The sequence below is a fragment of the Nicotiana tabacum genome, chromosome 4 (assembly GCF_000715075.1).
Source record: "Nicotiana tabacum cultivar K326 chromosome 4, ASM71507v2, whole genome shotgun sequence".
Lineage (NCBI taxonomy): Eukaryota > Viridiplantae > Streptophyta > Magnoliopsida > Solanales > Solanaceae > Nicotiana > Nicotiana tabacum.
Window position 1 is genome coordinate 82,876,406 of NC_134083.1, and position 71,724 is coordinate 82,948,129.

Genomic DNA, 71,724 nt, shown 5'->3' on the forward strand with positions numbered 1-71,724 from the left:
AGCCATTGCTCCTGTGTTGGCCTTGCCTAATTATTCTGCTCCTTTTTTGGTGGAAACTGATGCTAGTGGCACAGGTATTGGGGTTGTGCTCATGCAAGAGGGACATCCCTTGGATTTCATCAGTAAAGGCTTGGCTCCTAGTCATATTGCTCTTTCTGTTTATGAGAAGGAACTCTTGGCTCTTGCTTTTGTTGTGAGCAAGTGGTCACAATATCTCATGGGTCAATATTTCATTATTAAAACTGACTAGAAGGCCTTAAAGTACCTCCTAGAGCAAAAGATCCACACAGATTCTCAAATCAAGTGGATTGCCAAACTTTTACCCTTTGATTTTGAGATCCAATATAAGAAAGTCAAGGAGAACAAAGTGGTTGATTCTTTGTTAAGGGTTCAAGGAGTTGAATTAATGCCATTGCTTGTTTCTTCTATCTCCACTGAGTTATGAAAATAGATCACTGCTAGTTGGTCTTCTGATCCTGAGCTTTACACCTTGATCCAGTCCTTACAACAGATCCCCCAGAAGCATTTTACTTAGCTCAATAACCAGCTTAGAAGGAAAGGGAAGTTGGTGATAGGGAATGATGCTGCCTTAAGAGCTAAACTGTTTACCTTATGGCATTCCATCTCAACAAGTGGCCATTTTGGCTTAGATGCCACTACCAGGAAGGTGTTAACCTATTTTTACTGGAAGGGTATCAGGAAGGACATTGCAGCCTTCATTCAGAAATGTACTACTTGCCAAAAGAATAAGTATGATACCTCTTGCTTCTCCTGGCCTTCTCCAACCTCTACTTATCCATGCACTACCTTGGACAATATTTTTAAACTGCATGGATTTCCTGCTTCTAACACTAGTGACGGAGACCCTATCTTTATCAGTTCCTTTTGGAAGGAATTCCTCTCAGGTCAAGGTATTACTCTGCAAACCTCTACTGCGTACCATCCTCAAACTGATGGCCAGAATGAGGTGCTCAACAGGTGCCTAGAGACCTATTTGAGGTATTTTTGCACTGACTCACCTATTGATTGGCCTTCTTTTTTGCCCTTAGCTGAATGGTGGTACAACTTATGTCCACAATCCTCCATTAAAACATCCTCCTTTGAACTTCTATATGGCTATCCTCCTCCATTACACTTGCCATATCTTCCTGGATATTCTGAGTCCTCTTTTGTTGAAGATATCTTGTTAGTAAGGGAATTCAAGCTACAAATGGTCAAATTTCATTTACATAGAGCTCAACAGAGAATGAAAGCTCAGGCTGATGCTCACATGTCTGTTAAAACCTTTCATGTTGGAGATTGGGTGTTTGTCAAGTTGCAACCTTATTGACAATCTGCATTGACTGGTTCTCCTTATCATAAGCTAACTTTTTGTTACTTTGGTCCATATCCTATTGTCGAAAAGGTTGGTGATGTTGCCTATAAACTCCTGCTACCACCAGAGGTCCTTATCCACCCTACCTTCCACATTTCTCAGCTCAAACTTTATCATAACCTTCCTTCTGAGATTGTTCATCCTCTAGTCCTCGACCTATCCAACCAGCTTTGTCCATTTCCTGAGGCCATTCTAGCTAGACGTTTGATCAAAAGGGGGAACAAAGCTGTTGCACAATGCCTGGTCAAATGGTCCAACTTACATGCTTCTTATACCACTTGGGAATTAGCTTCTGCACTACGGGCTCAATTTCCAGCCTTCACCCTTGAGGACAAGGGTGATCTTCATCACGGGGGTATTGATATACATATTACAACAACAACTGACGTGGAAGCTGAGTAGGATAGTTGAGTAGGATTATTTGAACATGTAGCTTTGGCGGGAAAAGTAGTTATTCTGTTTTTTCTATTTTCAGCATATTTTGCGTTTCAATTTCAAACTCTAATTGTATAAGTAATAGTTTGTAATAGTGGGAAGATATTTTTGAAGCTAATACATATCATTTCCCTCTTCTTCTGAGTTATCTCTCCTCTCTTACCTCCATTTCTCTCCTCTTCTCTGGTATTACTGTTTCTTTGATGTGTTCGATACCTTATTGGTATCACAATCTTACTAATAACGTTAGTTTGATTTGACACAGAATTTAAAAAAGAATGAAAGAATTTTTGTTGTGATTTTAAACATGTCATGAGATTTCTGTCGACTATAAAAGAATATCATTATGGGTTAAATAGAAGACTCCAATGTATTATTTTTAAAAAAAATAAATTAATAAGAAAATTGTATCATATAGAGCGGCGGAGGAAGTAAAAGTTAGGAATGCATGAAGAAGAATCGAACCTCTTTGGCATAGTACAACATGTACGTTATGTGCTGTGCACATCAGGTCAACAACCCAATGCATAAAAGTATATTAATCTAGTCGTCGAAGCGTTTGTCATTGTGTATTTACATAACTCGGGCATTCCAATAATTTTTATACAAATAATACTAATAATTAGACATAAGTGGAAGCGGAAATTTAAAATAACGGTAAAATTATTTTCGTATGACGTATAAGTTACAAATTTCGAATCGTGTAATCAGTCATAAGATACTTATTTTATGATAGGTTATACCTACGTCACACCATCTTGAGGTGCAACATTTTTCTGAATTCTTCATGAACAGAATACTTCGTGCAATGGGTTCTATGAGGTGAAAAGAAAAACGACGATGTTCTATGTGGCAAAAAAAAAAAATTGAGGAGCGGATCTCAAAGCTTCATTAATGCATGACCCAAGTGGACGCTAAAAGCAAGCATAACCAAGGCTCCAATATTTAGAATAGTTTCATCGTTCTGCACGTTGATTTTCTCTTCTTCCATTGAAGTTGTTTCTTAAACTGTTACCTAGGTCTTTTTTAACAACGTTTGACTAAAATTAAAGCACGACTTCCCTTACATTTCTTCTAGTGCAGAGAGACGACTTTCTAACATGAATTAGTTCGCACTACAGAAAACGATAACAATAACAATACTAACCGTAGCATAAATCTTACTAGTTATGATTAAGAAGTTTGTTGAAGCAATTAAGAATCCAACTTTCTAAGATGTCACTTGTCACCTACCTGAATGGCACAGATTTTAGGGGATTAATGAGAGGAAAACAAATTTATTTCAACGTAATTAATTAAAACGAAAAAATTGGCCAGGGTTGAGAAATGCATGTGCTATGTAGGGCCAATCAATTTGGTAATTCAAGTGGAACAACTGCATGTGCGTTTTGGTAGTTGTTTTATGACCTAAAAACTAATGGTTCTAACAGTTTTCGACTACTCTCTCAAAATGTGAGCCCTGCTAAAGTTGTCACTTTCTACTATGTTTATATTTGTTTGCAATTGCCATATCTTATGCCTAAATTTCAGCATCTATTTTTCTGTATAAATAGCTAGCTAGCTTTGTGCATAACCCTCAGCTCATATCTCACCACTCTCTCATTCTCTTCTTACCTATATCATAGTTTGGTCATTAATGGCTAATCTAGCAATATTCTCCATTATCTCACTTCTTTTCTTCTTTTTAAGCTTTTGCTTTCATGGAATTTTTGCTGATTATGGTGGCTGGCAAAATGCTCATGCCACTTTCTATGGAGGGGGTGATGCCTCTGGTACTATGGGTATGTCCACAATTGTTTTCATGTTGTTTCACATTAAAATCAAGTTTGACTATACAGAAATACTATCCTCATAGCATTATTTAGCTCCGAATTTAACTTATATATACCGGTAATGTATAAAAAATTTACTCTATCAGCATATTCACTTATTTTAGTAAGTAACATATATTATTTTCTAGGTTACTAAAGTTAGTACTGCCTCTGTTTCTATTTAAATGACACATTTTCCTTATTAGTCCGTTCCAAAATAAATTACATATTTTTATATTTGGAAATAATTTAACTTAAATTTTTTATTTTACTCACTTTATGCTTAACGGGAAACTTTTATAGCCACACAAATGTCATGACCCCCACAAAGTTTTTGCCTCTTAAAGCTTTTAAATCACATGTTTTAAAAGTTTCTTTTTTTTTTTCCTTAAACTTTGTGTAGTCATCTCTAAGTGTAAAGTTTGCATACTTTATCGTCTCCACACCCTACTTATGGAATTTCACTGGGTTTGTTATCGTTGTTGTTGTTGTTTTGTGTTAAGTCAAACTACATCGTGTAAAACTGATAGTGTTGTTGTTGTTTGTTTTACTATGTAACATGATAGTGTAAAACTTGTTTTGCACTGTCAGTATAGAAGTTGAGGTTAATTTATATACTATAACTTAGTAACTATGATTGGGCAAATGCAGGGGGTGCTTGTGGATATGGAAATTTGTATAGCCAAGGGTATGGAACCAACACTGCAGCACTAAGTACAGCACTATTCAACAATGGTTTAACATGTGGGGCTTGTTACGAGCTCACTTGCAACAACCAAGCTCAATCGTGCCTCCAAGGGAGCATTATTGTTACTGCAACTAACTTCTGCCCTCCAAATCCATCCCTCCCTAATAACAATGGTGGTTGGTGCAATCCTCCTCTCCAACACTTCGATTTAGCTCAACCTGCTTTCGTGCAAATTGCCAAATACAGAGCTGGTATCGTCCCTGTTTCTTTCCGAAGGTAAACTTTGATGGATTTAACTTATATACGCTGACAATATCAAAGAACTTTTACGACGTGTTATAGTAGAAAACTTGCCTTATTTTCAAGATTACTAATCTCACTTTTTATGGACAGTTATATGTAGTAACAACCCCATTTTGAAGAATTAACTTATATAGTCGTTCACCCAACCGCTTAAACTAAAATTAATCGGTGAATGTATACTCTAACATATAATATGTGTATAACCATTATCCGTATCTAATCTATATATACTGACTAGTTAATAAAATTGGCTATTTATGTAAAGATCCCTTATATTTTAGGTGACCTAATTGTCAATTTATAGAAGTTAAACTCAAGTGAATAGAAGTTATTTGCTGATATGGGATTCTTTGGTTTTTGTTTATTACAGGGTGCCCTGCAGAAGAAAGGGGGGAGTAAGGTTTACAATAAATGGACACTCATTCTTCAACTTGGTTTTGGTGACAAATGTTGGGGGTGCTGGTGATGTTCAATCAGTTTCAATTAAAGGGTCTAACACTGGATGGCAAACAATGTCCAGAAATTGGGGCCAAAACTGGCAGAACAATGCTAATCTCAATGGTCAGAGTCTTTCATTTCAAGTCACCACTAGTGATGGAAGGACTCTAACTAGCAACAATGCTGCACCAGCTAACTGGCAATTTGGCCAAACTTTTGAAGGGGCTCAATTTTAATTACATAATTAGTTTTTACTACTATAAACACATTAAGGAAAAAGCAAAAGAAAAATAGAGAGTTTTTCAACTTCTAATTTGTATATGGCATTGAAAGGGTGAGTAGGTTTGGGAGAGGCCGGGGGAGTTCCGATATGGATAAGTTTTTACCGAATTTGGCTCTATTGCTGTGGTGGCTAGTTAGCACCCGCTTAGGCCTATAGTAGATATGATTGGATCTTGAGTTGAAATTTTTACAACTTATGTATTTTTATCCTTTTTTAGAGATATTTTTAGTGGCCATTTATGGATTTGTAGGCCACTTGGATATCGCATATATTTATCTGTTAGTCTCTAATTCATTGTGTAAGCAGAATTGGGGCGACTTAATGTCACGTTATCCTTTTCGCTTAAACGATTTGGATATTATCCTTCTACATTTTTGTTTATGTTTGCCTTTCATCTGAATATTTTGCTTGGCATTAGGCAAATGACCAATACGATAAAGGAAAGGCTATGTTACACCAATCCGTCTCTATTTTACCAAGATTGCTTTACGCCTTTCTTATAATATATGAAACTACAAAATGTCTTTATATTAAAATATAGTTTACGGCGATAAAATTAATGATGCTACTGAACTTGCAACTTCAGTGATGAAATTTCCCAATATGTTGTCTAGGGTTGTCAATGGTTATGTTTTCCTATTCCAAGAAATTTATATCAACCAACTTTTCGGTTAATTTATTGTGTATAGCCAAAGATAGATTTTTCCATACCATCCGAATAATCTCAATTTCTCTCCAACCTGTTAATTTTAAGCATTTTTTTTCTAAGAACGTATTAATACTAATGTTACAACGACTCTCAGTTTAATAGCAAACTTGGATATAATATTTTTGTAGTTCTCTTGTTGAGAAACAATACATGAAATGAAACTTACAAATATACCCGCTTTCAAAAGTATTTTTATGATTCTTCGTGTAGGTGCATTATCCTTTATTCCACAATCAATGTACAATTTGTAGATCATGGAAAAGCATAAGTTCTTGTTGAAAATGCTTCTTCTTTTTATTTTTGGTGCAGTTGAAAATGCTAATATTCGGTTGAAAAATACTTTTTTCAGGTCAAAGTTCGTTGCTTCAGAAACATGTGTATTACGTTTCCCATTTTCAATCTATACTGGATTTCACTAATCTCCAGAAATGACATAATTACCCACAAAAATAATATTATTTACTCTTGTCTATCTATTTACTTTTCTACCCATCAAACTAATTACATTTCCTACCCATGATAGTTTTTGTGGATAATTTCCTCTTTTTCTCCTTTTCTTTTTTGTTTCTCTGCTTCTTTTCTTCTTTCGTTCTTTTCTTTCTTTTTCTTTTTTTCTCGTTTTCTTCTTTTTTTTTCTTTTTTCTTCTTTTCTATTCATTTATTTTTTGCCCAAATTATTATTATTATTACTTTCATAATTTAATTTCACACTCAATTTTGGCTTCTTCTTTATTTATTTTTTCTTTTCTTTTCTTTTTTGTTTATTTTCTTTATTTCTTGTTCTTTTTCTAATTTCATTCAATTCCTTTTTTATTTTATTTTCTTTTTCTTTTCGTAATCTAATTTCATTGACTTTTTTTCTCTTTTTATTATTCTTTTTTTTATACAATAAGAAAAGATAACTGATAAAGTAAATATTTGTTCACCCTTTTTTAATATAACTAGTATAATATACATGTTGTCTTTTTTTCTTAATTTTTTAATTCAATTATTAGAAACTTATACATTATAACTATTTTCTCTTCTCTTTTTTGCTTTCATTTTTTTGATAATCTAATTCTTCACACATTTTTGGCACCTTTATTTTTGTTCTTTTATTTATTTATATTTTTTATACATTAATTATTAAAAATAACTTACTTTAGCATATAGTATATCAAATATAATATATTAGTAGCAGTTAAAGTATATAATTGCAGTATACTATGATACTCACATGCTATATATCATATACGGACTGGATATATGATATCGAGAACTCTGTTACAAAATTTGAAAAAGGGGCCATTGATTTTTTTAAATTAAAAAAATACCAAATTTAATTATATTGTTATATTATACCATATACAGTAATAGTATACGGTTGCAATAAATTATACACTATGAAATTAAATATTATATACCAAAATGGTATATAGTATATTATTTTGATATATAGTACAAATTAGTCTTCTTCGCTAGTTCAACTCAATTTTAACCTCAATTTCAAAAATTTACTCCAGAATTTTTACCAAATTGACTCAAACGTTAGTCACAATTTCAATCAAATATTTCAAACTAAATATTTTGATTGAAGAAAATAACTAATAAAACTTGAGAATTCCATTGAAAAATTGAAAGAACTCAATGAAAAGTTTAAATAATAAGAGTATACCGTTACATTATATAGTATACTATAATAGTATATCATTGGAATAAACTGTATACCAAAATAGTATATAATATATCATTTTGGTATACAGTATAAATTCTTCTTCTCCAGTTCAACTAAGTTTTAACCCAAATTTAAAATATTTACTGTAAAATCTCCACCATGAAAACGTCGTCTATAATTTGAACAAGGACCTGAAAATTTTGAAAATCTAAAAAATGGTCTAATTATAATGATATACTGTTGCAACATATTATATACTATTGTAGTATATTATATACTATTACAGTATTTTATTGCATTATATTATATACTATTATAGTATATTGTATACTATTATAGTATATTATTGTAGAAATACTATTGTATGTATACTAATTATAATGTAGTAGTAAACTATATAATATATCAGTAAGATAGTATATATCATATACGGATAGGGTATCATAGAGGTCTGGTTTATTTCTTCCAAGCAAAATACTCGGTTCTCTATGATACCAATATAGTATATATCATATACCGATAGGGTATCATAGAGGGCAGATTCATTTCTCCCAAAATACTCATCAGTCCTTTATGATACCCATATGGTATATGTCATATATTAATAGAGTATGATATCATAGAAGTCTGATTCATTTCTTCCAGGAAAATACTCAATCCTCTATGATACCAATCTGGTATATATCATATACTAATAGGATATCATAGAGGGCAGATTCATTCCTCCCAAAAATAATAATCGGTCCTCTCTACCAATATGATATATATCATATACTGAGTCATTCCTCCCAAAAATACTATCACTCCTTTATGATACCCACATGATATATATAATATACTGACATAGTATCATAAATGACTAGTTCATTCCTTAAAAGAAAAATACTCATCAATACGCTATAATACTCATGTGGTATACATCATGTACTGATAGGTTATCATAGAAGACTTATTTATTTCTTTAAAAAAAGAGCCCAGTCCTCTATGATACCAAACTGGTATATATCATATACTGACATGATATCATAGATGACTGATTTATTTCTTCAAAAATACTCATTAGTCCTTTATGATACACACATGATATATATCACATATTGTTAGGGTATCATAGAGGACTGGTTCATTCCTTTAAAAAAAAATACTTAACATTAAATTTAATATTTTAATGTTTATAATATTTTTAGCGAATTTTTCTTGTGAAAAAAAATTCAAAAAAGTAAATTCATATTTTAGATATAAATTTTGTTTTTACTTACAAAAGAAAAGGAAAATTGATAAAAATATATTTTCTATTAATTTAAGTTTTAATAAATAATCTAGTGATTTTAATATTTTCCTTAATTACTTCTTATTGTAGTCTAATTATTTATTTTTATATTTTTATTAGTCTAAAAATAGTAAGCTACTATGTGTAGTCGAAAATGAAGATAACAACTGGATAAAAATTAGGACAATCTTTTTAAAATTATGGTATGCACAACTGGGAGTAGGGGTGTACATGGACCAGGTTGGTTCGATTTTTACTAAAACCAAACCAAACCGTTTACATCGATTTGGATTGGTTCGGTTTTGTCGGATTTTTCGAATTTTTTTGTTACATGAATAATATGTCAATCTTACTTTGTTGAATTTTTTATAAGTAAATATATTTTTAATAAAAATTAAAAAAATTGACAAACATATGATCTATTAAAATATTCTTATGAGAGAATTTTCTTAGTAACACATGATAGTTATTTTCTTAGTTGTCTGACAATAAATTTCCATTAATGTACACTTTCAAAGTTAATCGAATTTAATAATTAAACATAAAATCAATATGATACCTAAATAATGATATGTTCTATTTAATTTTTAATTATCGAAACATCACTTCAAATTCGAAAAAGATATAAGAATATAATAAATATGGAAAAATAAAGAGATTGAGTGATAAGAAAGTTATCGTACAACACATTGTTTAAAGTTAATAAAAATGGAGCACTTCATATTCTATTAAATATTACATCCCATAAGAGAATCTCAAATATTTTTAGACATTTTTAAAAAAAAATTATATATTTTATATGTCGGTTTGGTTCGCGTTTTTTTACTCAACACCAAATCAAATCAAACCAAATATCATCAGGCTTTTTAATCGGTTTGGTTTGACTTTTCGGTTTGGTGCGATTTTCCAGTTCGGTTTGTACACCCCTAACTGAGAGTTTCTCCGATCAACTTCTTCCTCTTGTCCCTTCTTGCTCATTGTGAATACCCATATTCATGTATGTTTCTACATTCAGTATATATCCTAGAGTTAGAGGCAGTCAGAAGTCTTGGAATTCAAGTCATAGAATAAAACAGAAAGAAAAAAAGATTTGCATTTTCAATTTGCCCCTCATGTTGGGTAAAGACGTAAAGCAAATTAAAAGGGAAAAAGCAAGTGAATTTACGGGTAATAAGTTTAGATCGCCTAGGTAGGAGTTGTAATTAATTTTCAAATGGGCAAATCCGAGTAAATATTTTGGAAGTGATAGGCATTTAGTGTTATTTCCTCAAAATTTAATGGGGTATTATCACTTTTAGGCCGAAAACTATTTACATTTCGTAGCTGAAAAAGTATATAAAATATGTACTCCCTCCGTCCACTTTTAGTTGCCAAGTATTCTAAAAATAAATTTTCATTTTTACTTGTCACTTTTCGCATATCAAGAGAAAAATAATTTATTTTTCCTATTTTGCCCTTAGCATTAATTACTCATTCCAAATTATTTTTCAAATCCATTAAGAGTATCATGGTAAATTATACACTTTATTTATTATTTCTTAAGGAGTGCAAAATCAATAGTGGACAAATAAAAGTGAACGAAGGGAGTATATAACATACAGAATGTATATATCTACAGAAACTATACAAAAAATATACTACTAAATTTTTCAGCTATTATTTTGAGAGTGACTATACAGTGTCATTTTCCCAAATTTAATTCTGAAAAGTGTAATTAGCTTCTTGTTAACATTTCCTAATTAATCCAACCATATATTATTATCATAATATTATCTTCTTTAATTTGTATGATACAAAAGTCAAATTAACATCTCATATATTGCTATCACGTGTGAATAACCGAACGCGGCTGTTTCCATCAAAGTTAACAAGTTTGAGGGAAAGAACTCTCAGATGTTTACAAGTTTTTGCACTATCACCTGCCACTAGGACAGAGAAGTCGGTGACAATTGCCCTCATTATCTGACAAAGCCAACTTAAAAGCTTAGAAACAGAAAAGATTTGCAGAGTCAAGATAAATCAATAAGGGCTCAAGTGGCAAACGAGAATCAGGAGAGACAACCAGAATGATGCAATGCGAGTTCCATCTTATTCATGGACCAACTCCAAACTTAAGTTTTTCTTTTATGAAAATCAACATGCTCCTACTTCGTAAAAAGATTTTATAGTTCTTTGTCCTTGGTAATACTCCGGGGCAGCCTACTAATGCTCTCATCCACTATTCTGTAGTGCCTTGAAAACTGCCTGTGGATCTTCCCAGCATATCGATCCACGTGGTCTTCAAATTTATTATACAAGGCAGGCACAGTAATGAATATAATTGTTCCTGTGGGGAATTGCAAAGGCAAAAGTAGACACCACATAAGAATTGGAAGCAGACAGTGGTGTATGAAAATACAATCCAAAATCATGGCAGATGCAAATTGTTGTTGAACTTTGGGAAATATGATTTGAGTAAACCTATGCAAGCAGCAACACATTCTTTTCAGAAAATGGGACCGACTAATGGAGAGCATGTTTATAGAGGTGGGGTGGTACTATATCATCAGGATAGGATCTTCAGAATTGCTTACAGTGGATCAATAAATAAGGATGGACAATATCATCTGAATCACTGGACGGAATCTTCAGAATTGCTCACAGTGGATCAACAAATAAGGATGGACATGGAAACCAGTAAAAATTGCTGAATAGTGTAGTGCAATCATTCAACAAAGAAATGCACCTCCGTTCAAGCGTATTAATTTCATATTGTCACTTTTCACCCGAGTTAAATAATATTCAGAGGTTTCATAGGGACACCAGATAAGTGCATAACACTTTTCAAGATTTATTCATGCAATCTTGAGATATTCTTAGCAAACATGATAAATCTAAGCCTCAAACGAACAAAAGTAACTAATCAATCAGCTGCGCATTAATCTCATACTATTTGGGGTAGACTATATAAGTCTTCTATGTCCAGTCCGGTCTATTCAAACCTATTTCATTTCAATACTAGTGACTAATTTATCCTTTAAGGCAAATCAAGGGTTCTCTAATCATCAAATTTATTTCTACATGAAGATACAAGTCTTTAGCTAGAATGAAAAGACTTCTAGCAGACAGAGAACGTAATGTAAATGTAAAAACAACTAAGCCTTAGTCTCTCATACTTGGAATTTCCATTTTTTAATGTTTTTTAGAGAAGTCCGAACTGATCTTGAGAGATTATACGTGTGTTAAGGCAATTTCCTCCATGTGATTATTTTATAACTGAGAATCCACATCTGGCACTTCTCTCCATGTGATTTTAAAAATACCTAATTCCCTTTTAGTGCCTTCAATCATCACCATACATAGGACATGGCAAAACTATCTAAAGGGACTTCTGTCATTTTAACCCTCTATCAGTTAGTTGCACACTCTGACTAATGCAATCAGTTCTAATTTTGTCCAATCCCATATGACTGCACACCCACCTTGAAATTTGCATTTTGTGATTCTTGTCTTGTGGATATAGCAGGCTTTAAACCCTTAACATTCACCTCCTATAATTAACAACACCAACAAGGGTGTGACCCAAACGGCTAATGAAGCTAGAATGGACCATGGGAGACCAAGATTCAAATCCCACAAAAGGAAGAAAAAAAAAGGTAGGTGATTTTCTTTCCATTTGTCTAAGTTTTGGTGGACCGAGTTACCCAATACTTATGCTGATAGAGAATAGTAGGTTCCGGAATACCCCATGGATTAGTCAAGGTGCACGCAAGTTGGACCGATCACCGCTGTTATACAAGGGAATGGGGAGATCGACGAGGATGCCGCACATCGCATTGGGGCGGGATGGATGAAATGGAGGCTCGCCTCCGGTGTTCTGTGTGATAAGAATGTGCCACCTAAACTTAAAGGTAAGTTCTATAAAGCGGTGGTCAGACCGACTATGTTGTATGGGGCAGAGTGTTGGCCAATCAAGAACTCCCATGTCCAGAAGATGAAAGGTGGCCGAGATGAGTATGTTGAGATGGATGTACGGGCATACCAGGTTAGATAGAATTAGAAATAAAGTTATCCGGAACAAGGTGGGCGTCGCCCCTGTGGAGGACAAGATGCGGGAGGCGAAACTTAGATGGTTCGGGCATGTGAAGAGGAGAGACACTAATATTCCGGTAAGAAGGAGTGAGAGGCTAGCGTTGGAGAGTCACTGGAGAGGCAGAGACAGGCCGAAAAAATATTGGGGAGAGGTGATTAGGCAAGATATGACGCTACTCCAACTGACTGAGGACATGACCATGGATAGGAAGGTGTGGAGATTGAGTATAAAGGTAAAGGGTTAGGTAGCCGAGTGTTATTCTTGTTTGTAGCAGTAACTTTGATACATCATTTAGTGTCCTTCATGTTTTTTCATATCACTAGACTTATGTTATTACTTGGTGCTAACTTTGTTTTCGGTTTTCTGATTGCATTATTTAGTATTAGTTTTGTACTTTCACTTTCGCTTCGGTTGTCTGATTGATTTGCTTGTATTGCCCCTCCCCTTTATCCTTCCTGAGCCGAGGGTCTTCCGGAAACAGACTCTCTGCCTTCTAAAGGCAAGGGTAAGGTATGCGTACACTCTACCCTCCACAGAGTCCACTTGTGGGACTACACTGGGTATGTTGTTGTTGTTGTAATCAATAAACAAATAAATAAATAAATAAAAGGCATTCACTCTCTTATAACATTGTTGTTCTCACAATGTTACACAGAATGGGATAAAAGGATTATGCAAAGCCTGACAAAAATATGATTCACTTTAAAGAGCACCCAATCATCTACACTAACAGGGACTTCATAGGTGTTCCAAAAATTGTCTAGGAACAAAAGATGTGCTCTCATTTTACAAAAGTGTTCTCTAGCCTTTTTTCGATCATTAAAAGTGTTCTCTATCCATTGATCCATTCAAAAACCTTTTTTTGCCTTCGTCCAAAGGCTTAATTGAACAAACATCCGTAACTACCATTGACTATAGTATTTCAAAAGAGTTCAGTATTTCGAAAGAGTTCAGCATAGTCAATCATAGCTGGCTTGTGATCTGACAGTTGTAACAGTAAATGGTCAACATCTTCTTAATTTTTGTATATGTAGAACCAACTGACATATGCAGTTCTCTTCTTTTTCAAGTCTTTCGCTCAAGAATCTCCTTTTTACCTATGTTGCGCTGACTCTCCAAAATGATGCCGCACCCGTGTCGGATCCTCCAAAAATGCACTACTTTTGAAGGATCCGACACACACCCGGTAACATTTTTGGAGAGTCGAGCAACGTAGCTTTTTACAGCCGAGTGAAAAAGCATACATTCCTTAGGGCTCCAGGAAACCAAACTGATAGGTAAAGGAATATTGCGTTCCTCTATTCAATAAAGTTCGGTAAAAGAATTTACCGAGAAAACTCTAGTCCTTTTCCCATCCATAGCCAATCATTCTGTTCCACCAATATTCTGCTTACAATGTATGGCCATTAAATTTGTGTTACTTCTTCATATATCATGCCATTCATAAAAAGCCTGAGCCTAGACATTTGAATTGTCTAATTTTAGGCACCACAATCCCATCTAATCTCACTTCACCTTCATTCTTCTCATGGAAGCAAAATTTATTGCATACATTGTATCTTATTTATACTTATCCTAAAATTATTATTCTCTAAAGTGCTTCCGTAAATTTCAACTTTTGGTTGACTCCCTCAGTAGTTCTGTCAATTAATACAATTCCTCCACAAATGGCAATATGGCATGCACCATAAAACCTCATTCTTTGTACTATTAGTTGGACCATCCATGACTAAGGAATACGAGTACAAGCTTAATTAAACCCCCTAATATAAACCTATGGATACAAGAAATACCTCTATATCTCCTGCAACGCTTTTCAAACACGTAATCACTTCCTCATACATGTTCTTTAAGGTATTCATACTTCTATATATTTTGTTTTTCATCAAACATGCACCAAAGAACTTTTCTTACTCTATCATATGTCTTCTCTATGTAAATGAATATCATGTGAAAGTCACTCTTTCTCTCCATATAAATTCCCATCAATCTATTAGCAAATTAGAGTCTCTAAGTACGTAAGACCTCAAAGACAGCAAGATATAAGCGATAAAAGTGTAGGGAAGAATAAATTCAGGGAACACATATATCCTTAACGATTCACCAACATATACAAGTCAAGTAATGAAACCGGCACATACCTATATATGCAAGCGTGAAGAAAGATATTAGGCTTCCTATAACAGATAGAAGCCAGAGAATAATAACTACCTGCAAACATGTCAAAATTTGGCTAACTCAGCTCTATGCGTTATCATTTGTCAAAATTATAACCTAGAATTGTACCCTAGAACAAAGCAAGAGGTAACACGTACCCTAGAACAAAGTAAGAGGCAACATTTAAGAGATGATAACCACAACCATAAGTTAAACCATCAGCAGCTACTATGGGTAGATCTAAAGCCAGGGCGCAACTACCTTTGGTGAAGGGGGTTCAACTGAATCCACTTCGCCGAAAATTGCATTATGCAAAAAGGCTAAAAGCAGCTTTTTTTATATATAAATAAACTATTGAATCCCATTGACATAGGTTTATATCTTAGGTGTGACATTTTTACACTTTCTCTGAATCTTCTTATTCCATCTTTTGGCTCTGTTACTGTCTACGGCGGTGGATAACAGTGATATCCACCTTGATAGAGTCAAGGTGGATAACTTATTGCATACAAACCAGAAAGGAGATGAAGCCAGTTGTGGCACTAAAGGCACAGATTATGCTCCAGAAATTCCCTCATCCTAAGGTAATACTTACTACTCGCCATGAAATGAGTCAAACTACGATACACCGAGATTCATAAGCACCTTATAATTGTTGAGGGAAAGCAAAATATTACTGGTCATCTGCAACCAATGTTACAGAGTTAGTGGAACATCCTCCATTTTGTTACCGTGAAAGTTAATGCATTACATAACAATAATGGCCCTTTCTCTTTCTCATCATGCTTCCAGGTCAATTCTAGTTCTCTCTTGAGTTTCTCCATTTGCTCGAAACACTTAAATGACCAATTGGAGGTCATCGTTTATGTTTTTTGGAGGTCACATTTTAATTTCTTTGTCATTGTCAGAGACAATTTACCACATTAATCATGCCCTCATGCTTCTTCTTTTTTCCGCTTTTGGGATAAAGAATAGTGCCCTCATGCTTAATAAGCACTAACCTTGAAGAAGAGTTTGAAATCTTTGCCAAGAGTGATATCATGAGCCATGAGTAGCATATAATTGATTTTGACCCGAAATGATGCCGCAGCATTATTGACCATTTCTTCTGACAAGACTAACTCTGGTAATGTTGGGAGTTGTCTATCGAAGATACAAAAGAGAAATATCAGTTGGACTTCACCACAGGAGAACGAAAACAGAAAGAGATAATATAAACACATTAGTGAGATGTGTATGAGAATAATACTTCTTCCTGAAGGCAGCATAGTTTGCACGGAGAAAGAGCAGAACAATCAGAATCAGCAAGACATCAGAAGAAACTGATAAGAAAGGTAACTCTGAATACTCAAAGATGAGCCATGCGACTGTAGCAGCAACAATTATGCCAAAAGAGACACGCCTCCGCCTCCATAATATAACATCAGCAGCTTATACCAAGTGAAATAACAAGTAAGTCTACAAGTCATCGAGCAGCAAGAGTGAACTTGCAGAAGACTGAATTAACGAAAATGTAAAACACTCAACACTGACAATGAGATAACTAATGTATTTATCAAGGAGGAAGTGGAGGAAGAAATGAAGGTAACAGACGTTGAGATTGTCGTGAAACATAACTAAGCCTTCGTTAGAATGCCGGTTCATACACTGATTGAGTTCCAATTCCCAAATCTAGTCTTAGAGCACATCCCTCATACAAAGCAAGAGCGAAAACATTCGCAGAAAGTGAATCTACCAGTAATAACAGGAGCAGTTCAATTCCAGTTTACTACACTATCATGAATAAAAACAAAGTTCAACACTAAAGCTGCAGGGCCATAGTGCCAGGCATTTCCGGCATGAACATAAAACAGAATCATATACAACAATGGTTTTCCACTTCTCATGCTCCCAATCTTATTCCTCGGGGTCATAAATTACATATTCTATATTGCTAAGCTAATATAAAACCATAAACTTAAGGATCAGAATTCATACTTGATCAAAGCTATATGAAAATATTTTTGTGTTAAGATAAATGACAAAATAACAGCTTCATCACTATGTAACTCGGCGTAACAGTTCAACTAAACAGCAGACTTAGTGTGAGTTCATTTAATTCTCCAAAATTATGTGTATGACTTGAAAAAAGGAAAATAATAGGGGAATTTACCTTTTCCGCCGCCCATCATCTGATGAAAAGAGGTTTGCCGGCCGAACAACTTGTACGTAGAGCTCGCCGCCGCCGATGATGTTGACGGAGCACAGCAAGCTCCGTTATTGCCTCTTCCATCTCCGTTCCCTTCTATGTTGCAAAGATCCTCTGAATTCTCCATTCAATTTCACTGTAACGCATTCAGTATCATACGAAACCGTCAAATTCATATAAAAATAGGAGAAATTCACATACCTGTAGCTAAACTAAACCTGACCTTCGTAGGGTATGGATTAGTATATAATCATGATTAAAGGGGCTTTTGATGGCTAATTTTGTTAAAATTCTGCTGCCGTTTGAATCTTCAACGAACCAATCGGAGATTACAATGAGAAACGATATCGATGTGGGAGTAATTATGACGTGGATGCGGCGGTTTTATTAAAATGATCTCTTTACGCGCGATCAGTGAATGACTTTCACGCTCCGAGATTTTTCTATTATTTTTACACAGCGTTTATGGAGTAGTAGTATTTGTTTTTTTTTCACCCACTCCGCGTTCATATCTGTAAATGAGAAAGAAAAAACGCAATCCACGTTCATCAGCGCTGAATATGCGGTAAAAATAACACCAGCTGCTCCTTTGAGGGGTCGTCTGGCACGGTGTATGCGAATAATGTTAAATAAGTTATATTAATAATATATGGATTAATAATATATGGGTTAGTAATACAATAATTAGTTATGCAAAGAATATTTCTTATTTACAGTTTTTTGTGGTGTATTAAAAATTAAAATATATTGTAATTTTTAAGAAAATGAGTTATTTATAAAAATGCCTTCCATATTCTTTAACTTTAAGGAATTTTAAGTACAATTTTATTTTTAACAATACTAATGTATGTATTAATAGCTTTGGTATTGCTAATACCATGATTTGCTATGTATTAATTATACATAGTATAATACCAAATATATTGTATAACTAATACTTGCATTAATAATACATAAGTTAAAAAAGTATATCAAACAAACAATTAACAATATCAAAAACTAATGCATGCATTATTTTCTCTATGCATCCTACCAAATGACAAGTGTTTGAGTTGACTTGATTTAGTCCTTTTTATTAACAATTAAATTCTATGCATCCTACCAAATGACAAGTGTATGAATTGACTTGATTTAGTCCTTTTTATTAACAACTAAATATAAAGAGTCCTTTTTTTACTTAGTAATTTAGGGTCATTGGTCCGATAGCTGATGGTGTTTCAACAACCACAAGAGAAAAGTGACCAAATTTTTCTTCATTTTTCCGAGTTAGCCTGTTTGGACAAGTTGAAAAAATTAGTTTATTTTGAAAATTATTTTTTTAAAGTATTTTTCAGAGAAATTCTTTTAAAGAGAAGCAATTTGTGTTTGATTAATCAATCTAAAAAGTACTTTTGAGTAATAATTTATATTTAGTTAAATTAAAGCGCTTTTAAGTATCAAATTACAAATAAGAAAATGAAAAGATTTACTTGATAGTTAATATTATATAAGTAAATAAATAATCTCAAAAATTTATTAATAAAGATAATAATTAAAAATTTATTTTATTTAAGTAAAAATGAAAATAAAATTAAAAAGCACTTTAACTCTTTCAAGATAATTTAAATATATCAAAAAATTATTCTACAAATATAAAAACATTCACTACACAAGTCACTATATATTAGAAAGTTATCATTAAAATAAAAAAAATATTTATACATTAATATCCTAGGCATTAGGTTTAGAATAAGTAAGGTTATTTTGGTATATTATATTTTACTAAGTGTATTTTTGATAAGAAAAAAAGTCAAAATTACTTTTGCTTCTAGGGAGAAGTTACTTTTTTTGCTTCTCAAAAAGTGTTTATTCTTCTTCTCAAAAAACAAGTTTTCCCCCATAAAAAAAAACTTGGCCACATAACTCAAATTGTGAAAAAAGTACTTTTTAGAAGAAAAAAATACTTTTAGCCTTGGGAGAAGCTTGGCCAAACATGTTATAAATAAATACATTGCTCACATATTACACTGATCACAAAATGTCCTCCTAAGTTAATTTCAGGGCACTTCTGTCCATTATCATTGTAATCCCATTAATCATAAGCATTTTCATCATGCTTTTAACTTTATACTAGAAGCAGAAGTGTGTTCAAGAAAAAGGTTTTCTCCATAATTCTTCAAATAATATTAAATCAAGCCAATCGATTAAACATTTCAAACTTTTACACCATTTCTAAACTAAAATCACTCACATGCTATTTGACAATACATCAGCAATATCCTGATTACCCTTAGCATTTTTAACCCCCACTCAAACATGAGATTAACACTCAAAACAATGATTACTCATCTTTAGCCAAGGATGAAACAACCTCACTACATTTTTAACCTACTCGAAGCCCTTAATGCAACATTCCAATAGTCCGAAATTTAATTACATCATGAAAACTTGGCTAATCAAACAGAGACAAACTAAACGACATTATGAACAAATGACTAAACACATAAACATCATGAAAGATCAGTACTGCCTTTATTCCATCTCGATTAATTTTTACTGTTATAGTAAATTATTGTTACTGAGAACATATATTATAGCATAACATAAAATTTTGATTTCAAAAAAAATTTGACCTATATAGTCTATTGTTGTTATATAGAATGACTATTATGCATAAGTGTGACTATATATAGTAAGCTTATACTTTTAAGTTTGTGTATATTATAAGGTCAGAGTTCTATTATATATGGTTTCATTTTTTCCCCACAAAAAGAGCAATAATGAAGCATAAGGGAAAAATGAATACAATTTAGATGAATCAATTTAAATCGAACTGATGCTACTTAACTTTTATGTTTATTAAACTCAAGGATAGGGGTTGCAGCTTAGAGAAAAATTACTTTCTCCAAATTTGTGTATGAGCTAACAAAGCACTCACTGCACTAGTTTGAGGACAAAAAAAGATACTTCTTCCAAAGTATTAATTTCAATAGCAAAGAATGGAAACAATTAGATAATATTTTCTTGCTAGTCAAAAGAAAATAATTACATAGGAGATTCAATAGCACGTTATGTGATCAATGGGAAGGAAAGGAACGTACGGAGCTTAGATCCATATTTCCAGTTTCACATGTATTAAGGCCATTAATGGTGAATTGGTGATTAACTTTGTTCCATCAAGAGAAGTGTTTTAAAAGGCGTTTTCGGGGCGAGTGGCACCAAAAACGCTCAAAGGCGACGGTGTTGGGCGAAAGTTTCAAAAAGCGTACGCCAAGCAATTCGGGGTATACGCCCGGGCGTTTGAGACGCGTTTTTTTAGTGAGGCGTAAGCCCCAAAGATTTTTTCAAATAAAAATAAAATTTGTTGAATAAGTGTTTCATATAATACCCAAATTCTCAAAGTTCAGCTTGGTAATTACTCAAAAGTTTTAAAAAGGAACTGAAATGTATTAAATTTAAAAGTCAAGACCTTTTTTATTGATTGAAACTCTAATTCATAGTCTTTTCAATTTTTTTATCTTGTCCGCTAGTCTGCTAATATCTCCCAAAAGCAACGAATATTCAATTATTTTTTTTACAAATACAAAGAAAACTCAATTCTTTTTCATAGCAGCAAATTCAAAGTTTAAATTCCAGTTTAGTCATCCTTTTTGTTCCTCTATGTAAAAAACTTTATTCTTTTCGACTGAAGTTACTTGAGCTTCTAAGTAGCGTATAATAGATTGTTTTGACTAGTTTTTTGTGGGGATGAAGCACATCTATATATATATATATATATATATATATATATATATATATATATATATATATATATATATATATATATTTATTTATAGTTTTCTTTAATTTTTATGCAATTTTACCTGTTTATAAATATTTATTGTAATTATATTATTTTATAAAATATTAAAAATTAAATACCTATGGGGCTTATGCCTCGTGCCTCGGGGCTTACGCCTCGCTGAGACACATGTAAAACGACTCGTATTACGCCCACGCCTTTTAAAACATTTATCAAGAGAGGGTCCCCAAATTACATTAGTACTATTTATTTCAAAAGCTGCCAAAAAAGAAGCAGCAAATCCACATAATTGATGAGGTGAAAACCATTCATGAATATACTAAAACCGTTCTTAGATTAACATAGGCGGAATTAGAATTTTGAGTTTGTGAATTCTGAATTTTAGAAAAGATAGTTTACCGAGTTTTGAATATATTATTTATATATATTATGTAAATTTTTTTAACACAAATACAAGATCTAGACAGAAGCTACTGAATATTTTTGATGGCCAGAGTAAAACTTGAAGTATAAATTTAGTCTAACTTATGAATTTTAAGAGAATAATTTAGGCCGTAAGACATCATTAAATGTTGGGACCACAAAGTAACATAAGCATTCCAAACTAGGTGGACTCTATATGCTAAGTGTCAAACTCTAAGGATCAAACCAACCAACATTTAAGATTAAGGGACTAATTGGGTTATTGTCTCTTGAAGAAGCAAGCACGTCCCTTCAACTTCTTTCTTTCCCATCACTTCCTTTCTCAGATTTTGACTGAGATATATGCATACATATGTAATTTACATTTCCACATTAGAAAAATTCATCAAACTCAGTGTTATACACGGTTTGGTGAGCTTGCACCAAACTGTTGTTGCAAGTTGCATACTGACTATAGTCACTGCCCAACTTTTTATTTGCCCAAAAATTGAAGTTGAAAATATTCTCAGATATTGTACGATCGGATCTTACGCACAGAGCTTAAAAGTGGGCGCGTGAAGGATTTTAGCTGTGTTTTGATCAAATTTGCTGCTGATTTTTGGAATTTATTTAAGATGTGAGATTTAGTGCACTCTTCATTTGGTAAATTGGCTGATTCTTTCATTTGATTACTTATGTTTGTTTTGTTGTTGGATCTAGATAAAGAGCGGAGGCAGACAGCTGTAGCTGAAGGAAGGATGAGTGAGAGCAAGCGTTTTCAGCTAGGGACAATTGGAGCTTTGTCTCTGTCTGTTGTTTCGTCAGTATCGATTGTGATATGCAATAAAGCGCTTATGAGCTCTTTAGGTTTCCGTTTTGGTGAGTTAAATTTCGACATTTGGTTAAGTTCTGCTTCCCATAATTGATCAACATTTCCAAAAGGTGCTCGTCATATTTGATTCTTGAATCGAAGCGTAAATATTGAATAATTGATTAATTTTCTGCTAATTTGATACCATAGCTTTTGCCAGACTATATACTTTCCAATCCAGAGCTCATCCGAACCAGTAGCTTTGATCGGACCCTATGCATGTGTTAAAAATTCACTAAGTACATATAATGGATTCCAACCCAGTAAATCAATTGAGTTCTAGTTGAATCCGAACTCGACTCTGCATAATGTTTAAATCCTAGATCCGCCTCTGCCGTGTGAAGTTGAATATGCTTCTGTTTTATGTCATGCATTACCCGTTTCTGGTTTCTCATAAGATAAAAAGTTATCCTGGCATGATAGTAGCTGTATCAATCACCAATGGGTGAAAATTAAGTTAATCCTCCCTCGACAGTATTGTATTTCAATAAATCTGTGGTTGGATTTCTTAGTTAATAGTTACGACGAATGTTTATAGTCTCGAACTTATAAACTGCATTTAATATCACTTTGTGGTTGCAAAACTCATGCTTGAACCACTTAAGGAGCCTCTACTGTTTACCTAGATTTTCAAATTGGGCTGTAGTGGCTGTTACAGGTTTTAATTCGCTTATTCCAAGTCTGAGATAGAGAGGATATGATAATGTACTCGGTAAACTTTGTTTTATGGCAGCTACAACTTTGACAAGCTGGCATCTACTAGTCACTTTTTGCTCCCTCCATGTGGCGCTATGGATGAAGTTATTTGAACACAAACCTTTTGATCCAAGAACTGTAGTTGGATTTGGTATTCTCAATGGAATTTCAATTGGTTTGCTAAACCTTAGCCTTGGTTTCAATTCTGTTGGTTTTTATCAGGTACATTCTTTGCCTTCATCCACCTTCATCACTATTTCAAATATAAATGTCCATTCTGCCTAATGAATTCTGAACCTCAAGCTTTATCTCTAAATGTGCTAGATGACGAAGCTTGCAATCATTCCATGCACTGTACTATTAGAGACACTATTCCTCAGCAAGAAATTCAGGTTAGTTTATCTTTCTCAACAACAAAAAAAAAGAAATTCAGGTTGCTTGATCAATTTTATTGGGTTAAGCGACGTTTTGATTGATGCATTTTCTTTGATTTGCTACATTTTCCTTCACACTACAACTTTGGCTAAAACATGATCTGGATAACACCTAAAGTTGCATAAACTACTAGGATAAGTTAATTCACTTGTCAGTCTTGACATCATGATTTGGTACGGTTAACTCAGATTAGAACCACCAAACTCAGCGAAACATATAAAGAGTGAATCATGTTTCCATAAACAAACAACTGATTGTTTTAAGGTGTTCAAGGGTGCTATAGCTTCTACTCATGGTTTTGTTATATTGACACTAATGGAATTTGCTTTTTGCTATGTAATTTTCTGCTAGGTTTGGTAGATTCGTCGTCTTCTCTATTTGTGATTTAACTTGAAACTTCTCTTCATTATTACAGTCGGAGCATTCAACTCTCTCTTTGCGTTCTTCTTTTGGGTGTTGGAATTGCAACTGTAACAGATCTACAACTGAACTTCTTGGGCTCTATCTTGTCACTCCTTGCTATTCTTACGACTTGTGTTGCTCAAATTGTATCCTTCTGAAGTAGCTAGCTCCTCATTTTCATTGTTTTGCACTCCTTTTCGTACTCATTTTTCACATTTCAAGCGATGAAGCAATAGTAAGCGAAGGGTTATCACTTCATGAGTGAAGTCATGTCCTTCGAACAATTACACACGAAGTGATCCCCACGAGAAGAGGTCGGTTCATTGAATCTCAACTTCGAGAAGTTGATAGTCATAAGGGTCGAGCACCCCGGTGCACAAGGTATCCCGCATATACGCAGGGTCCGGGGAAGAGTTGCACCCCAAGGGATGTGATGTAGACAACCTACCCTAATGCAAGCATTATAGTACTAAGATTTCCATATATATATTTCATTTTTTTGGTTATAAAAATATTCAACAACAACAACATACCCAGTATTATCCCACACCGTGGAGTCTGGGGAGGTTAGTGTGTACGCAGACCTTACCCTTACCTTGTGAGGATAGAGAGGATGTTTCCAATAGACCCTCGACTCAGGAAAGTATAAGCACCACATTAATGAAAATATAGACAAGAAGGGACAGTATCAAAAGGCCATATAAAAGCAGAATAAAAACAATAAGATAGTAAGGTAATCAACAACGAAAAACAACAATGGTTAAATGTTTTTTAATGTTAAATGTTTTTTAATTTTTGTAGATTGTGTGCTTCACTTCTTGCTTTTCCATTCAAGCCCCATGGAGATTGTCACTTTTTCGTGCTTTTCCCTCTTAAGAACACTGCGTCAACCTGTATAAGGATCAGATATGGTGATTTTCGTTTAATAGAGGACTTTGACTTAACTGCGGACTAGTGAGGGATGCATTCCTTTTTATTTTTGTGATGATGGTGGTGACCGGGCCAGCTTGTGTGCACTTCGACTCATTCCACATGGTAGCTATTACTTCCCACCAGTACAGGTACCGGGTAACTCTGCCCACCAAGTCTTAGAAGGGAAAAATCACCTGGTGTTTCTTTCCTCCATTGGAATTTAAGCTGAGACCTCATGGTTCTTCCCCCACTCCATTGATCACTAGGTCACACTCTTAGGTGCAGCGGAGGCGCCGCAGGGATGCATTCTTCATGCTATCAGTTTTCATGTTTAGCTTCTAATGTGGAGGAAGATGCAAAATCTTAATGCTATCTATGTAACCGACCTCGAACTTATAACTTGCTTTGTTATACCTGCTGTCTTTTGGAGCTGCATTTCCTTCAATTTTATTAATAATTTTGATCGTCTCGACATTCATAGCTTTTCACCTATGTTATTCGCATCAAAACATAATATGGAAAAGTTTGTAAATCAATTCTCTTCGAAAGCTAGGTCTTTTAAGACATATATTTGCCGTGGTCCATGAATATGTTCTACTAGTTATTTCTTAATTAGCTTCGTTCAGATGACCAATACCATCCAGAAGAAGTTCAAGGTTTCTTCAACACAACTGTTGTATCAATCTAGTCCATACCAAGCCATGACTTTGTTCATCTCTGGTCCATTTCTGGATAAGTTTTTGACTCAGCAAAATGTATTTGCCTTCAGATATACACCACAAGTGCTGGTAACATTATAAACCCTTCTTTGACAATGTATTTACTGCTGTTCTGATGTGTATGGTCCCATACCTGATTCATTTTTATAATTACAGGTTTTCATTGCCCTCTCCTGCTTGATCGCAGTCTCTGTTAACTTTAGCACATTCCTTGTGATTGGAAAGACATCCCCTGTCACCTACCAAGTCCTTGGCCATCTCAAAACCTGTCTAGTATTAGCTTTTGGGTATATCTTACTTCATGACCCATTCAACTGGAGGAATATTCTTGGAATCCTTGTTGCTTTGATAGGAATGGTTCTCTATTCATATTATTGCAGCCGCGAAGGTCAGAAAAAAATTGCAGAAGTATCGGTACAACTTCAGGTATGACGTGATATTTTTGTTCTATCAAATGCATCATGCAACTATTGTCATCACTTCTTTTTTCATTTAAATGATACAGACAAAGGAAGGTGAATCTGATCCTCTAATAGGCCTGGAAAAAGGAGTTGGTGCAATAGATGATGTAGCTCTGCCGATAGCCCCAATTAGAAAAGCAGACAAGGACTTAAATGCTTGAAGATTGCGATTCTTATTTAGCATTCCAAGATGCATCAATCTGAATTATGATGAAATTGACAATTCACCATGGGACTTATGCAATTGCAACAATGCTTCCCCTGCTTCAGAATCGTATGAGTAACAAAAAACGCCCATTTGGATAGCAGTATGAAAGTCTAGATTTGAGATGTCACCATTATTCTGTTGTAAGCAATGCATTTACTTCCCTGGTTCCTTGTATAATTAGAATATTTGAAGCATAGTAAAAGTGATTTGCTTAGAAATTATTTGAGTTCTAGCTGAATAATGTTATCACTTATAGCATATTTCTTATTTTTAAGCAGCTTCTCCCCAATAAGCATGCTTTTATTTGTTTCCATTTGATGCTTCTTAGTCAAATCCAGCATATAATTTTGTCATTTTAATTGGTGAAACATAACTTTTTCTGCATAATAGGTGATCCATTATACAAATATGTAAATAACTCAAAGAGAACCCAAAGGGATCCTAGTATCCCCTGGGGCTACTAGGGCTTTGGTGACCTGTGTTATTCCTTTGCCCCGTTAGCCTCCTGTTTCAGTCAGCATGTACATGAAAGGTGTGAAGGTGCGACGCAGAGCCACTGTCGCGCGAAACTAATCTTACTGATGTAAGTTCTTGTCTTGGTTTAATCACGAGGGGAAGGTTTCCTTGTTTAACCATAACAAAGAAAATGGAAATGCTGCAAACGAGGGATGACAGATTATTTTTACAGATGTGACCAATAAGGCAATAACTCTGTATCTTTTGGCTCCATAAGCTTGGTGTTTATTGGTTCCATCCCCATGTCCAGACTTTCAAAAACAGAGTATTTTTGCAAAGCAAATTGATAATGAACCAAATTCTGCATTCCAAAATCTCCTGAGAATAGCACAGAGAGTATTGATTGATTGGTTAGTTAGGTACCATGGTCCTGAGGAAAATCATGATAGAACAGGAATATTATTCATGCTTGGAAAATGCCTTCAAATCACTGGCAATTTTGTACTAATCTAGGAGAATACTATGTAGTAAGGAAATGTATTGTACTTGATATCCTCTGCTGCAAGTCTAGACAACCTAGACTGATATCTGAAATGTATGGGTCTTATAAAAGGTCAAAATTCTGTCTATACATAAGAAATCAAGGTTAAAAGGAAAAACGAAAAAAACTTGAGATCCGCCGACATGTGCAAAGCAAATTGTGCTAATACATATTTACCACCAAGGGATGGATGAGATTACTCCTCTCTTAATCAAAGGTCTTAGGTTCGAGTTCTAGCAAAGAAGAAACACTTCTACCAGGTAGGAGAGTCTCGCACAACTAGAATCCGGATAAGTCGAGCTTTCGGATTCACTTGCCAACCTGTGTGTCTAGAGGAAAGTTGTAATTTGCCATTGACTTCATAATTTTTTGTTGAAATCCATTTTGGTGGCTGGTTAACTCTATTTTTTTTATCTGAATGTCAGAAGTGCAAGCAAAAACGTGATGATACAGGTCATGTGAAGATGTGCTCTTTAGGTTATTTAAACGGTTGGGCTGTGCAGTCTGCCCTCTGAAAGCCTTTTTAAGTGTTTGTCGAGTAGTCAAGTTTTGCTAGGGGTGGACATTCGATATTTTGGTTCGGTATTTAAAAATTTCGGTTCGATATTTCGGTATTCGATTTATCAATTGTGTATATCAAATACCGTACCAAAATATTTCGATACGGTTCGGTATTTCTTATTTTGGTTCGGTACGGTTCGGTTTAGACTAAATTTTCACTATCTCCCTAACTCCATTAACTAATAGGAAGTAAACAACTGAAATATCTTGTTTATTTCTTCTGCCATGGATTAACCAATTCTCCACAATCTATTCCCAATTTTTCGCATGAATGACTTCCACCAAACGTAGTTTTTGGTATATTACATATTTAATTAGAAATATTTAATATTATAAAAGGTATAATAATGAAATAATTTCATTTTATATTTATGGAATAATGATAGTATATTGCATATTTAATTATATAAAGGGTATAAGATACATACATACTTAGAAATAAATATTTACAGAATAATATCGGTATAAATATTATATATTCAGAATTCCGCCAAAATATTGATATAAAAATTCTGGAGTGTATTATATGTTATAATTCAGTTTGTGGTATATTTATCGTATAAATATTACTATATGTTTGGACTATGTTATATAGTTGTATGAATTTCACTTTGTATAATATAGTACTATTATATACAACATATATAAATGACATAATGTACATATATAAATAGGTATGTTCCATATAGTGATAGATATATACGTATAATAAATCTAACATAAACCATCAAAATCCTACAGAATAATGGAACGCATGAAACACCATAAGATGCATTTCAATGTTGGATATTGTCGGATTAAGGAAGTATGTCAAAAGTTCTTTAAGATGGTAGAGAATGTCCCATGATTTATGCATCTTGTCTGGTCATTAATTATTTGCTTAATCTTTATAATATGTCATTAGTGTAAAAAAATCTTTCATTTATATAATAAATAAAGAATATTATTATTTTCTTAAATAATTTTTAAAAAGTGCTCACCCATGTCGATTCATCTTTGGAATTTGGGGTGTGGGCATAAGGTTATTGGGCTAAAAATTAAAAATAAAGTTGGGCTTGGACTAAATTATTTTGGTATTTCGGTATACCGAAATATCAAAAATCCAATACCGTATATCGAACCGAATTACCGAAATACTGAAAATTTTGTACCGAAATACCCAAAAAATCGAAATACCAAATTAATTCGATTTAGTTCGTAATTAGATTTTTCGGATTTTATGCCCACCTAAGTTTTGCACTTTAAACTTTTTTGAGTTTGAAATTTTTTTGTGTTTTTGCTTAGTACAGGTGGAGCACGCACGGGTGCTTCTTTAGTTGCAATTAAGGCGCGTTAGTTACTCTACCCTTAATCTTTTTTTATTTAAAAGCTATTTGCAGTATTACCAGCTAATTTTCTATTCCCAGAGCTTGGAGCCCTATCTATACCTATCGAAGGGAGAGATTAGTTTCTCTTACAACTAATCTCTCTTACAACATTTTAGGTGATAAGTATAACATTTGAACCATTAGTGCTCGCTAACGAGTTTAGAAAATGTCAAAGTTCTGTCCTCTATGAGGAACAGTTAGAGGTCTGTTTCATGAATACTTAAATACGGTAGCTGTTGGCAATCCAGTCCAAATGTAGATAATAAATGATGTAATGTGAAATTTGCGAATTTGTTCTCGCGTTGAAGATTATATACAAAAGTTACAGTTAAAATAGTCTCTTTCCATTGTTCCTGAGCACTTTTACATTAACGGAACTTTAGCGTTTTGTCCATCATCTTGTCTCTCCCTTTCTATCCTTCTCTATTCCTTTAAATTCAAATGCAACAAGTTAAACTCAAGTACTCAACCGTGTCGCCCTTCTCTCCCTTGAATAAATAAATGGAGGAAAAATATTTTTCTTTGTGTTTTACGAAGGAATTCTCGTGAAAAATATTTTTCATGAAAAAGTCGTTGATTGGTGTTTGGTTACAGAAAAACATTTTTAATGTTTACCCTCAAAATCGGATAACAATTAAATTTGTTAGTGATTTTAAGGATATGCGGATTAATTTGATACAAAACGATAAATTGAATTGCTATTGAATAAACAAAGACAAAATAAATTCAAACCACACGAGTTGGATAGTTTCAGCCTCAATGAAATAGTCCCTCTCGAACCGAGCTCACCAAGACCGGTATAGATGAAAAAGAACAAGAGTTGGAGACAAAGAAAATAATAATATAATTGATTTTGAGTGCGTGTTACAATGTGTCAAATGAATGATTAAACCCTCTTTATATAGTAGGGGAGTCCTATTTTAGGTACAACTCTATAAAATGTAAAATTCGTTGATTGCTGGTTCCTTATCGATACGTGCCGAGTTCCCGCCGTAACATTCGGCCGGTCACGGATATTTCGGCCTTCGGTTGGCTATGCTGGATTGTCTGACAACATTCTTCGAAGTCGTTCGAGACTAGGACCGATTCTGGGATCATGGCCTCGATATTCTCGAAGGCAGGCATCATACCCCGGGTTCTAGCCCGGTGGAACTTTGGCTCGATTTCGGTCCCTTATTGCCATATCTCGAGCCTGCTTATCTTATCGGAGGCTAGGATGCACCATAAACTCGATTTCACCCGTATACAGATAGTCCCCTCATTTTTCGGAGAGTAAAACGACGAGAAACGACATGAGCTTCTGATTCTTATTTCGATACACCGTGACAGAAACGACAAAACAACCGAAACGTCTCGTCAGTCAAGTCTTAATGGCATTAAATGCATGTCAGCTGCCGGCCGGCCGTCCCTAGATGCAAAACGTCGCTGAACTACTATAAATACCCCCGCCTTTGTTCATTTTAACTTTACATCTAAACCTTCTACCCTCGTACCTTTAAGATTTTAATACTCTTTAGCACTTTTACCCCAGTTATTCGAGTTCCTTTGCAAGAATTTTTACCCATCTTCATCTCAAGACAACAAATCTAATCCTTCAATCTTCCTTTCTTTTTCCACCTTTCTCAGACTTTCCTTCATTTTTTAAAGAAATGGCAAAGACTTCCAAGACCGTTCCCCAGAAAGAAACTCCTTCAACTTCGCGACCGGCTACTGAGGCTGAGGAGACCGTTTCGCGCGCTGCCATCGATGAACCAGTAACTGAACCCCCTTTGAAAATGTTCATCCACGGGGGATGCTCGGTCAACATCGATTTCAAGGTCGAAAAGCCTTCCTCTGTACAAGGCCGGTATGAGGAGGTCTCGAGATATATCTGCTCGATCACCGAAGAGATCCTCCCCACGGTCCGAAAAGACTCTAACTAGGCCGATAAGGACATAGTGGTCCCCGACCCCGATGAAGCCATTACCACCCATGTCGAGGGATACCTAAGTGTTTACATTTATCCATTTACATTGGGCCCGGTGGATCCGGTCATTTTGGATTTCTGCAGAAGGTACAACATGTGCCTAGGCCAGATTCACCCATCGCTCTGGAGGATCGTGATCATCCTCTGGTTCTTTGTGAACAAAATCGGCGGGTGCTCGTTCACCATCGACCATCTTATTCGCTTATACAGTCCCCGAATCTTTCGGGGGGAGGGGGAACTGGTAAAGCTTGTGCAGCGGGCCAGTAAAGCCCCGTTCTCAAGTATTGATGAGGACCGGTATCAGGGCTGGCAAGGTCGTTTTGTTCGAGTGAGGACTTCAAACTTAATCCCAGTCGTGTGCAGTCCATTCCCCGAGAAGTGGAATACCTCACGTAAGTACGATTTACTTTTGAAGGTCGATTTTACACTTACTTCTCTTTTTCTTATCAGTGCTTTGTGGTGGTGCAGCCGTTGTTCGGGTCCCAAACGATTTTCCCTCGACTCAAGGAGTGGGTCTAGGGTATCGTATCACAGATGTCCTATTCCGAGTGCTCGTGGAGCAAGCTCTCGAAGGGCCGTTGAGAGGCCCGTTCCCATGGTAAAACGTCTTTCCCGAGTAGGTAGTATTAAGATCCCTCTTTTAACATTAAACCCCTACTCCCTTTACTTCTTTTTTGCAGGTTTATCTAAGGATGTCGAGTTGAGGCCTCCAGCCGGTGGCGAAGACTTACCTACTGAGTCCCCTGCTCCAAGACAGTTCGAAGAGAAGAAAAGAAAGAGGGCTCCGAGTTCCCCGATCTCGGAGAAAAAGAAAACAAAGAGAAGGCTGGTGCGCAAGTAAAAAGAAAGTACCAGCGCCCGAGCACCAGCTTCGGATTCGCTCTATCAGCTGAGGGACGAATCCGAAGATGAAGAACCTTTTGCTCTACTAGCCTGTGAGCCGTCACAACTCGAAAAGTAGGGGGCCACTAAACTAGAGATCCGAGAGGCCGATCTGCCTCAAGCCACAGAGGTCGACGAGGTGACCGGGGTCGAGGTGACAGGGATGCGGGCAGTGCCCCGAAGGAGGCACTCGATGTGATAAACATCATTGAGTCACCCTTGTTCACCGAGTCCATGTACAACGAGGCTCAAACGGCGAAAGAGCACCCCAACGAGGGGGCCCACAGACCCCCTTCACTGCTTTTTTGATGGTGTGGATTCCACCGCCACGGAAGACGTCACCGGGTTAGGTAACATAGAAGTACCGAGGAAGAGTCCGACCTCGAGGGTAGGCGGGCCTAACTCGAGCCCGAAATTGGTCAACTGGTTCCCTGCCCCGAGTGTGGATCCTAATCGGAATCGGTCTATTGTCATTACCATTCCGGAGGATGCCCGGGTTCTTTCCTCCCCCGTAGGGGTGGCCAGTTACCTCCGGTGCATGGTGACCGAAGAAGACCAAGCCAAAATAAACGAGGTAGATGTGCTCTTCCTGTTCAACGAAGCACAACAGGAGCTGAACAGGGTAACTTTAGATAACTCTCGATGATTTCAATTTCTCATTTTATACTTGAATTAATTCACAATCCTAATATTTTTCTTCGCATCTTTAGGCCTCGGTGCTTCACCATGAGGATTTTCTCTGATACCGGGATGAGTTGAACCAACTCGAAGTCGAAGTCAGAGAGCTTACTGAAAAGAGATACACGTACAAACTTCTTAGTGAGCAGCGTGAAGGAGAGGCTAAGAGCCTTCGAGCTGAGTTGGAAGCGGCTCGGAAAGAACACGCCGACCTGGTTGAACATGTAAAAAATTTTGAAGTTAGTGACGATGAGCTAGATACGGTTTCTAATGGTCAGAACCCGCAGGTTCAACAGAAGATTGATCGGATCGTCCAACTCCGAGGCGAGATGGATGCAATCAAGGTCGAGGTCAAAGAGTGGAGAGGCAGGATGGACCGCCTGGCCTCGGAAAAGGAGACTGCTCGGGCATAGTTGACCTCGGCGGAGGTCCAACTTCGAGCAATGAGGGATAAGGCTGAGGCATGGTCCCAAAAGATTGAGGAGCTCCAGTCTTATCTAAGCTCGGTTGTTTCTGATCGAGAGACCCTTGCCAAGGAGCTTAAGGTGGCCAAGTCGGTGGTTGAAGTAATCAAAGTCGATGCCGATGAGATGGTGGACCAGTATAAAGTCGATGCTGAGGTAGCCTAGGACTACCTGAAAGATATTGTCGAGTATGTGAAGTGGAAGTCCCGAAGGGAGGCCCTCGAGGAAGTTCATGCTCGGGGTTTTGATTTGCCGGCCGAGGTCGAAAATGCTAAGGGGCTCAAGGGCGAGGCCAAGAAGTTGGTGTATCCTGAGGACGAAGAAGACTCTGAGGGTTCGGACGGATTCGGGGGCGGAGAAAATTCCGATGGTCTCGGCGACGAGGCGGGCTCCGGTGGAGACCAAGCCGTTTAAGTACCTTGTATATTTTTTTCTTGTTTTTGTACTTTTGTACTTTTTTGTCAAGGCCGTTTGGACTATGCCTTGTAGTTTCTTCCTTGTAAAGATCTTTTCATGTATATATATAAGGCTCTTTTCCCTTCGACAATTTTAAAGCTCATTTCCTTTCGCTTTTTTTCTTATGATTGTAAAGATATTGAATGCCTTAGCACGTAATAATTAGGTCTTGTTCGGAGGTTCGAATATGCCTTGCTCTCGAAATTATTTTGTTTAAGGCTCGTGGGGGCTCGGTATGACTGGAAGCTTTCCCTAAAGTACTTAGAATTGTTTAGATTACAATTTTGTTGAGGGTAGCTTTTTGAACCTGTTTAGAAATTTTGAAGGCCCATTTTTTTTGGGTTACGGATCTCGGACGTCTCCGAGCCATTTTAAGACGGTCATAAACTTTCTAGTTTGGGTGTTGTCCAGTGGGCTTGTCACCCCGAGTCATCCGGGCTTAACCGAGATAATTGTTCCCGAATAAGGGTGGTCGTAGCCTTTAAAGTTCGGGCACTGCCAACTAAGCTTTGTGCCCCCAGGCTTCATTATCCCGGGCTATCCGAATTTGCCTTGGGTGGCAATCCACGAGTGAGGTGGCCCTTTGACTCGATGTCTTTAGGGGATCAAATTCAAGGGGCAAAATATTTATCCGTAAGGTAGAAATTTCCTTTCAATTTTGTGCGTAATATACAAAGTTATACATGTGTTCAAGCTTTGTGTCTGGGCTAGGGCAGTCTATGTGGGTACGGTTCATTCTACCGTTTAGCCCTTACAGTAAATCCTATTGATCGAGCCTAGACTATTCGAGCGCAAAGTTTATTTCCTTGCCATAATCGTTATCTGAGGGTGATGCCCCCCAGTGTTCGAGGTCGATCATAGAGAAGCCTCAGATACTGTTAGCAACCGATCTTCGATTCTAAGTAAGCATGATCCACTGTTGCCTCGTTAAAAACCTTTCCGGAAAACCCATTTGGGACAAAAGTGGTTCAAGAGAAAAAGAGTGCAACGCGTGCTTTCAGGCCTAAAAAATTGTTTCGTTCATTGACAGTTACCTGCATGTGTTAATAAATAAATAAAAGAAGTAAACGGGGTCGTACCTTAGTAGTAATATTGTTTCAAGTAAGTCACGTTCTAGTTGTTTGATAGTATCTCACCGTTCATTACTCCGAGCTTGTACGACCCTTTCTATGTGATCTCGATAATTTGATACGGACCTTTCCAGTTCAGTCCCAACTTTCCTTCGTTAAGGTTGAGTGTGTTTAATGTGACCTTCCTCAACACTAAGTCCCTGAAATTGAAGTGTCGAAGGTTGGCTCTTCGATTGTAATACCTTTCGATCCGTTGTTTTTGGGCGGCCATCCGGACGAGGGCGGCTTCGCGTCTTTCATACAACAGTTCCAGGCTCGTATTCATGGTCTCGTTATTTGATTCTTCGGTTACATATCGGAACCTGAGACTCGGTTCTCTGACTTCGACCGGTATTAAAGCTTCGGCGCCGTAAACCAATGAGAATGGGGTGGCTCCGGTACTGGACTTCGAAGTCGTACGGTAAGCCCATAGGACTTCGGTCAAGATTTCTTTCCATTTTCCTTTGGTATCGGTCAATCTCTTTTTGAGGTTTTGGAGTATGGTTTTGTTGGTGGACTCTGCTTGCCCATTCCCACTAGGGTGATATGGTGTTGACATGATTCTTTTGATCTTATAATCTTCGAGAAACTTGCTTACTTTGTTGCCAATGAACTGCTTCCCATTGTCACACACGATCTTGGCCGGCATTCCGAACCGACATATTATGTGGTCCCAGATGAACTTCCTTCTCCCTGACTTTCTCAAACGCCTGGGCTTTCACCCATTTAGAAAAATAGTCAGTCATAAACAATATAAAATGAGCCTTACCGGGTGCCCATAGAAGGGGGCCGACGATGTCCATCCCCCATTTCATGAACGGCCAGGGCGACAGGACCAAGTGTAACAGCTCCCCGAGCTGATGAATCATCGGAGCATGCCTTTGACATCCGTCGCATTTTGCACGAACTCCTTCGCATCCTTTTCCATGTCGATCCAATAGTAGCCGGCTCTGATTATTTTCTAAACTAACGATTCGGCGCCCGAATGATTTCCGAAGGTGCCTTTGTGGATTTCCCTCAGAACATACTCCGTGTCTCCTGGCCCTAGACATATTGCGAGTGGGCCATCGAACGTTCTCCGGAATAGTGTACCGTCTTAGGACAGGCTGAATCGGGCTGCCTTTGTACGCAGAGTCCTCGATTCCTTAGGGTCCGAAGGCAGTTTTCCGATCTTCAAATATTATATATATTTGTTTCTCCAGTCCCAAGTCAGGCTTGTTCAGTTTATCTCGGCGTGACCTTCTTCCACTACCGATATCATGAGTTATACGACTGCCCCCGAGTTGAACTCATCATCATCGACCGACGATCCCAAGTTAGCAAGGGCATCGGCCTCGTTGTTTTGATCCCGAGGCACATGTTATAGAGTCCACTCTTTGAAGCGAGGTCACGTTACCTGCAGGTTATTTAGGTATCTTTGCATTCGCTCCTCTCTAACTTGGAACGTCTTATTAACTTGGTTCATCACAAGGAGGGAGTCGCACTTAGCTTCGATCACCTCTGCCCCCAAGCTTTTGGCAAGTTCGAGACCTGCAATCATGGCCTCATACTCGGCCTCATTGTTAGTTAATTTTATAGTCTTATTAGATTATCTAACTACATTACCTGCGGGTGGTTTCAAGACTATTCCAAGTCCGGACCCCTTCACGTTCGAGGCGCCACCCGTAAAGAGGGTCCAAATTCCTGAAGAAGTTCCTGAGTTCAACAACAACTGTCTCTCGACCTTGGGTATTAGGGCCGGTGTAAAGTCGGCCACAAAGTCTGCCAAAATTTGAGACTTAATGGCGGTCCGAGGCCGATATTTGATGTTCGGCGTGTGAAGCAGCGGTGGACTCGATAAATATCGCTTGAGCTCCTCCAAGGCCAGTTGGCACTTCGGGGTCCATGAGAAGTTATTATTTTTCTTCAACAGTGAGAAGAAATGGTGGTTCTTGTCGGATGACCTCGAAATAAATCGTCCCAAGGCAGCTATGCGTCCGGTTAACCTACAGCCTTCACGTTGTCCACAACAGTGATATCTTCAATGGCCTTGATCTTATCGGGGTTGATCTTGATTCTCCGGTTGGATACCATGAATCCGAGGAATTTACCGGACCCGACTCCGAATGTACATTTCTCCGGGTTCACCTTCATATTATATTTCTTCAATATGCTGAAGGTTTCCTGCAAATATTTCAAATGGTCCTCTGCCCGCAGGGACTTAACCAACATATCGTCAATGTAAACCTCCATTGATTTTCCTATTTGTTCTTCGAACATCCGATTTACTAGGCGTTGGTAAGTGGCGCCAATTTTTTAGTCTGAATGGCATCACGTTATAGTAGTAGGTGTCGTACTTGGTGATGAAGGAAGTTTTTTCCTGATCACCCGGGTCTATTCGAATTTGGTTATACCCAGAATAAGCGTCGAGAAAACTGAGGATCTCATGGCCGGCCGGCGCATCGATCATGCGATCGATGTTAGGCAAAGGGAAAGAATCCTTGGGACACGCTTTATTCAAATCTTTATAATCCACACACATTCTTAATTTGTTCCCTTTTTTGGAATTACTACTACGTTTGCTAACCTGTCCGGGTATTTAACCTATTGATGGACCTTATTTTAAGGAGTTTAGATACCACGTCCTTGATGAAAGCATGTTTGACCTCAGACTGGGGTCTCCTCTTCTGCTTGACCGGGTGGAACTTCGGGTCCAGGCTCAGCCTATGAGTGGTTATTTCCGGCGGGATCCCTGTCATATCAAGGAGGGACCAAGCGAAACAATATTCATTAGCTATAAGAAATTGAATGAGTTTTTTCCTGAGCTTGGGATTCAACCCCCATGCCCAGGTATACCTTTCGATTGGGAAAACGTTCGATCAGTACGACTTGCTTCAGTTCCTCGGCCGTTGATTTGGTAGCATCAAAATCATCGGGAGCTATGAAAGACCTAGGAACCCCGTAATCATCGTCCTCACCTATCTCCTGCTTCTCCGGTTGGGATGGAGCCAGTGTTAATAGTTACTATTTGGTTTCTCCCTTGGTGACCGGACCCAGCTCCTTTGGTGCCGAAAGTGTTGATATTGGGACCATCATGTCGACCGCGAACATCTCTTTGGCGGGCGATTATTCTCCGTAAACTATTTTTATTTCTTCCGGCATCAGGAACTTCAACACCTGGTGCAGCGTTGAGGGTACCACCCTCATGTTGTGAATCCATGGTCTTCCGAATAGAGCATTGTACCTCATGCCCCCTCGATCACATAGAACTTTGTTTCCTGAATGGTCCCGGCAGTGTTCATCAGTAGCGTTATCTCCTTTTTAGTGGTCTCACATGTCATGTTGAACCCGTTTAGGACTCAGGCCGCAGGCACGATCTGATCCTGTAGGCTGAGTTGTTCCACAACCCTCGATTTGATGATGGGGCTAAGGATAATAGCGGCAATTAGATACAAATTCCCGTAACACACCCTATTTTACACTTGCTCTTTGAAGTGTCTTTGATTCCAGGATAAAATCGAAATGTCAAACCCACAGTCTGCCCCTCTAAACACATATGCGGAGTCCAGCCACCATGGCAAGAACAACAATGCAGCACCCGGTAATGAGGTGCCCCCAGCCAATCTCGGCGGAGTTCCAGTGGCAGACCTCATCGATGCCAGTTCGTATTTGACCATCAATACAAATTTGCCTAAAGACCACAAGAACTGCGTACGCGGGGAAGTCCGATCAATTGCCCAGAATACGTACAATGGCGAAAATGATTGGATCAACTTGCGAGTGATCTTCGAAGAGATAGCCTAGTTGTAGAACCAAAGCCAAGCGCCGAGCATGGTTGAGCCCGAGCCATCCCGGGAAGTCACCTGCAGAAATGAACCGATCACGGAGAGGCCAATGAAAATGAATCGGGGACTAACACCAAGATCATAAAAATGCTCGAGGAATTGACAAAACGGATAGAATCGGGGAGAAGAAAATCGAAGCCAATGACAAAAAGGTACAAACCTACAATTCCAGGGTCGATCAAATCCCATGAGCACCTCCGATATTGAAGGGCTTGGATTTTAAGAAGTTTGTTCAAAAACCTTTTCCTTTGAGCGCAACGCCAAAACCGATCCCAAAAAAGTTTCGCATGCCCGAGATTCCTAAGTACAACGGAACGACCGACCCAAATGAGCATGTGACCTCCTACACATGTGCCATCAAAGAGAACGACTTAGAGGATGGCGAGATCAAGTCTGTCCTGCTGAAAAAGTTCGGGGAAACTCTATCCAAGGGAGCTATGATATGGTATCACAACCTACCTCCTAATTCTATTGACTCATTTGTTATGCTTGCAGATTCATTCGTAAAAGCACACGTCGGGGCTATCAAGGTCGAGACCAGGAAGTCAGACCTTTTCAAAGTGAAGCAGAGGGATAATGAGATGCTCAGGGAATTCGTGTCCCGGTTTCAAATGGAACAGATGGACTTGTCTCTGGTCGCAGACGATTGACCGTTCAAGCCTTCACCCAGGGACTCAATGTTCGAAGCTCGTTGGCTTCACAGCAGTTGAAGCAAAATCTGGTGGAGTACCCCGGCTGTCACCTGGGCCGACGCGCATAATCGGTATCAATCAAAAATAGGGGTCGAAGATGATCAACTCGGGGCGCCTTCCGGGTCCGTTTATCCCGTCAGATTAGTTGATAGAGTCAGGAGAGACATTGATCGTGAACTAAGGTCGAACAGGGAACGGTATCAACCATACAATGGAGACCGAAGAGGTAGTAGATCTTGGCAAAACCCCGTGAAAAGTGAAAGAAGAAGTGATCGAGGTCAAAACAACCAGGGACTCATGAGCAAAACCAGTTTCGACAGGCCTATCGGGCCGAAAGAAGCGCCAAGGCTATCGGAATACAATTTTAACGTCGACGCCGCAACCATCGCATTCGTTATTGGACGTATCAAAGACACCAAATGGCCCTGACATCTACAATCTGATCAAGCCCAAAGGGATCCTAACCTAATGTGGAAATATCATGGCACTCACGGTCATAGGACATGAGATTGCCGACAATTAAGAGATGAAGTAGCCCGGCTATTCAATAACGGGCATCTCCGAGAGTTTTTGAGTGATCGAGCCAAGAACCACTTTAGGAATAGAGATTCTGGTAAACAGGTTGAACAGGAGGAACCTCAGCATGTCATTAACATGATCATCGGTGGGGTCGATATTTCTCAGGGGCCGATGCTAAAGCGTACCAAAGTATCTATCACAAGGGAAAAACGGACTTGGGATTACGTTCCAGAGGGAACCTTATCTTTCAACGACGAAGACGCTGAGGGGATCATGCATCCCCACGGTGGGCGCCAAACTGTTTGCCCTCAAAATCGGATAACAATTAAATTTGTAAGTGGTTTTAAGGATACACGGATTAATTTGATACAAAGCAATAAATTGAATTGCTATTGAATAAACAAAGACAAAATAAATTGAAACCACACGAGTTGGATAGTTTCAACCTCAATGAAATAGTCCCTCTCGAACTGAGCTCACCAAGATCGGTATAAAAGAACAAGAGTTGGAGACAAAGAATATAATAATATAATTGCTTTTGAGTGCGTGTTACAATGTGTCAAATGAATGATTAGACCCCCTTTATATAGTAGGGGAGTCATATTTTAGGTACAACTCTATAAAATGTAAAATTCGTTGATTGCTAGTTCCTTATCGATACATGCCGAGATTCCCGCCATAACACTTGGCCGGCCACGGATATTTCGGTCTTCTGTTGGCTATGCTGGATTGTCTGACAACATTCTTCGAAGTCGTTCGAGGCTAGGAGCGATTCTGGGATCATGACCTCGATATTCTCGAAGGCAGTCGTCATGCCCCCGGGTTCTAGCCCGGTGGGACTTTGGCTCGATTTCGGTCCCTTATTGCCATATCTCGAGCCCGATTTATTTTGTCGGAGGTTAGGATACACCATGAGATCGATTTCACCCGTATACACCATCAAAGGCAAAAAAAAAAAAAAATTACTTTACCGTTCTCTTAGCTACTACTTCATATTACTTACTCTAATCAAATATTTAGACACTATTATCGATCTCTACCACTAAAAATATACATCAAATTTTGAATGCAAGACTATCTACTAATTGTTGACACTAATATTAATCTTTAATATCTATTTTTTAAAATGTTTTTACATTCAACAACCAAACACTAAATTATTTTTCAAAAAAAGAAAAACCTTTTCCGCCCCCAGGAAATCATTTTCTTTGAGAAACGTTTCCTTTATGCCGCGACACAAGAAGGAGAATCCTTGAACTGTGATCAGTTATAGTAGATGACACAAGTTATTTTTATTTTATTTTTGCTTTCCCTTTCTTGATATTAATTTTTTAAGAAAGAACATAGTTTGTGCGTGATGTCACTACAGAACTGAAGAATTCCTGGGGCTGGGGTATTTACCATCTCTTTTGTATCGCTAGCTGCAAATATATTTTACAAAAATGTAAGTCATGTAACATTATTAGTACTGGTCTTTGGTCTTTGTGTACATGCGTTGCACGTGTACCTCGCGTCATTAAATATTAAACTTTGTGTTTGACTTATAAAATAAATATTAAAGAAGAAAGTATAAGTTCTAAGAAATATGAATGTTGATCTAATTTAGTTAGCTCAATAAGAAAATGAATCCCGCCAAAAAAAAATCTTATAATTCTTATATACTTTATTGTGATTTATGAGGACTTCTGCATGAATATTTTATGAAAATTATTTTTATTTTTATGACTTAATATTAAAACAAACAAATATTATAAAAACTACATTTATCAACAAGTAAATAAAACAAATTAAAAATTTAATTTTTTGGTCTTTTGGAAAGAAGAGGTTTGCCTTATAGCTCATAGACAAAAATTAATAAGTAACAATATAAAGTATAAAAATGACTAATGTTGATCTAATATTTTACAACAAATGACTTAACATATACAAATATAATGGCTAATCAATGAGATAAAAACAAATATAAATAGTAATAATAATAATAATAATAATAATAATAATAATAATAATAATAATAATAATAATAATAATAATACAACTCATATAGAATATATATTTCCTTCTACTGTTTTATCCTTATCACTTCATGTTTGTGGTTTTACCAATTTGACTTTTAATACTATACTACACACTAATTTTGCTCTGTTTATTTTAATTTTTGTCACCACCAATACTCTTCTTATGTAGACAAATTAATGTATCCTAAGAGTTTTGTCAGCCTGAAAAATAACTTTACTTACATGATGAATTTAAAAAATAATTAAATTTAAACTCTTCTATTATTTAGTTAATTCAAATTAATTATTTGTTCTCAATATTAAAGAAAATAGTTTATTTTTTTCATTCAAGTTATTTATATATTAGTTCATTCGTATTTTTAGTATATTTAACTTTAATTATAATTTTATCCAACAAGAATTGTATTCTGAAAGGGTAAAATGTTGGTACTTTTGGATCTTTATATGTATATTTATTTTTGGGAGAAATATCAACGTCATTAACTCTTGTCAACCACTTTTCATTCGCTCTTTATTTTTTGTATTCTTAAATATATTTTCAGTAATTTATTTTAAAGTAATCGTGTACTTTTCAGAAATTATAAAAAAGAGATATCTAAAAAACTAAAACTTAGATAGGGATTAGAATTTCAAAAGTAAGTATGATGTGTATTCTCGTTGAATAGCATAAGGAATTAGAAAATGCTAATTCATTAGCATTATATTCGTTAGCTTTGTTAGGTTTTCATGCTCAATATCCTAATAAAAAATGCATTTACTTAACACTAATTGTAATTACAATATTAATTGTTAGTCTTCCTGTTTTTTCCTCATACTTTTGTAATAGTGAGTAGAATAAATTAGTTGAATTTGAATATTTTCTTTCAAAATTAGGATAAACGAAACCTTAAATCTTTTTTCCCATAAAAGGAAATTGTTTTGACATGTCATGTTATAGCTTTCATGTAGGACTCATTATATAGAAGTTCAACTAAGGAAATATTTATTTATGTAAAATTTTAATTGATTTCAAATTCCTAAATATTAGAAAAATAATGTCAAAATTTAGCTAATTTTAAACTCTTATTATTAGAAAAATAATTAAATGATTATTCTGTCCAGTGTGAAATTTATTTTTAAAAGATATAAAAGGTAAGTATTATTTCGTTAAGGGCCTTCATGATTTTATATTTTTTAAATTAAATTAAGTAATGTAATATCCAATTCAAAGCCCTTTTTTTAATTCTTTTTTTGCTTTTAAATTTCTTGAAGGATATCTATCAATTGAAGTTTAGCTTTGCTTTGGATGATAAAATATACACGTTAGTTACATGTTGGCTGAGGTATTAGGACTTTTTACCTAGCCCAAAGAAGGAAAGGTATAATAAGTAGAACTTTAGTTGATTTCAAAATCCTAAAAATTAAAAAAATAATTAAATGATTATTTTGTCTAGTGTAATATTATTTTTTAAAGGGTATAAAAGGAAAACGATAATTCGCTAAGGGTATTCGTGCTTTTAATATAGTATAGATGAGGGAAAAAAAGGTTTCAAATATATGTACATAAGAAAGTGAAGGACTAATGGACACCATAAGAATTAAAGTGGTAAATAGAAAAATAAAGAGAAGAGAGTAGAATCAAAGAAAAAGGCTTGGTTTTACGTCATTGTACACTCTTTAAACTACTCTTTCTAAACAAAACCCATTTGCAAAATGGACCACAGAGTAAACACTAGTATTATAGAGGATAGGGTGCGGTTTTGCCATCCTCGGTGGCACAATTAATTTGATTTAAGCTTGTAGGATAGCCTTAAGTTAATTAATAAATAGTGTATTAATTGAACAAATGTTGAACCGATGGAGATTTCTTTGATATTTAAGATATGAAGGGAGATGATCTCTTGACAAAATAAGTACATGCAATTTTCCAATATTCAAAACAAAATTACAAAAGCATTAGTATGGTTGAGCTTCGAGTTTCAAAAACTCAAAAAAAGAAATTTATACGTAACCACTTCAGAAATTAAAAATGATAATCTTTTAGATTCAACAAGAAAAACAATTTTCATATTGTTAGTCGAACATGTTTGAAACAAATGTTGGATGATAGGAAAAATGAAGTCGTAATGTTGCTATAGTATACTATATCTAATATCACTTGACACCTCAAAGAATAATAGGTTTTCATGTGCTTGTTTAAGAGCATTTAAATTGGGATAATTAATTAATTTTTCCAAACAAATCGAGTCTAATTGCCAAGTCGACGGTATTAGACATTACGTAAATCTCTTGGTTTACTATCATTACTCATTAGCGACCCACTGGACAAAAAGAGAGTTGAAACATGGTGCTCCCACTTTAAAGTGAGAATGTACTTAGCCCCTAGATTTTCACTTTCATTTTCATACCCGTCCTCCCTGGTTTCCATTTGTCTTCTCCTTCCCAAAAGTCTCATTATTTTTCCTTCTTTTTTTTTTTTGGGTTAAAATAACCTAATTACTTTGTTTATTTAGCAAACGAAATTTAGTGGTTTTTACATCTCCGTGAACTTTCACAAGGAAAAAAAACTAGCTCTTTAAACACTATTATCCCATTTTTTGTTGCTTTAGGTATTCATATCCAAAATTCACTGCTCATCAAGACTTTTACTTCAATAGTACTAGTGAGGTTGATTTTCTCTTAGGTTTCAGATTCGAGCCTTGGGTATGTAAAAATTCTTGGTACGAAGCGCTTTCTTCCGAATTGGGCCCTATGCAGCGCGAATCCGGATATAGTCGAGCTAAGAGGCGAAGCTAGGATTTAAAACTTGTGATTCAGATTCTAGTTTTTTTGAATTAATGGGTTCTAAAATAATAATTTGTACATAATTCATGAATTTTACAAGATAAATACAGAGCCTGAACAAAAGCTGTTGGGTTCGACCGAACCCGTAAGCGAAGGGCTAGCTCCACCTATGGTCGGACTCCAATACTGGTACCGAACACCGAATGGAAACCAAAAAAAAAATATTCATCCACACAATAAGTGTTGATTTTATTTTTATTGTCTTCTTTCTCGGTGTGTGTTAGAAAAATACATTTATTACCTGACTAATGCGTATTCGTATAGAATAAGTCATGTAACAAAGTAAAGCTCTCCTTAGCCTAAGAGATTTTAGTTTTCACGGCTTAACTTGAAATTTTTAATTAAAGGTAGAAGTATTCAAACCATTTAACCAAACCTCTTAATTAGTTGACGATACTATTATCCCTTTAGAGTTTAGACTCCTCATTCTCGTGAGAGTGATTACAATCATATGCAACTTAACTTAAAATTCAAAGGTTCGTATAACACTAGAATATCTTTAACTCTTGTAATGAATAGCGTAATGACTTTATTATATACTTAGAGGTTTGAGATTCGAGTTATTGTTAGTCCCGCAAATATTGCTGTATTTGTAAATAATAATTCTGCAAAATATAAGTTATCGTAATGAAACAGTAATTAATTCGAGCCCACTGAATTCACAGTGTTTCCTTAAGGAATTTAATCTCCTCCTAGTACCCAAGGTAATGGATTATTTCCTCCCAGGATAGAACGAATCACACATTGGTGTAGCGGTACTTCAAACCCCAGTGTTTCAGCGAACACAAAGTTCGGTAGCAAATCACACTTACAGTTGCTTTATTTGAAGTTAAAACAATGCAGAACAAAGGAGTAGAAACTCAGAAAATCGTATGGAAATGCTGAGAGGAAGGAGTGCAATGTATAGCCAAAGTTGAGGTGTATTTCGTTTGGTGTTGTGTTTCATTTTTGTGTGGTGTCTTTCTTCAACAGCTGCTGCACATATATATAGCAGCCAGCTTTGAAGATGAACGACCCTCCATCCTCCATGGTGGAGCATGCACTAGCTTGTTTGTGGAGCAAGCACTTGGCCATGGTGGGAAGAGCATTAGGCGGCTGCTATTGCAGCTGGTGGTCAATACATGGATTGAAAAATATCCGTTACAAATGCGAATAATCTTACGTTAATATTTACTATTAACAAATAAATTTGGTGCAAAAAATTAATCAATCAATCATTTGACCGAATCCGAATCCGAATCCGAAGCCGAAGCCGTAGCTGAAGCCGAGCGAGCGACGACGGCGACGGCGCGATGCTTACTTTCTTCTTAACTCTTTAAGAGTTACAAGAAGAGCAATTATATATATACCCAACAAAAATCTTTTCCTCTTCCAATATAAGACAATGTCTCATTGTCAAAAGGGAAAAACTTAAAATTTTACTCAAAAATTTCATTTTCCCTTCATTTTTCATTCACCCTTATTTTAAGACTATTTCATCGTAAAAACAAAACCTCTAAACAGTTATTACAATACTTTTCCTAAGTAAATGTAACGCTTGGCGAATTCAAATTAGTAAAACTAGTGTACTTGAATATCGAATCATTAAACAGAAAAGAAATTAATAAGAAAGAGAAACAAGATGACAGGTGTGGTGAGACCGATGAGTTAAAATGACCTCTTCGGGCATTACCAGTAACTATAAAAACGCACCATAGAGTTAAATAGCAGAAAGCATTTAGGAATATCTCAAAAATGGCACTACGAACCCTAGTGAGCAGACGGACCTTAGCAACAGGGCTAGGGTTCCGCCCGCAACTCCGCGGCTTCCAGACCTTTTCGCTCCCCGATCTCCCCTACGATTATGGAGCACTGGAGCCGGCAATTAGCGGTGACATAATGCAGCTCCACCACCAAAAGCATCATCAGACTTACGTCACCAATTACAATAAAGCCCTTGAACAGCTACATAATGCCATTTCCAAAGGAGATGCTCCTACCGTCGCCAAATTGCATAGCGCTATCAAATTCAACGGCGGAGGTCAATTCCTCTCTCTGTTTCATTATTTATCTACTGAATAATTCATTGTTTGTCGAATTTAACTGATTGGTTGTATTTTTGAATTTGTTCGAGATAAAATTGGATTTGAATTGAACTGGAGTATGAGATTAATCTTCATAGGATTAAAAAGAATTAAAGAAATTAGGTGGTTGTTTTAGTGATATTGAATTATGCTAGGAGGAAGTAGTTGTAGCAGTTCGATGAGAAGAGATTAGAGCTTTTGACACTTGATGTCAGTTTGAATGAAATTATCATTGTCGATGGCTGATTATATTACAAATATTAATTCTAATTGTGGAAATGATGTTAATTGAATGCCGAAATGGCCTTTTTTGCTGCAGAAAATGAGAAATTGGTAAATATTTAGTAAAGGTAGTGAGTTATAGATGTTTGAGGGGAATTATGATGGTCCAGAAGAAAAACATTGGATTGCCTCGAGTTAATTAAGCTGTTGTTCAGCCTGGAAGTATGTTGGTGTTTTCCTCATCTCATTTCTGCGCTCTCTGTTGCAACATGCATTTTGATTTACATTTGTGCTTTGGCGAAGCCCATTCATGTGTGTATGCGATGATTTCATAAATCATCACTCTTTTATCCTAGCTGATGGTTTTCTTTTGACTTTTCACGCAGGTCATATTAACCACTCGATTTTCTGGAAGAATCTTGCCCCTGTCCGCGTAAGCTTGCTTCCTCAGTTATATTATTGTTCTACTTTGAAGGGAAATGACATAACTGCTAAATCATATTGCAGGAGGGTGGTGGAGAGCCTCCAAAGGGTTCTCTTGGTTGGGCTATCGACACTAACTTTGGCTCCCTGGAAGCTTTAGTTCAAAAGATGAATGCAGAAGGTGCTGCTTTACAGGGCTCTGGCTGGGTGGTAGGTCTCACTTCCTTTTCTTGGAACTTTGTTGGTCAGCTTAGGTCTCTGAGAATCATGCTTTTGATTGCACCTTGTATTTCTTCTTGAGCCTGCGTTTACGTTTGCAGTGGCTTGGTGTGGACAAAGAGCTTAAGCGCCTGGTGATTGAAACCACTGCAAATCAGGTGATTTATGCATTTTTATTTATGCTAAATTAATAAATTGATGAGCGTCATCTTCAACAAGTGAAGTTGATTCCTCCACTTTGTTTCCTTAACTCAGAGGTTATTATCCAAGAAATAGTGAAAAGAAAAGGCATAAGACTGCTAATTTCTTGATGAACAAGAGGGTCTTAAAAACTGCAGCGTAAATAACCTGACCTTTCATTATTATCTGCTTCCCTAGTCAAGAGACGGACTTTTTAATGTTAAATACTCGTCTTTGCACCAGCTGAGTATTCCTATTAGTTTAATGAACTTCTTTGACTTGTCCTTTAGGATTATTTTGCATTCTCCCCCTTCCTTGGTCTGTCAGCATTCTGCAATTCGCAACATACAGCGCTTAAATGGCCTGTGTAGATAGGTCTTTGTTTTGTCAATCCTCTATATGTTAGGATTGCATAAGAAAGTTGGCAAATATTTCAGTAATTGTTGCTTGTCAGGTTGCCTATCAATCAGGTTGCTTATGATAGGGATCATTTTTTCTTGCCAGGACCCTTTGGTTTCTAAAGGAGCAAATTTGGTTCCTCTTCTGGGAATAGACGTTTGGGAACATGCATACTACTTGCAGGTAATTTTATTATTCTTTTACAGTGCTTTAATACCCTAAACATGATATATCCATAATTCTATGAAGCTATCCATGCTACTACCAATGTTTTTATTCTGAATCATGGTTGACATTGCTACTTGTTCCAAGTAAGATTTTCTCCTTTCTCTTGGATGCTCTTGATCTTTGTATACTGCATGAATGTATTGAATCTTTATGGAAATAGATGTTTTTGAAAGCCATATTTTTTATGTCGTTTGGACTTTTATTCAAATTCAATCATTCTTGTTGTTGAATATAACTAATAGCTTGCCTTTGCCTATTGTGATACAGTACAAAAATGTAAGACCTGATTACCTGAAGAACATATGGAAAGTTATGAACTGGAAATATGCAAATGAAGTTTATGAGAAAGAATGTCCTTGAACAGGGATATTTGACGCTGTTTTGAGGACATGTCTGTATAACTTTTTGATGGGAAATAAGGCTGAGTGACATTAGCAGGTGTCCAATTTTTCTTGTGTGTGTAGTCGCAGATTGATGTACTTGATGTATTTCTGGAAAGGGTTTATGTACTTGATGTATGGAACCTAAATAAAACTACTCTATGTTTGAGCCCAACTCTTTGGATATCAGTTTATCCAAATAGTATCACTTGTAAAAGCCGCTAGCTGGGTTTACAGAGCATCTGTCTTAGCAGCCCTGTGTATTCAGATGGATTTAATGTATTACTTGAACTAGTCCAATTTTTCCTCAACCTATAGATTTTGGCTTCTGGGTTGAAAAAGCTCCTGCATTAAGCGGCTTTTCTTGTGTCAAAATCCAGAAATTTAATGTGCTACTTTTACCACGATCAATATTAACTGCAACCTTTAGATTCCGAGGTGATCATGTTAATTAAAGCATTCTATACTAAGCAAGTCGATCCTTGCAATCTTGGACAGTGGGGTATTATTGAAGTTATTTTCTTAGGTGTGGTACACGGGGTGTAAACTAATCTATATTGGTGGTTATGTAGAAAAATTACAAACTTACATGACCCTCGGCTATGTTTAGGAAAGCAGGATTTGGCATATGTATAGCTGAAGAACCAGTCGTGAAAGTGAAAGTGAAACTGAACAATTTACTATTGTGATTGAGGATGTCAGAATTGATAAGTCTTAAATCTGCTGTAAAATTTCCACATCTAGTGTTTCCAACGCAATTCAATTTTTTTCTCCTTTAGGTAGCAATCTTGATCCTTCATCACAAGGGGCAGTGAATACCATCCACGATGTCCATGTTCTTCTGGGTCAAGAAAATCAGTGTAACAGGTCTTTGATTCAACTTCCGTCAGCATTAGAGAACTCCAAGAAAACTCAGTAGTTGCTACAACAGCATGCGATTAAAGCCTTAGTTTTTTTTTGATAGCAACTACTGAGTTTTGTGTGGTTCTTCATTTTGAAAAACTGATTTAAAGCCTTTTACAACAGTATTGACAACTCTTTTGACACGTACTGCAGCATCCATGAACTTTAATGGCATGAACCCACTTCAGCAGGCTGTTGGAGTTGCTTCATGATTCTAACACATTCAACCATCGGGCAGTCTGTTTTAATCGCATTTGAGGCAATATGTGATCTGCTAGCAGCATAGCCTTCCTGTAATTAAACGCTCCAAAATAATGATGCTAAACTCATGTCTAACAGTGGCAACAAGTAAATCTAGGGGGCAGAGAGCAAGGAAATTATCCTTATTCACTGAGGTGGCAGCAGAATGACATGAAATTGCTCCATCGGGAATGTTTTGAGTATATAGAATATGTATTCAAACTCCCACCAAATGAACCGATAAGAAAACAAGAGTAGATAGGTGTTTATTCACAAAGACTTGGGAGTAGAACAGGGTATTTGCATAAAGTCACCTGAGGGATGAGCAGAACAAGATATTGGCATAAAATCAGCCCAGGGAAGGAATCCATGCAAACACCATTTATTTATGGGAAAAATCACCTTTGCCCCGACGTCTGAATAAAAGACGTCCTGCACAACTCATCACTCCACCTAGATGTTTATATAGCAGTTGACCCCTAGAAATTTGCATTAAGACCATCATCCATCATTCTTATTTTACTCAATTGAAGATCAATTTTATTATTATATATATAAGTAAAAGTTGGATCCGAAATGAATGGGGGGTAATTAAAGATCAATTTCTATTAAAACATTGAGTTTAAATATTAAAGTCCACCCAGCTTTAATTTAACATTGACTTTTCTAACGTTAATGATATTTGATTTTGACATTTTCGTATGTATAACTGGTTTACAGCATTATATTAAAAATACTATTAGCATATTGAGATACAATGAATAAACTGTGATAAGTTCATATGTATAAGATGGTTTACTGTCTTAAAAAAGAATACAAATAGCATATATTTGTTTAACCATTTTAAAATGGGCAACAAAAGTACCCCAAGTATAGATCAGTTTATTATAAAAAGAAAAACTCTTTAAAAAAAATGTTTCTTGCACTTGAGATGCTTTGTTACCATGACTTAAATGTCATCTGCACACTAAAAATTTAAAACTTAACATAGCTTCAATTTAATGTTTTCATTTTTATTTATTTGAATTTAATTGAAAAGGTTCATAAATTAATTGAAAGGGTTTGTAGATTCTCAAAGTAACATGCGCAAGCATTATATATTCTTTGTGGTAGATACTGAAGTAAGCAAATGACAATTTTTGCCTAGATTAAGTTAAAATAATGGTAGAATAGCCTCACATACACCTCTACTTGTTCGGTTTTGACATTCCGGTCTCCGTACTTAATGATATTTCATCTAGACACTTCTATTCATTTAAAGGTAATATTTTAAACCCCTCACCATTGACAAAGCCTATGTGGCATGTGCTTTGCAGAGCTGGGTAAAATGTGTGATTGCACGCTTTAAGAAGTGAGAATTTTGATAATTCTAATTAAAATAATAATAAAAAATGAAAAAATTATTCTTACACGAAAATTTCATCTCCACCGAGGTCATTCCCCCCTCCCCATTTACTTAGTGAATGTATCAAACTATTAGTCCGGACAATGACATGTGAAGCTAGGAAAGTCAACTTCGGGACAGTTTGAAATGTAAAGCAGCCTCAGAATGAGCAGAATGATTTTTGCCCATCAAATCAATTATTAAAGAAAATCCCTGCTTATGAAAGTATGCATACCAAGTTTACAGTTTCATGAAACTTAGCTGGTGGTTGAGTTAGGAAACAAGCTGCTTTTTTGTTTAACTTTGCGAGAATTGGTTTGGATTTGTATTTTCGGAAAACAAATCAGCAAAGCGCTGAATCATTTTAAGAGGCTTTCATACATGTAAAAGTTACTAATAAATTAATATTGACTTGCTACTTTTATTTGCTATTAGGTGGGCGTTTGGACATAAGAATTGTAAAATTCCAAAATAGGGGGGGAAATGTTTTCAAGGGAAAATGGTATTTGAAATTTAGAAGTTGTGTTTGGACATGAATATAATTTTTGGTTATTTTTGAAGTTTTGTGAGTGAAAATTTTGAAAAATAACTTTTTGGAGTTTTTCAAATTTTCAGTCTTCAAGCGAAAATTGGAAATTTTATGAACAAACGCTGATTTCGAAAAAAAGCGATTTTTTTTTTTGGAAAAAAGGGAAAAATTTCTTATGTCCAAACGGGCTCTAGATGTGTTTATCAAGTACGTCGCTTTTCTGCCAGCGGGCCAGCTGCTAGGCGCGGACACTGTTTTGTTCAATGTGTTTTGGACTGGGGAAACAATTCTGGTCTGGAAATCAAACATAAGAGGGAAACTTTTAGGTGAGGAAGGCCATAGCTAGTCCTCTGGTCAAATATTTCAGTACCTACATAAATGACTCTTTCTTTCTCATTTCTGTTTACATTTTTAATGGCTAACACCTATTACAGTTTACAAGGTCAAGTGTGCCAGACTACCCAGAGGCGGATCCGGGATTTAAACTCTATGGGCTCAATCTCTAAGTTTTTAGCATTCAACCTATTATATTTTAAAGTTATGGGTTCATATCAACTATTTGTTTCAATTTTAATAAATTTTTACACATAAATTATACTCCGCATCAAAAGTATTAAGTTCAGATGAACCGAGTACCATAAGGCTAGATACGCCCCTCAGACTACCTTTCTATAAACCATCAGCATCAACAAAGGAGCTAACCGTTGTGGAACAAAGAAGCCGTTATATTTAGAGCTCAAAATGGAAAAGTAAATTTCGATCCAAGAAAAAGAACACTAAGCCCTCCATGAAAACCTAGAGTGATGACATACCTCGTGCAGGCTTTTCATTATCGTACTCAGGGGAGGCAAATCAAGTTTACCACGACTTGCTATCTGCAAAGTGATAAAACAAATAAATTAAAATTCAGAATACGCTAAAAACAATCAATAACTAAAGTGATGCGAAAATTGCAACCCGATGATGATTCCAAGCATTTAAGCATATTATCTTAATCAATCAGGAAATAATATATGAAGAAAATTTGTTATGCAAACACCTCGTCTGCATTGAGGTATCCCACTGGCAATTTGGGGTCACTCTCGTCAATCATAAGTTTCAATAGTTTTTCTAGATTTTTTCCTTCGCCATCACCAAGCCATCCCCACTGCTCAGCCAAACTCATTATTTCTGTTAGATGGTGAGCATTGTGAAGAGGCCCAGTCCAGAGGGGTCCTGAAACCATAAGTGAATGTGAAACCTGAAAAGAAGTGTAATGGTTAGACATGAGCCTGATGATCATCCTTTGCGACCATATGCAGAAACAACCTCCATTTCATTCATATGGTTATTATACATTTAATGGCATGACTGGAGTAAAGCCTTTTGCGTGATTTTATGACAATTTCAACCAGGGGTTGGCAATGGAAGTTAGTAGATTGCGCATGTCAATGTCAATTGCCAAATAAATTGGAAATTGATAACTACGGGCTAAATAGTTCTAGTTGTAAATATACCAAAATTGATATACTATGAAGTAGAAACCATACATTTGTACTACAAGGGCAGCTGATCTCACCAAGTTCATTCCAGGAAAATGCTTGAGAATTTCCACATTGGTTGCAATAGCTGATAAAACTATAATACCTGTCATGAGAAGAAAGGGCATCGTCACCAAGTACTAATGAAATACCCCTGAAAAAGTTCACAACCAAGCTTAACCTGCTAGAAGGAGACTTTCCACGCTTGACTTGTAGCAACACTCTAAACACAGGCCCATGATATGAGTAGTAAGAGAAAAGTGGAACAACATGATAACCAAGCACTGAAGCCTCTCTAACAGCCCCGCCTATAAGCATCCGGAGACCTATCTCATTACAGTATGGCAAAGGTTGAACATATGCTCCATAGGCAGCTAAAGACCTACAAAGAAAGAAAGAGTTTTATGATGATCCTAGCACTAACACAGGATTCAGTAAATTTAAACAAAAAGCTATAGTACTACTAGTAACTACATTTTGAGCCTAGAAGCTCTTTTATTTATTTTGTTTCTATTTAATTTGATAGTTATGAGTCTAAATAATTTTATCAGATACAGAATATAGTTCTATCAAGGAAAATATCTTCCGCAAAAATGTTTTCTCATACCAAAAGTAGAATAATTATGTATAATATAATATATCTCTATCGAACACATCATCCGAGTAACTAAACCTGGGGGTATGAAGATTTATCAACAAATCATAGGCTCTAACATCACTACTCCTATTCCTACCGTAAGCATTTGACACAAAATTTATCAAGAAGGGACATTATTCTACATTTTCGGAGTTTTAAGAAAGGAAACATAAATTTAAGGGATAAGATGTGTAATTAGCAAACAGTTAGAGGGGCACAAAAAGCATTAAGCAGAAACTTAACTGTTGAGGCCTATGACCACCAGAAGAAAGCCCATCAGTGGAGGTAATGTATAACAAGCCACCCAATTTAACAGCATCCAAAGCAACTCGTAAGTAACTGGAACCGCTCCCAAAAGAATCCACATCAATAAGGTCAAAATAGTCCTTTCGCACGTAACACTCAGCCAGTAACCTAGTCGCAGGCAAATGATTAACTTCCCATCTATAACTACTTGAAACAGAGGAGAGATTTCCCAAAATAACCTCCCTGTAATCGACATTTGCATCGTTTGCCACTACGAAATCGGCCTCGGCTTCTGCTAAGTACCGAAGAGAACGAATTCCACAGCCGCACATGGCGTCGAGAACACGGAGGCTGCCGGCGGTATTACGGTAGAGGGCTGCGGAGAGCACACCGAGGTCACGGGCGGTGGTGCTCTCGCGGCGGAAGAAGGTGTCGCCGACATCAAATTGGTGGCCCCGTTCCGTTTGGTAGTGTGATTTACAGTGCGGTGGAAGGTTCCGTTTTGGGTTAAGGGAGTTGTAGGTAGAAAAGGATAGCGGTTTGAGAGAAAGAGATGACATGGCGGGAAGTGGCCGAGTGCGATTTTGTCCATGAACATGTTATAAGAATCTATCCTATTTTTATAATTTTAAGAAAAATGTGTAAAAAGAGGCGAGGTTATAAAACTAAAGGCAAGTTTGTAATGGGCCTAGTTTAGGCCAGAACTTAATAAGATATAATAATTTTTAATAAAATTTTTTGAGAATTAATTCTTTTAAATTATGAAAATGAAAAAGAGAATTTTGAGGGAAAAAGGAAAACTGATTTGACATAATCCCCCTCCCTCCCACCCACCCACATACACAAAGTTTAATCGCCTTCTCTACGTCCTTAGGTCCATTTTCTCATCAATCTAACCCTCCATTTTGATGTTCCAGTGAAGTGTTGTATCTTTAATTTCTTTGTGCTCTACCTTCGCTTTTTTGTTACTTTGTTACAATTTCTTGATTCTTGATACAGAGTTTTTATCTTTTTATTTTAGTGTATTATGTTAGATTCTTCTAATTCATTTAATCGGGTGTTTTGTGGGTTCTAGCATTAGGATTATTTATTAATTGTACAGACCAAATTAATTCGTATAAATTGATACAGGTGACACTCCTTGTACTAAAAAGGCTCGTTGGTCTGCTTGTTAAGCGCTTCAAGTGGCTTGCTAGGTCAAGATTTCGAATCCGTTTGGCGAACATTTGTGTTTTTATCATTCGGGAGACTTTATTTATTAAAATATTATTTTTATTAGTGAGGTTTGAACCACTAACCTCCAACAAAATTAAGAAGCAACAGAATTCACTTGAGCTAAAATGCATTTGTTAGTCACAATAAATATAATCAAATCATTCTTAAAAAAAGACATATTTAGTACTACTATTTCTAATAAGATTATCATTGATACATCTCAAAAAATAAAAACTCGTTGTAGAGAGTTATTGTAATGTTCTGAATTTTGTATTTTTTTAAATATGATGTCATTATAATAGTTATTTATTTATTCACTTCTTTGTTTACCTATTAAAATGTGACACTGTTTACAAAAAATTCTGTGTACGCTATTATTTTTTATTTCTTTTTGTTGTTCTTAGCGTTGTTTGGTTCGACATATATCACTTGTGTCCAAACGATTAAAAGAGAAAGGAGAGGATAATGAACCGCGGGGGGTCTTTAGTGGTGTTTTTTGCTGTAGGAGGAAGAGGTTGCCGCCGGTGGATTTTTTTATAGTGTTCTTCAGGTTTGACATATTTTCTATTAATAATTTTAAATATTTTAAATTTTTAACTTTTGTAACTTATAATATTCTTTATGTAGTTCCTAAATATATGAATTTTCTTTCGAATATTTTTAGATAATCTATGTTCGAATTACACCAAAAAGTAATCAATTTAACCCTCGTACTCTAAAAAGGTTCAACAGATTAAAATTGAGAGAGTATGAAATAACTTTAATTAAGGTGTCAAAATAAAAATAAGGGAAATATTAGGGACCCCAGACACTTGACGACTTTTATTTAGTTCCCCCTTTTATTATACAAGGTCCTAAATACCCCCCCCCCCCAAACTTAATTTTTCATCTTTTAATATCTTTTTTTATGCCGACCTGGCATAGGAAGTAGATACAAACTCAGTTCGGCATGTGGAACAGAAATTTTAACCCAAATGCGACTGTTCCAACGACTATTTCTCTCTATTTTCCTATATATTATATTCTACATCCCTTCCTTTGTTAAAGAACATTTGTTGTGCCTTTCCTTCTTTATGCCATCAACTTTCTAAATCTTCTTCCAATCTCACTTCATGGATTCGAAGCGGAAGTTATTTTGTGTGTGTGTGTGGGGGGGGGGGGGGAGGGAGATGTCCTCTAGTATTGAAAATTTCATGGTCGAATGACAATCTCGGGCGTAGATTCTTCGATTGTAAGTGCTATGGGGTAGGTTAGTTTCTGAAATTTTCGAATGGGTTGTATTTTGTTTGATTTTTCTTAAGTTCTGATTTTGTTTATTTTGATTCAACACAGTCTAAATGGGAAGTCCATGTGAACGTTTCGAGTGGTATGACCCTCAATTCTCTCGGCAAGCAAATGTTGTGATATTGGGTTTGTTAAAGAAGAGCAACAATCAACAAAAACAATTGAAGTGGAAGAAAGTCTTGAAGTTAATATTGTGTTTTAGCTTGTTATGCAATGTAATAATGTATTTGAATTTTTGTTTATAATCTTGTTAATGGATGTAACGATCTGATTGGTCGTTTTGAGAATTAGCGTACCGTTCAGTGGCTTAAGGTCTCGAGCAGCTTCGTATTATGTGTTATGACTTACATGTATGGTCGAGTTCGGTTTTCGGATGATTCGGGATCAATTTGAAAGAAGGATTCTTGTTTTAGAAGTTTAAGCGGTAAGAGTTGACAGAAATTTAACTTTTGTGTAGACGACTCCGAAATGGCATTTTGATTATTCCAATAGTTTTGTATGGTAATTTTGGACTTAGGCGTGCGTTCGAAATTGGATTTGGAGCTCCGTAGGATAATTTGCAACATTTATGCGAAAAGTGAAAAAGTTGAAGTTTTGAAGGTTGAGAGGTTTGACTAGGAATTGACTTGGTTGATATCGGTCTCGGATTGCGATTCGTAGAGTTGGGGGGGGGGGGAGATGTCCTCTAGTATTGAAAATTTCATGGTCGAATGACAATCTCGGGCGTAGATTCTTCGATTATAAGTACTATGGGGTAGGTTAGTTTCTGAAATTTTCGAATGGGTTGTATTTTGTTTGATTTTTCTTAAGTTCTGATTTTGTTTATTTTGATTCAATACAGTCTAAATGGGAAGTCCATGTGAACATTTCAAGTGGTATGACTCTCAATTCTCTCGGCTAGCACATGTTGTGATATTGGGTTTGCTAAAGAAGAGCAACAATCAACAAAAACAATTGAAGTGGAAGAAAATCTTGAAGTTAATATTGTGTTTTAGCTTGTTATGCAATGTAATAATGTATTTGAATTTTTATTTATAATCTTGTTAACGGATGTAACCATCTGATTGGTCGTTTTGAGAATTAGCGTACCGTTCAGTGGCTTAAAGTCTCGAGCAGCTTCGTATTATGTGTTATGACTTGCATGTGTGGTCGAGTTCGGTTTTCGGATGATTCGGGATCAATTTGAAAGAAGGATTCTTGTTTTAGAAGTTTAAGCGGTAAGAGTTGACAGAAATTTAACTTTTGTGTAGACGACTCCGAAATGGCATTTTGATTATTCCAATAGTTTTGTATGGTGATTTTGGACTTAGGCGTGCGTTCGGAATTGGATTTGGAGGTCCGTAGGATAATTTGAAACATTTATGCGAAAAGTGAAAAAGTTGAAGATTTGAAGGTTGAGAGGTTTGACTAGGAATTGACTTGGTTGATATCGGTCTCGGATTGCGATTCGTAGAGTTAAATTAGCTCCGTTATGTCATTTGGGACTTGCATGCAAAATTTGAGGCTATTCTGGATTGATTTGATACGTTTCGGCACGAGTTTTGGAAGTTGGAAGATTTAAAAATTCACAAGTTCGATTTGAGTTGTAATTCGTAGTTTCGACATTAATTGATGTGATTTGGGGCCTCGAGTAGGTCCGTATTATATTATGGGACTTATTGGTATATTCGGACGAGGTCCCGAGTGGCTCTGTCAGGCCCCGAAATCGAGGAGCGCGACCGGCACTCAACCGAGAGAACCTGGCCGAGCAAGCATGTTAGATTTCCTTCTTCCCAAACTCATCCATGAATAAAGAGGATATGTATTCCATTATTCAAGCATTTAAAAGATTTTATTAACAACTTCCTTTTCATTCCCATTAGCAGCTTCATTCATAGTTTCCAAAATGTTACGAGTTTATAGAATTAATAAAAAATATGATTTTCAAATACCAATATTTCTAGTTCAATTCCCAACATCAACCACAAACCGCAACTTGTCTACGGAGACTCTAAGTACAATAGAAGAGTAATATGCAAATACCGGCAACAAGGCCCCAGCAATACCTCAAAATACAGTACATGAGAAACAAAAGATACATGACCCCGAAATGAAGTGGGGCACACCAAATCAGCTGAAAATAGTGTACTGCTATCACTGATCAATGCCGCATGCTGTAGAACCACCTGCATCCATTAAAGATGCAGCGGACCCGGCAAAAGGGACGTTAGTACTGTCGAATAATACTAGTATGTATAGATAAAAATCTTTTTTCAAAATAGAATGCCTATATAAGAAAAGGCAACACATAGAAACAGCAAGTCACAATCAACAATATCCAAATGTCCAGTTAAAACATAATAATTTTCAAAATATAAAGATTACATTATGAAGTGATAATCAAAATAGAATGATAATATTATTTTTGGCTGGGAGATCATTAGCACCGATATACCACCATCTTTGTTAGCACGGAGTCCGATAATGCCCGATCGGCTAGGCTATCTCCCCACGAACAATATGGTTTGACATGTGATGCGAAAGAAAGTTGTTACCAAGAGTAGTACCACCATGTGCGCAACATGGCGTCCAATCTCTACCCGATCAACTAGGCCGCCTTCCCACATATGCTGTGTGGGTTGAATTTTCCAATCCATAATTCTTACCAGTCTAATCCCAATTAAGGAAAATAATATCACAATTTCTCCAATATTTCAAATTCATCCCAAATAAAGGGAATAACCACAATCCACCCCTTCACTGACATGTGTAGTTCCAGGTGTGGGCCTTATGACTTACCCTTCCTCGGTTTTGCTAATGATGATCCCAAAATTATTTTTTGATTTGATTTGCACATAGAGGTATCATAAATACAATTGTACTCACCTCAACATCTTTCACATTGTATAAATTCTCATTAATATTTTCAGTCATTCATAACGACAATATTTCCTTGGCTCATTTGGCCATTTACAAGATCCTTTATTCCTAGCATGATGGCCGTATTTCATATTTCACACTTTCACCTCTTTAAATTTTAAAGATCATTATCAAATATCAACATATACAATATTTCGGAAATCACAACTTTAAGTTCATTAGAAATGAACAATTTAAGCATAATAGATTTCTTTCCGAGAAATTGAGTAATATAATTGGCAATTGATACGCAAGTTAAAATCATCAACAAGTAACACACCATTTATTCTTGAAATACTTTCCCTCCAAAAGGACAATACACAATTTCCACTCACGAATATGTAAGAACGCAAAACACATTGAAAATACTCACAAAGCATAGTATTTGTTAAAACAACCACATATGGCATGACTTGAGTACAAAAGCTTTTAGGCAATTATATTTTCGAAGTCATTTTAAAACATTTGAGTCGAGGCTCATTTCATAATCTTTATCACATATTCTCATTTTATTGGCACCACTATCCACAACTATAACTTAAATTCTTGGCACGTTGGCCACACTCATATCCCCAATTCACTTATTTTACTTCCAACCATCTTTATAGATTATCAACAATAAGACATTTTCAATCAAGACTTTAGGTACACATATGAGCAATTAAGAGTCTTAAGAATATTGAGATTTTCTCACACAATTTGGCATCATAACCTTCATTTGGAACACGAGTCAAAAACATAGTATTTTAATACGCAAACCATACTTTGAACAACTATCTTTCGACATAAGGCTTATTCGAAATAATCAAGTTTATAGGGAATAACCCGGAATATAGAAGTTAGGAATCTTGAACCAATCATACTTGATCTTACGGAAACATTATGGAATTCAATTCTAAGAGAGAAAGTTTAGCCAACATACCTCGCTTTGAGCTTTTCTTAAATTACTACAACGTTTCGGAAATTCTAGCAATCCCAATCTATTTTGAGACATAACAAAATTGAACCATAATTAGGAAGATATTCATGGTCTTAGCTCATTTGAGCCTTTTATCAAACACTAGGTGTGCAAATTTAACTACAAGGTTCTTCTACAAGATTTTCTTCACTCCACAACCCAATCTTTACTTATTGAGCTCAACAATCTTCCCACAAACCTTATTAGTACAAGCATGTATAAATAATACTCTTATACCCATGAATCATACTCCTAATCAACCATCGTTTACCCAAATTCGAAATTGAAAACTAGGGTATGGAACCTTACCTCTTAGATGAAGATCTTGTGAGATTTCCTTGTTGGACTTCAAAACTTGGACAAGATCTTGATGAACAAAACACTTCATCTACTTTATCTATCTAGAACACTCTCACTTCTCTCTAAAAATCTCAGATAATTGCCCCAAAATAAGCCCCAAAGCCTATTTATTCAAATGGGGTTGGGTTATAAAAATAGAAAAATTAACCCTACGAAAGTAGGTCTGCGGTCGCATAATGGACCACAGAATGGGTATGCGGGTCGCAAAATGCACCGCAAAATCGATGCCAAAAACTGGGTTGTACTGGTCCATTCTGCGACCAGTTTGCGGTCGCATAACCACTTCTGCGATCGCATAATGGTCGCAGAATCGTATTATGCCAGCCTTTGGTAATTTGGCCATAACTTCTTGTAGGAATATCCAAATGATGAACGGTTTTGAAGAGTTAGAAACTAGACACATAGAACTTTCTTTTGATAGGTAATACACCATATAAATCTTTATATCAAGAGAGTTATGCTTGTTTGAAGTTAGGTCTTGTGCGAACTCACTTGAAACTTTATCCCATCATAAACTTTTCAACTTGACTTAGCCTTGGGGCTCTTCTTAGACCATAAACCATTATTAATGCACTTCATACATATATTATCATGATCCATTGATATCATTCATATAATAGTCCTTGTCTACATACAAAATAATATAATTAGTGCAAATCAACTTTCTTAATAGCGCTTAAGTACTTCGAAAGTTTTCGGGGTGTTACAGGCTCGGGTGAGTTTCAGATCGTTAGGAGCATGCTGAACATGTCTGGTTTTGGTGCATCACACCTGCGCACTTTTGGTCTGCAGGTGCGTGGTCGTTTCTACGAAATGGAGGGGGGTGCCCAGTTTCTTCGCTTCTGCGGGGATTTTGGCGCAGATGCGCAATCACTTCTTCGCTTCTGCGAAAGGAGAGCCCGCTTCTGTGAGGCAGACCCCTTCTGTGGTCGTTTGTATGCGTCCGCGATGTCAGAGGTGCGGCATTTTATTGCGCAGGTGCGGCCACTGGGCTAGCTAGTTGGAACAGCAAATGCAAGTCATAGCTCGCAAATGCGAGCTCGCAGGCATGCAAATTGTTCCACAGGTGCGAACGAATCTGGGCAGAAATATTGGGGATTAGAGGTTGTCATTTTTTATTATTTTGTTTGAGTTGGAAGCCTCGATTTTGGGTGATTTTTGAGGGGTTCCTCACGTGGTTGTTTGGGGTAAGTGATCTTTACCCGGATTTAATTATATTTCATGATTCTATAATTATTTTCATCATTAACTTAGTGAATTGAATGAAAGAAAATGTGAAATTTTGTAAAATCTTTCAAAAATGTAAAATGAGGATTTGAAGAGAGATTCGATATCGGAATTTGATAATTTTATTATGGTTGAACTCGTATCAAAATGGGTGTTCAGGTTTTGTGAATTTTTGTTGGGTTCCGAGGTGCAGGCCCGAGGTTGACTTTTGGGTTGACTTTTTATTTTTAATTGAAAATCGAAGTTTTATTATTTGGAATTATTTTCTATGGGTTTTATTTATGTTATGAAATTATTTTTTGCTAGATTTGAGCCGTCCGGAGGTTGTTTCATACGAGAAGTTCATTTTAGAGTGTTAGTCTAACTTCTTTGAGGTAAATATCTTGCCTAACTTTGTATGAGGGAACTACCCCTTAGGATTTGGGTCGTTTGTGTTAATTGTGTCATGTGAACGCCGTATACGCGTGGTGACGAGTACGTACTCGGGCTTAGTTGTGAAAATTTGATCGTTTAGGGCTCTTAGGTTCTTATGTTCATTAGATATGAAGTTGCTTTGTTATGTTAAATCTTCCATTTACTAAATTCACACTTACGCGTCTTATTTGGAATTAATTGATTTATGTTCTACCCTTATTGCCAATTAAACGCTTACGTGACTTAACTGAAGTCATTGCCTCTTTTATTGCCATGCTAACTCTTCCTTAATTGCTTAACCTTAATTGAAGTTATTATTATCTCTTTCGTAATTGCTTAACCTTAATTGAAGTTATTACTATCTCATCCGTAATTGCTTAACCTTAATTGAAGTTATTATTATCTCTTCCGTAATTGCTTAACCTTAATTGAAGTTTCAACGGCTGCTTTAAATACATTCCAAAACACAATACCAAAATGCAATACCAAGTTTCAAAAGACACGACTGCCAATAACACAATACCAGTTTCAAAAGATACGACTGCCAACAACACAATACAAGTTTCAAAGATGCCACAACAAAAATTAAGATTGTCAACAAAAAACATATTTAAGATGGGATCTTGGAGGGAGATTTTCCCTTGACTTGTGCCCTTATTTGAATTCCAGTTGCCATTGATCTAGTAGTGATGCGATGTTGTGTACTTTGAACTTGGAGTTGTCTTTGAGTTATAGTTATCTTGCCTTTCCATTTAAGCCCTTTGGTTGGTTGGCAACCAATGTCACCAGTCACATGTGCTGAATTGATCATAGTAGCAGATGGAGTTTTAGCTGTTCTGCTTCTAGGTAGCCCTTGCTGAAACAGGAATAAACACTTACATTAGCACAAGTTGTTGTTTTGCCTAACAAAAATAGTGAACTTAAAATTTAAGACACTTACATTAAACCAGCATATCCATTTTGTGAAACAAATATGCCATGTCCCACAACCCTTGGTTTCTTGTAACCACTTCTGTCTCCTTTACCTTTACTGCTTGTACCACAATCACCTCTATTTCTCTTCGTTGGATTAACAGTTGAGGATTGTTGTGATTCAGCAAACTAGTACATAAATGATAAAACAGAACTACAATTAGTGAGCTATATGAATTACCAGAGGCATAAATAACTTAAAAGTGAATACTTTACCTCTGGTGTGGCTTTAGCCTTGGTTTTAGGACTGAGATTCTTTGGATAATCCCTCTTGTTATGATTGGCTTCCTTGCAGATTGAGCAGGTCATAGTTATGCCTCTTTTTGGTAATTTTCCAGCTCGTTTTATTTCTCTGGCTTCTTTTTTCCTGTTCTTTTTTGGTCTTTCAAGTTTTTTCACCACTTTAGGAGGCTAAACTTCTGGATTATTAATTTCTGGCCACATTTCCATGCATGACACAGGTTGAATGAAGTGTTAATATGCCTTCAGATATGTCACTTTATTGTACCAACTTGAGATTCCCTCTGATGCATCCTGCCTCAGATAGTGCATTGTTCCTATAACTTGTGCACATGGGATCCTTTTTAATTCTCATGCTCTGCAACTACACTTTTAAGCTTCTAAGTGTACAATATATTTCTTGTTTACCTCTTCTAACACTTCAAACCCTTCATCTTCATTCTAATCTATAGTGACTTGCATTGATTTTTCCATATTGGTATTGAATACCATCATTGCCATTGGAGATATCCCATCCACCCATGTCTCAGCAAATGCCCTTGACTTGATCACCCTAATCATCACTTTAACTCCAATTTCTTCCAACATTGTAACAACAGTTTTGTTCCTAGGGCCTAAGATCCATGTATTAAAGCTTTCTGCCATATTATTGTCTACACTATCACATTTGGAGAATGTTTGAAAGTATGTTTTGTACCATCTTTCCTTGTTGTATCTGATTAAGTCTTCAACAATCTCATTCCCTAGCTGAGCTAGACCATCAAGCTTTCTCTTAAAATTTGCCTCATAAGTAGCCCTAATTGTCCTTCTTCATCTTCATCATCAGATACAGGTTCAGGTTCTTCATCAGAATCAAAGGAATCACAATCAGAACTATCAAAGTATGGCTTATCTGCTAATAGTTTACCACTCAGACTTCTCCTCACTTTATTTATATCTTCAAAACCTTTATCCAGCCCCACTTCACTTAGATAACCACCACCTTTTCCCTTCTTACCTTTTCTGCTCCTCCTATTTTATTTCTTGAATTGCTTCACATGTTACTTCACAATCCTTAACTCCTCATGCACATCACTTCCATAATCTATAGACAGGTCAGATTCAGCACCATCACCATTATTTTCTGCAATATCATCTTCAGAGTCTTCTTCACTACCTGCAGATTGTTGTACAATAGCTAGGTCTTGTGTAGTGTACTCTACAATAACTAGGTCTTGTGCAGCTTCTTCTTCATCTGTATCTGCCTAGTCTATTGAAGAATACCCATCTTCATTCACATCTGCATCTTGTTCACCTACCCCAATATTTAAAGCAACATTAGATGGAGCAAGAAGACAATCAGATTCCATGTTCCTTCTTTCAATGCTGACAAGTGCATTATAAGGCTCACCCACTATACTTAAATTGGTATCTATACTTGTTATTTGACTACCAGACAAACCAATAGGACCCCCTTCCTCTATAATTGAGTCTTCACCTACATAAATGTCTATTGTGTCCAGATCAGATAACAATAGTGAAAGGCCATATATGTCCCGATCATTTTTTAATTCAACCAAATTATCCCTTAGATAGAACCCCAGAGGTCTTTCCTAACTTAGTAATTCCAAAACTCCTAGCATAATCTGCTAGTTCAGGAATTGACAAATGATCCTCATCAACATTGAAAACATGTTCTGTCCTACCCCCAATATAGACAGGCCCCACCTCACTCACCATCATCCCTCCATATTTTCACCTTAGGTTAAATATTTTGAAGCCATCGATTACCCTACATCCACAAACAATAACACAAAAGGATTTTACATAAAAGCCTCAACTTAAAAAAATATAACCCGATAATGTGAAGCAAAGATAAAGTTGTGTATAAGAAAAGAACCAACTTTTAACAATAAAAAGCACAAGCCGACAATTAGAAACACAAAAATAAAGTATTTATCAATAAAGCCCTAATTTTTAAAAGTAAAAAATCACAAGACGATAGTTTGAGATACATATAAAGTATTTAACAGAAAAGGCCCTATTTTTTGAGGTTGTTACGAAAAAATCTAGCAGCCATGCATGCATGAGATGTAGAAATTCATTCTAAGTACCTTCAATTTAAAAAGCCCTAAGTCATTGTTTCTACAATTGAAACCCTGATCGATACCCTAATCTGTACAAACAATATCAAAACCAGGTAAAATGCACTAGAAAATAAAATCATTTTCAGTAAAGAACTACTTATCTAATTGGAATTTCAGACAACAATCTTCCTTGTGACAGAGATTAAAGACTATCGATGTTCGTCGGTTGAAGCAAACCCCAACATACACCAATGGAAACCAGTATTGAAGTTGATTAAACGATGAGAAATCAGCAAAACCACTACTACGATAATATCTAAGTCTTGAGAGAACCCAACACTACCAAAACCCTCTCTACCAGATAACCATTTGAGAGAGAAGTTTAAAAGAACACTCTAGAATTGTAATTTTTACCCGACTAATTTTGGGGGAAATGCGTTTTATTAAACAGTGGAGTCCAAAACACGCCAATATCTACGTGGACAGCCACTTGGATATGTTTTTCCACCGTGTACAACGCGTGTATATACTGCATGCTCACTACCTCAAAAAAGGGGGTATTAAAAGATGAAAAATCAAGTTGGGGAGGGGGGGAGGGGGGTTATTTAGGAACCCCGTATAGTAAAAGGGGAAACTAAATAAAAGTCGTCAAGTATAGGGGGGTCCCTAATATTTCTGCCAATAAAAATTGAGGCCAACTTTAAGGAGTATTTATCTATTTGGCCTTAACTTCTAAAAAAAAATTATTATTTCCTTGTATGGTTATGACATTATGAATGTAGTAGATATTCTTTCCAAGTTTATTATTTTTGGCGGTACAACCTAATATTTTAAACTTTGAATTAAATTACATAAGTCTTCATATATGTCAATAAGATTTTTGACAACAAAATATTGAAACAAATGGCTAATATTTGTTAACTTGAAATAACCCTCACCATTAAAAATAAATATTACTAAATCTATAAGCACAAAAACAAGACATATATATTGACTTTCTGCATAGTGAGCTATATGGGCGTGAGATTTGGCTTCGCTAAATCTCGACCCTAAATCTGTCCTTTTTCTATGACGAAAGAAAATGACAAACATTTGACGAGCCAAATGCTAAGGGTAAAAGCAAAGACCATGCTAAGGGAGTTTTGGTTAAGAACCAACATGCAAATAAATGATGAAATTAAGAAAGTTAATCCAATGCGATTTTGTTATATTTCCGTTCTTTTGATTTTGGTGATATATTGCACCATTAGCGGGATATTACACTTGGCAATGACAAGATTGATGAATTACAATATACATACTGTTCATTTATATAGGATTAGGAAGCTTACAGTGCGAAAGTCAATTTTAAATTTATTCCTATCTCTCTATGAGCCAGTATAGAGGCTGGCGAGATAATTCGTAAGTCCCTTGACATTATGTATAAATTAGTAAATTAATCCGCGCTTCGCGTGATTGTTCGGAAAAAAGACAAATGACTTTAAGAAAATAACTTTCCTTCTGTGAATTATTAGAATTATAAATAGTTTTTCTAAATTTTTTTCTCCGAGTAAAAGGGTTTTTTCATTAATAGTTTACTCTAGTTATTTTAATTCTACGATAATATAGGGCAAAGAAAATTATTTTCTACTAATTTTAGAACTCCATTAACCGCTTCTAAAAACTTTATAATTTTTATAGTAATATTTTTTTATTATACTGCACTGTAGCAAATATATTTGGCTAAATATCTCAAACAACAATTCGATTATATATGTCTGTATAAATAAATTTACACGCTTTTGAGTAAATGCTTTTTAGAGGACATTTAGTTTTTATTTGATTTTCTTTCTTTTATTTGAAATCTAATTTTTATAGATGTAATATAAGATTTACAAAAAAATAAAATTAATCAAAGTAGAAAAATGTAACACTCCGTAAATTCAGATTAGGTGTGGTGGTGTTAAATAAGTATTAATGTGACATTTTAGACATGTGAAGTCCTATCGGAATGAGTATGAGTGGAAATAGTTATTTTGGAATCAAGACGGAGAATGAGGTGCATAAGATTCGATAAAATCGACTAAGTTTATAGAATGTATGTCTTCCAGTCTGGTTTCATGAAAAATTGTTAGTAATTTGAGAAAACATAAAACATGAAAGTTGTAGCCCTTTAAAATGCCTTTCCAATGATATATTGTGGATCCCGAAAGGATCTATGTGCAAAATATTATACGCATTTTACTGGACAATGTGCAGTTTGTACGCTCAGCTGCGCGCTCAGCTGTGACGTGTGCGGAAGTGCACTTGTGGCAGTGCCACTGCCCTTACTGCACATCCAGGTGTGCAGTTGGGCCTTCAGTTGTGTGGAAGCGCACCTATAGGGCCGTTTTAAAATCCCTACCTCGTTCCCTACCCCCAAAACACAAAAACTTGCTCTAGAAAGGGAAGCTCTCAAGAACCCAACTTCCTCCAAGGTCCCTCCATCATCCAAGGTAAGTTCTAATGATGATTCTAATTTGATTTAAATTCTCCAACACCTTATGAATACATGTCCCCTTCAAATCTTTAGATATTCGATTGAGACATCATTGTTGAGAAAAGAAACCCTGTAACTCAAATTCAAGAGGATTGAACGTCAAAAAAGTAATATCTTTACCCTCTAATTAATTATAGCATTGGATTAATGATTACATACTCTAAGTTCATGAGAGATGAGTTGATGAGTTTGATAGAAAAATATGAGCAATTATAGGTTTAGGTTGTTGATTATTGATTAATGGTTAAGGGTGTTGTTTATCTTATTGGTGATCAAGAATAATATTGGTTATAACAATTTGAGATTTTAGAATTATCTAGGAGCAAGAGAATGGGTTGTTGATTATAGAAACACAATTAATAAGAAAACAGCACTACCAAGTTCAGAAGTGAAAAATTCTCTCTCCATAATTATCTCCCTCCCCCCAATATGGCCTCATCCCCACTCCGTGCACAGGACCAAATATCGCTACCAGTACTAAAACTGCCTGACCCACCTGACATTAGTTCAGCCCCTATGGAAATTGAAACAACTCTGAAAAGGAACACTTTCAAAGAAATATTATCGGAAAAAAACTTGACAAAGTCAAGTGTCTACTTCCCCCAATACCACCAAGCCAGAACAATGCTGGAGAAAACTAGGATGGAAGACAATTCAGAGCCCATCATCCTAAGCCAGGAACAAAAATTGAGAATTTATCATCCCTGGAGATTCTCAATTATCCTCAAAGTCTTTGGGAAAACAATTCCACACCATGTCCTAAAAGCCAAGCTTCAACAGCTCTGGACCCCCACAGAGCAAATAATCCTCATCGATCTAGGCTGGGAATTCTTCATAGTCATGTTTGAAAAGGAAGAGAACATGACGAAAGCCTTGCACAGAGGCTCATGGTTTATCATGGGCTATTTCCTCTCAGTCAGGAATTGGGAGCCCAACTTCGTGCTGGTCGTCTCAAGAATCCAAACCACGGCTATTTGGATCCGGTTACCCTAACTGCCCACAAAATTTTATGATAAAGAATTTCTAGAAAAGGTGGGAACAAGGGTGGGAAAACTCTTAAAGATAGATACGTGCACCTCTTTCACCCTAAGAGGAAGATATGCACAAATCTGTATCTAAGTGCCAATTGAGGTTCCCTTTCAGACGGATGTGGCGATTGGAGAACATAGGCAGCTGATCGAGTATGAGGGTGAGGGTCATCTGTGCAAAAGGTGTGGGAGAATAGGCCATCTCTCAGGGAAATGCACTCTCTAACCACCACAAGAGGCAGAGGGGAAGGAAAATACATCCACAGCGAGCACAATTACTTAGGAGGACAGGGACTGGAAGATGGTGGAATTCCCTAGAAAAGCACGGCGGAAGGGAGCATCAATGGAGCGTCAAAATCTCGGGCAGCCGGGGTTAATGGACAACCAACCAGAAGGTAGGAGACATGCACCGGATTCTGGTAAGTTCTCTATTCTTTGAAACTCTGGGGAGGGCGGCACCGATGAGGGCGGCACCGGTGAGGGCGTCACTAAGGCTGAAAATCAAAACAACCTAATGAAGCAGGCCCAAAAAAACATATATGGGTCACACCAGCCCAAAACCCATCATGACTGGCAGCAAATGGCAGGCATGCCAAAGGCACACGCAAATAGGCCTAATGCAGACGGCCCACAATGGAAACACACCTCAACATGTGTCCAACTTGGGCCATGCAGCAGACACACATACACACACCATGCACACAATGCCTGTAACTCACAAATCCCCAGACCAAATACATGCACCCACTTCGGGTAATTATCCTCCACAAGTTACCATCCCAAAAATGGTATAGAATTAACCCACTAAAAGTCAATTAGTGGGACCCATTCAAGGGTCAAAATCAAGTCATAATACCTCATCTAATGGAAAATGGGTTAGAGATTTAATATCTTAGAGTGACATTAACTCTCAAAACCTTACGCCCTGTGTTTCCCCTCATCATTTCCCCTCAGATGACTTGACGAAAGTAGTCGCCTCCTAAAGATCTCAAATAATGGGTGATTTTCATGCACGAAACCCAAGTGAGAAAGGGAGTGACTTAAATAGCAGCTCCTGCTTGACAAGAATTGATAACCCCACTGCCACCCAAAACAACGAGAATGGAGAACAACCAAACCACCCACATAGACCATGCTCACATGCAGAACCAGGAAGGGGAACCAGCTCCCATCCCGGTGACCTCGTCACCTCTACCCATGGACCATATTCCAATTTCATGGCTAGAGATAGCTCTATAGGGGGCTGATTTCCCCCTAACTTTCAAAATAGGATCACTGCCCTATCATAGTGGTCATCCAAAACACCCACTACCTGGCTAAAGTTTTTACTGCAAGTCTGAACCATGCAATGCTAAACTATGGCCATCAACTATGGTTAGCAACACTGATGCAAGCTTAGATGGCCTTGAGTCAACATACCCTGTCAACAAACCAACTTAGCTCACTAATGGAGCAGATAATCCACACCCTTCCCTTTTTCTCTCTAATTTTCCTAGGGGAGGGGATTCCCAGCCTACCCTTCCAACCAACATGGACAGTGATCCCACCACCAAAAACAACCCAGGTGGTGGGGTCGAAAAATATCTACAAACATCTAAAGGCAAATAACACAGAGCTGGAGGACCCGATAGCAAAGTTAGGAGTACCCAAAACAAAAGCTATGCTCCTGAAATAAAAGGAACAAATAGAGTTTAGAGGGCCTGGGGAAGAAATGCTTATCGTACTATACCCAAGGAGCATGGTAAGGTGCGGAGTAAAGCTGAGGCTAGCCTTAGGACAAGACTCAGGAGACTCAACTATGAACCTAAACCCAGTACTGGAACAGACTCAGAACCCTCCAGGTCAGGAGAATTAGGAGGGCTCACCAAGGAAGAGGAAAGCCAAATGCCTGAAAAGAAAGTGAGCCACCAACCCCAAATTGTTAATGAACTTCATAATCTAGAATACTAGGGGAGCCAACAGTGGGGAGTTTAGAAGACACTGTGCTAAAATGGTCAAGCTGCACAAACCTGCCATGCTTGTTCTCTTGGAAATCAGGATGACTGAACACAAGCATCTGACGCAGGAATTAGGTTTCTCTGGCCTAATTCAAGCCCCAGTTGTGGGTCTATCGGGAGGCATTGTCATCATGTGGAATTATGATATCTTGAAGATTGATGAGGTCTCCACCACCTCTCAGGGCATCAATTTCATGATTAAGGTAAGCCCCTCCTCTACCCCTTGGTTGTTTACTACTATCTATGCTAGAAATATCTAGGCTAACAGAAGGAATCTATGGTACCAGCTCAAAGCCATTCCTGATAATTATCATGGGAGCTGGTTGGTGAGAAGAGGCTTTAATGAAG

The 71,724-nt window shown here is 36.4% G+C and overlaps 5 protein-coding genes across 9 annotated transcripts; 3 read left to right on the top strand and 2 right to left on the bottom strand.

Annotated features, from left to right (window-relative positions):
* Positions 1–3,374: 3,374 nt before the first annotated feature.
* On the top strand, positions 3,375–5,702 carry LOC107815383 (expansin-A4). The gene is made up of 3 exons (XM_016640955.2): positions 3,375–3,591; positions 4,273–4,585; positions 4,983–5,702. Exons 1-3 carry the CDS (start codon positions 3,447–3,449, stop codon positions 5,284–5,286), a joined length of 762 nt encoding a protein of 253 aa, XP_016496441.1. The 5' UTR covers positions 3,375–3,446; the 3' UTR covers positions 5,287–5,702.
* Positions 5,703–9,742: 4,040 nt separating this feature from the next.
* On the bottom strand, positions 9,743–17,853 carry LOC107815381 (reticulon-like protein B16). Of its 5 annotated transcripts, XR_012708827.1 has the most exons (7): positions 17,585–17,846; positions 17,348–17,519; positions 16,445–16,625; positions 16,197–16,338; positions 15,180–15,249; positions 11,029–11,292; positions 9,747–9,971 (listed from the first exon to the last, which is right to left on the bottom strand). XR_012708827.1 is itself a non-coding variant. In XM_016640952.2 (6 exons), exons 2-6 carry the CDS (start codon positions 17,508–17,510, stop codon positions 11,129–11,131), a joined length of 720 nt encoding a protein of 239 aa, XP_016496438.1. In that variant the 5' UTR covers positions 17,511–17,519; positions 17,607–17,846; the 3' UTR covers positions 10,766–11,128. The 5 variants fall into 5 exon arrangements, 3 of the variants coding, with proteins under 3 accessions (XP_016496438.1, XP_016496437.1, XP_016496440.1); XR_012708828.1 differs by lacking the exon at positions 15,180–15,249 and having other exon boundaries at positions 9,743–9,971; positions 17,585–17,853; XM_016640952.2 differs by lacking the exon at positions 9,747–9,971 and having other exon boundaries at positions 10,766–11,292; positions 17,607–17,846.
* Positions 17,854–21,814: 3,961 nt separating this feature from the next.
* LOC107763583 (UDP-xylose transporter 3) lies at positions 21,815–26,559 on the top strand. Its single transcript, XM_016582073.2, has 8 exons — positions 21,815–22,203; positions 22,287–22,445; positions 23,171–23,355; positions 23,458–23,525; positions 23,984–24,116; positions 25,509–25,670; positions 25,758–26,027; positions 26,107–26,559. The coding sequence occupies exons 2-8, from the start codon at positions 22,325–22,327 to the stop codon at positions 26,221–26,223; spliced, it is 1,056 nt and encodes a 351-aa protein (XP_016437559.1). The 5' UTR covers positions 21,815–22,203; positions 22,287–22,324; the 3' UTR covers positions 26,224–26,559.
* A 19,730-nt stretch (positions 26,560–46,289) lies between these two features.
* Positions 46,290–49,073, top strand: LOC107830263 (superoxide dismutase [Mn], mitochondrial). The gene is made up of 6 exons (XM_016657770.2): positions 46,290–46,646; positions 47,298–47,344; positions 47,419–47,544; positions 47,655–47,711; positions 48,238–48,315; positions 48,628–49,073. Exons 1-6 carry the CDS (start codon positions 46,361–46,363, stop codon positions 48,718–48,720), a joined length of 687 nt encoding a protein of 228 aa, XP_016513256.2. The 5' UTR covers positions 46,290–46,360; the 3' UTR covers positions 48,721–49,073.
* A 318-nt stretch (positions 49,074–49,391) lies between these two features.
* On the bottom strand, positions 49,392–54,830 carry LOC107830261 (tRNA (guanine(26)-N(2))-dimethyltransferase). The gene is made up of 6 exons (XM_016657768.2): positions 54,197–54,830; positions 53,498–53,698; positions 53,326–53,422; positions 52,836–53,036; positions 52,609–52,671; positions 49,392–49,934 (listed from the first exon to the last, which is right to left on the bottom strand). The coding sequence occupies exons 1-6, from the start codon at positions 54,757–54,759 to the stop codon at positions 49,809–49,811; spliced, it is 1,251 nt and encodes a 416-aa protein (XP_016513254.1). The 5' UTR covers positions 54,760–54,830; the 3' UTR covers positions 49,392–49,808.
* Positions 54,831–71,724: the final 16,894 nt, after the last annotated feature.

Bases quoted from the DNA above. Each gene is read 5' to 3' on its own strand.
- LOC107815381 (XM_016640952.2), bottom strand. From the start codon at position 17,510: ATGGAGAATTCAGAGGATCTTTGCAACATAGAAGGGAACGGAGATGGA. The intron at 16,626-17,347 runs GTAAATTCCCCT...ACTTGGTATAAG, and splicing joins GATGATGGGCGGCGGAAAAG to CTGCTGATGTTATATTATGG. The intron at 11,293-15,179 runs GTATGTGCCGGT...AATTCCCCACAG, and splicing joins CTTCACGCTTGCATATATAG to GAACAATTATATTCATTACT.
- LOC107830261 (XM_016657768.2), bottom strand. From the start codon at position 54,759: ATGTCATCTCTTTCTCTCAAACCGCTATCCTTTTCTACCTACAACTCC. The intron at 53,423-53,497 runs GTTAAGCTTGGT...TTCTCATGACAG, and splicing joins GGAAAGTCTCCTTCTAGCAG to GTATTATAGTTTTATCAGCT. The intron at 53,037-53,325 runs GTATGGTTTCTA...ACTTCTTTTCAG, and splicing joins GCTGCCCTTGTAGTACAAAT to GTTTCACATTCACTTATGGT.
- LOC107830263 (XM_016657770.2), top strand. From the start codon at position 46,361: ATGGCACTACGAACCCTAGTGAGCAGACGGACCTTAGCAACAGGGCTA. The intron at 47,545-47,654 runs GTAGGTCTCACT...TTACGTTTGCAG, and splicing joins TACAGGGCTCTGGCTGGGTG to TGGCTTGGTGTGGACAAAGA. The intron at 48,316-48,627 runs GTAATTTTATTA...ATTGTGATACAG, and splicing joins AACATGCATACTACTTGCAG to TACAAAAATGTAAGACCTGA.
- LOC107815383 (XM_016640955.2), top strand. From the start codon at position 3,447: ATGGCTAATCTAGCAATATTCTCCATTATCTCACTTCTTTTCTTCTTT. The intron at 3,592-4,272 runs GTATGTCCACAA...GGGCAAATGCAG, and splicing joins TGATGCCTCTGGTACTATGG to GGGGTGCTTGTGGATATGGA. The intron at 4,586-4,982 runs GTAAACTTTGAT...TGTTTATTACAG, and splicing joins GTCCCTGTTTCTTTCCGAAG to GGTGCCCTGCAGAAGAAAGG.
- LOC107763583 (XM_016582073.2), top strand. From the start codon at position 22,325: ATGAGTGAGAGCAAGCGTTTTCAGCTAGGGACAATTGGAGCTTTGTCT. The intron at 23,356-23,457 runs GTACATTCTTTG...TAAATGTGCTAG, and splicing joins ATTCTGTTGGTTTTTATCAG to ATGACGAAGCTTGCAATCAT. The intron at 24,117-25,508 runs GTATCCTTCTGA...AGCTTCGTTCAG, and splicing joins CGACTTGTGTTGCTCAAATT to ATGACCAATACCATCCAGAA.